General features: G+C 44.2%; 3 protein-coding genes and 1 pseudogene across 6 annotated transcripts; 2 read left to right on the plus strand and 2 right to left on the minus strand.

Annotated features, from left to right (window-relative positions):
* The first annotated feature begins 19781 nt into the window (after positions 1-19781).
* LOC127780458 (uncharacterized) lies at positions 19782-22651 on the plus strand (annotated as a pseudogene).
* A 19939-nt stretch (positions 22652-42590) lies between these two features.
* LOC127779858 (uncharacterized) lies at positions 42591-46256 on the plus strand. Of its 4 annotated transcripts, none has more exons than XM_052306777.1 (10): positions 42591-42688; positions 42785-42890; positions 42983-43092; positions 43686-43804; positions 43888-43985; positions 44885-44972; positions 45044-45178; positions 45263-45365; positions 45556-45668; positions 45871-46256. In XM_052306777.1, exons 2-10 carry the CDS (start codon positions 42832-42834, stop codon positions 45916-45918), a joined length of 873 nt encoding a protein of 290 aa, XP_052162737.1. In that variant the 5' UTR covers positions 42591-42688; positions 42785-42831; the 3' UTR covers positions 45919-46256. The 4 variants fall into 4 exon arrangements, with proteins under 4 accessions (XP_052162737.1, XP_052162736.1, XP_052162738.1 ...); XM_052306776.1 differs by having other exon boundaries at positions 42788-42890; XM_052306778.1 differs by having other exon boundaries at positions 42593-42688; positions 42776-42890.
* A 467-nt stretch (positions 46257-46723) lies between these two features.
* On the minus strand, positions 46724-50160 carry LOC127779856 (phosphatidylinositol N-acetylglucosaminyltransferase subunit A). The gene is made up of 9 exons (XM_052306775.1): positions 49735-50160; positions 49503-49644; positions 48632-49204; positions 48239-48393; positions 47880-47970; positions 47663-47779; positions 47393-47496; positions 47192-47282; positions 46724-47119 (listed from the first exon to the last, which is right to left on the minus strand). Exons 1-9 carry the CDS (start codon positions 49776-49778, stop codon positions 47021-47023), a joined length of 1416 nt encoding a protein of 471 aa, XP_052162735.1. The 5' UTR covers positions 49779-50160; the 3' UTR covers positions 46724-47020.
* Positions 50161-52352: 2192 nt separating this feature from the next.
* On the minus strand, positions 52353-58063 carry LOC127778772 (guanosine nucleotide diphosphate dissociation inhibitor 2-like). Its single transcript, XM_052305391.1, has 13 exons — positions 57844-58063; positions 57174-57236; positions 56895-56978; positions 56522-56629; positions 56256-56428; positions 55391-55502; positions 54951-55031; positions 54801-54863; positions 54243-54344; positions 53625-53749; positions 53291-53501; positions 53123-53197; positions 52353-52674 (listed from the first exon to the last, which is right to left on the minus strand). The coding sequence occupies exons 1-13, from the start codon at positions 57928-57930 to the stop codon at positions 52618-52620; spliced, it is 1341 nt and encodes a 446-aa protein (XP_052161351.1). The 5' UTR covers positions 57931-58063; the 3' UTR covers positions 52353-52617.
* Positions 58064-71337: the final 13274 nt, after the last annotated feature.

Genomic DNA, 71337 nt, shown 5'->3' on the forward strand with positions numbered 1-71337 from the left:
CTCCGAGAGCTTTCCATAAAGTACTCATGGACCCAAAACGGAGCTCGCATGCATATTTGGCGACCGTTTGAACTCAGCACGGTAGCAGGCGGCCGAACTGGATTGCAGAACTTGGACGGCTTGAACTTGATATCTTCCCGTTAACATATGATGTGAGCAACGGTTGTATCCGTATTAGCCATGGTCACATCATCCTCCCCTTCTTCATTGAAAACCGTTCTCGGTTTTTCCATGTGGTGCGTATCTTGCTCTCCTTCTTCAAAACCAACCTGTGTCTTAAAATCAAAACAAGACAAACTCGAGATAACATCATTAGCATTAATATGTCTCTCTAGTTTGCAATTTTCTTGCGCAATTATAGTTGGTTCGAAATCTGAACAGATGTAAACTCTATGCACCAAATATGTTCCTCTATCATTATATTCACCAAATATATGAAAAAGAACATTAGCTGGACATGGCAAATCAGACTTAGCAAATAAATTCTCCTTCAAATTATCGAGCTCATAAAACCCATCAAATTGAACATAGCCCAATGTATTTAAAGAAGATTGCAATTCACGTTCTTCTACTTCATTAGCAATGTGAACAACATGCTTAAAATCAGCACACAAAGAAATACTAGAAATAGCATGCTCGTTCACTAGTTGTGGCATGGATATAAGTGAAGCATTAACACACAACTCTTCTTTGTCACAAGGAACAGCAATTAAATCAACTTGTGACAAAGGAATCTCCACTAATGGTTGCTCTATGATAGCATGAAAAGTGGACAATTTCAATTCATTAATGGCATACTCACCTTTATTAATCTCAATATCATTTAATTTACCTTTGACGCTCTCTTCAGAAGATGGAGGTGCACAGGACTTCATTTAAAGCGATGAGAAAGGCGGCTCCGTCATGTTTCTCCCCTCCTTGTTGCAATTGTTCACTTCCTGCAAAATATTAGTACCAGGAGGCACGGGCACAACTTGTTGCTTATTCAAATCCTCAATTTGTTTTTCCTCATTGCAAGCAAGTTGTAACAAATGAGCAAAAGAGTTATAACTTTGACCAGCAAGCATGTCCTGAATTTCTTTATTAAGCCCACGTAAAAACCTCAATTCTATAGCTTCTTCGCACTCAGATAAACCACAACATAATAAACAAGCATGCATATCATTATAGTATGAAGTAACAGTTCTGTTATCTTGTTTTAAACATTGCAGTTTGTTGAACAGAATATCAGCATAATACATGGGAACATAAGCATGATACCCGTAGACCGGATATAGAGGGTATTGGGGTACGTTGGTACAAGGATCTACGTAGTACGACATCAAGCAAACAAAAGACATGAATTATACTGGTTCAGGCCCCTTGATAGGTAATAGCCCTAATCCAGTTGATGTGGTATTATATGATGGAAACACAGGTTACAAAGGAAACAGTGGAACTTGTCGGATCCGGCGAGATCGTTGTCGAGTTGGTTCGACTTGATCTCGATGGCTTGGCTCCTTGCAGGTTCCGACTTCGTAGACTGTGTGGGTTGTATTGGCTCTGAGATTCGATGATCTAAGCCCTCCCCGGGGGGTCCCTTTTATATCGCACATCTGGAGGTCTCCTAGTAGAACTCGGAGGTATCAGACCCTATACGATACGTCAACGACCCAGTCCTGTCCGAGTAGGATTCTTCCCGTCTGTAGATTCCGTGAAGGGTTTCCTTAGAATATATAGGAAATACCCACATGCGCGTGGGTATGCCATACCGATATGTAACGTATATCGAAGGGTAAAGGGTGTGCCTAACCCGTAACCCTGACAATAGCTCCCGACTTCTGCTTAAAATGAACTCGTGCAACCATTTACAACTTAGGGTGTCGAGACTGTTGTCATTCCCGGTGCGAGGACCACGGAGATAGACCGTTGCCGAGCATGCCATTTGAAGCCCAACGGTCACGAGCGAATTTTAAACTGAAGTCCAGAAAACCGCCGCGCGTAACGGACCCAGAAATTTCCGGCGGGCATCTCTCTCTGTTCCTTGGAATTCGCACCGTCGGTAGTGCGCCTATTTAAAGGAATTTTGGGAGTCCATTTTGAAGTCTGCCAATCTTATTGAACACACACCACCTGTAAGCGCTCTTTGCCTTCTCCGCCGCCACAAGAAACCCTAGTTCATCAACCTAGGCTTGTTTTTCGGCGATCTTCGATCAGCAATGGACCTCGGCAAATCGGCTTTCACCAGCACGACGTTGAAGAACCTTCAGGAGGACGGCGCTCTTCCTGGCCGTGGAAGCATGGAGAGAGAAGCAGGAGGTACTAATCCTCAGCCCCTCTTGGGTCGCATGGTTGGGATCGAAGATTATGTTCTCTGCGGTTTTCTCCCTCCACCTTCCGAGTTTCTTTTCTTGGTTTTGAATTTCTATGGTCTTTCCCTTCTCCATTTGAACCCCAATTCCATCGTCTTCCTTAGCATCTTTGTCCATCTTTGCAAGGCCTACATTGGGGTAGAGCCTTTTCTTGATCTCTTTCGCTTTTACTATGAACTGCGTTGGATGGAATCCAATAGGGTATCTGGTTGCGTTGGGTTCCGACTTCGGGATGGCCTGAAGTCGCGTTATATCCCCTTCCAGTGCCCTTCTTCCCGCAGCAAGTGGCGGAATAGGTGGTTCTATCTTGAGATCAAGGACTTGAACCCTGTCTTCGTTGTTCCCAAGGATCAACCGGACAAGATTCCAGCCTAGACCGCCAAGCCCCCCTTGACCCCCTCTCTTCAGTCGTTTATCGACATCATCGATGATCTCCGAGTACGGGGCTTGTCGGGATATGTAGTCATTGTAGACTTCATCGGTAGGCGGATCCAGCCGCTCCAGGCTCGGGCCCATCTAGCCTATAACTATTCCGGGCCGGAGGACGCGACCTGGGTTTCTCCTCGGGGTATCTTTCTCACATTTATCTTGACATGCTTGTATTCGTGTTCCTCTTGATTTATCAAAGATTGGTTCTCGATTAACAGGTCTGAGCAGCGAAGCCGTGGAGCGCCGCGTCGGCCAAGTGATGATCAGTGGCCCGACTACGGCGAGTGACATCCCCGTGCCCCTTTGTGAAAAGGGGGCGGCGGAACGTGATGAAGCCATCAACGTAAGTGTATTCGATAAGCATCCCGCATTCTCCTTTTGAAATCACTTTATGACTTGATTAAGCGTAGGCCCTTCCTTTGACTGACATCATCGGGCCGCTCGCGGACCATCAGGTGGCGTCATCTCTGAAAGAGAAGGTCGTCAAGGAGGCGTCTGATGCGGCCACCACTAGCAGTGGCAATGTCCTGACAAAGCTGAGGAAATTCTCGTCTGTAAGCGAACATCGTCGCAAGGCATCGACCCCCTTGGTAATTTATCTCGTCGTTAGATCATGCAGCAAGAAGGGTTTTTCCTTACTTTGCATTGATTGTCTTTCAGGCCTCGGACGCGTCTCCCCCACCTCCACGATGACAACGCATTGTGACGATCGGCGAGAAGTAAGTAGATAGATTCTTGGATTCCCGCGCTTCTCATTCGAGCGTTGTCTGACTCGTGGTTGTCCCATAGGGAGGCGCAGGCAAAGGCTGCACGAGCTAAGTCCGGAGGAGCTTCCAGCGCGTCACCTGCCTTGGCCTCGACGGATGTCGTGCCCGCAGCCGGGAGCAGGGAGGCGACGCCTAGCGGCCCCGTCAGCGATCCTGCAGCAGGTCGTGATCTGCCAGCTGCCGTCCTCACCTGGGAGGAGCTCCAAGTCGAGATGGGGTGCCTCCTCGAAGCTGGTGCTCGCGGCATTGGCCGCGAGATTGCGGAGGCGAGGTTGGAAGTGGCGACGGCGAACGCGCGTGCTGAGAGACTGGTGCGCGAGTTGGCTGAAGCCCATGTGGACCTCACGAAGATGAGGGAGTTGGTGGCCGGCAACGAGCGACAACGGAAGAGGCTCGAGGACCGAATGTCGGAACTTGGGAACAACCTCTCCGAGATCCGGGGATCGTTGTGGGTCACCTATACTGGCCTCCACCAGCTCGCCGGGGAGTGCAGCGTCAAGTCCACGATCCCGGTGAATCCCGATGAGTTTTCGCTGACCTCCTCTCTCGCGGAACTAGCGACGGCGATAGGGGAGATCCCCTCCAAGCACGCGGCCAGGATCGCGGAGGAGATGTCGAACGGGATCTACACCGGGGCGTGTCATGTCCTCGCGTGTGTAAGGCTATCACGTCCCGAACTCGATCTGCGGGAGATCTTGGACCAGGGGGCGGCCAGCGACACGCGTAAGGAGGTGATGGAGGAAGTCGGTGATCTGGGGAAGTCTGTTCTCCCCCTTTTTGAAGAGTAGGACTTCTTGTATTTCCAAGATAGTGTGTAAAAATTGAACTCTGACTGCCTTCGTGCGTGCAATTACCATCCTTGTTTACTTTTGCATGTTGACCTCGGAAACTTTTGTCCATTGTAGAGATACTGATGACGAGGATGTCCAGCAGCGCGGGCAGCCCGAGTCACTGGCGATAATTCCGGTACTCGAGCTTGAACCACACGTCTCTCCTGACCATGTGGATCAAACCCTTGATGCGGAGGCAGGGATGGCGACGACTTCCTCAAATGAGTAGTCCCTTCACCCCTTAGTGCCCTCCTGATTAGGTCAGCCATGTTCCCAGAAGAGTTATCTAGCTTGTCTTAGTGGTTGTCACGTTTAGCAGATCTCGAGGGTGCCCTTGCAAGCCAAGATCGTCGTATCCAATACTGGAAGACGAAGTTTAAAGTGGCGGAACTCGAGAGAACCATGCTGGCCGTGAAGAAGGAGCAGGCTGTGGAAACGCTTCGAGGTCGTGAGGTGTGGTTTAACTCGTACTTGAAGAGTTGCTGCACGTCAATGGCTAGACTATGCAGGGAACTTCGAGTAGTCCGCGGAGATCCCGAGGAGTCGGCGGCCGGGTACATCTCGTGGCTGAACGGGTCCTGTGCCCAACTCGATGGCATCGGCAAGCATATCGACGAGGCCTTGAAACAGGAATGTCGTCGATCGAGCCGATACGCCGGAGGACACGTGTTGGTTGCCTACGAGATCATCGCCCGCGTTTGGACCTCGAATTTCTCCGTGAGGGTTTTGCTCGTTCTCGGAGGACTTCGGCGGAGATAGACCATCTGGCTAGGTCGATGTCGCCATTGGCCAAGAAGATCTTCCAGTCTATGGACTGGCGTTGGCCTTCTTGGTAGTACTCGTACCCTGTGACAAATATCTTAGGAAAAGATGTAATGTAGCGAGAGATTTATGTAAAAACTATAAGAAGCATTTTGTCAATAAAGAAATCTATCTTTAACAAATGTATCTTACTCTGGATGTCATGTGTAAGAGTGCGTTCTCAGTTAACGACTTTAGTCAGCCGTTTGAGTCATACACTCTCCCTAGCCCCCAGCCTTGTCGTTGGAGGAATTTTCTCGGAGGATAAGGCTCTTGGACCTTTGACCTGCCTTGGTTGAATAAGCTTTGATCCTAGCCCCCAGCCGTGAAGTTGGAAAGTTGATTTCCGATTTCACGGCTTGGTTAATACGCACGGCGAGAACTCTTACACGACCAGATCTTACATGGTCTTTCGTCTCTACAGGATCTGACAAGGCCTTATCGGCTCTGGGCGTCCCCAGCCGAAGATCCCTTAGGTTCCTCGGAGGCCTTGTCGAAACGGCGTAAAGGGACATAAGGACAGGTTTCAACGCTAGGTGTCATCGGGGTAAGGGATCATCGGGTGAAAACACTTTGATTGTGATATGGGCCTAGAAATAGGCTTTATTGATACTGTAAGGGTACTTACAGGTACAGATGGTATTGACTCATACATAGAATTTACGTAGTTGGTCAATGTTCCAAGAATTTGCTAATTCGCGACCGTCGCCGTCTGCGATTTTGAATGCACCTGGCCGCAAGACTTGTGTGATCGTGTAAGGTCCTTCCCATTTTGGTGAGAGTTTGTTTCGCCCTGCTTGGGTTTGAACTCGTCGGATGACATAGTCGCCGATCGAAAGTACGTGTGCTCGGATGCGCTTCTCGTAATAACGGTGGAGGGCCTGTTGATAGCTGGCTGCTCGGACGGCAACTCGTTCATGATGCTCCCCAAGAAGATTTACATCGATGTATCACTGTTCCTCCTGGTTCTCGTCGGAGTACTTCTGTACTCATGTACTCTGATGTCGTAGGTCGCCGGGGAGCATGGCCTCAGAGCCGTACACGAGGAAGAAGGGTGTTTCCTTATTAGACGTTGTCGGTGTGGTGCGTACGGCCCATAGTACTGATGGGAGTTCTTCAACCCACTTTTTGTCGTGTGACATGAGCTTGTCGTAGACGCGGGTTTTTATCCCTTGTAGTACTATGCCGTTTGCCCTCTCGACTTATCCGTTGCTTAGAGGGTGAGAGACCGAGGCGAAGCATATTTTGACCCCCAGCCCGATGCAGTAATCCTGGAAATCGGCGCTGATGAACTGGGAGCCGTTGTCAGTTATGATGCGATGCGGTAGTCCGTATCTGCAAAATATCCCTTTGATAAACTTGATGGTGTTGTCGGCCTTGATTTCCCCCGTGGGTACTGCTTCGATCCATTTGGTGAATTTGTCGATCGCCACAAATAGGAATCTGTAGCCGCCCTGTCCTCGTGGGAATGGACCAAGTATATCTAGCCCCCAGCACGAGAACGGCCAAGTCAGAGGAATAGTCTAGAGCGCTTGCGCGGGTAGCTTTGTGTGTTTACTGTGGAATTGACAGGCTTCACAACCCTGGACCATGTCGCATGCATCTTTAAGGGCGGTTGGCCAGAAAAAGCCTTGTCGAAAAGCTTTCCCGACCAATGTCCGACCGGCGGCGTGTGACCCACATTTGCCTTACATGTATGTCGAGGAGGAGGTGTCTGCCGTCGTCAGTCGAGACGCACTTGAGAAGTATCCCGTTTGGTGCTTTCTTGTATAGATTGTTGCCGACCATACAGTAAATCTTTGCTTTACGGGTTATTTTCTCAGCTTCTGTATCGTCCTCGGGCAACTCCTCGCTGTTGATGAATTTGATTAGTGGGATGCGCCAGTAGTCTGTGGTTTCGATGTCGGCAACGGCACGTTCTGCCTTGGTGACCTCCGAGATAATGCCAGGGGTGTTCGGGCTAACTTCGCCGCTCACCTCTTTCACTGATGGCTTCGTCAGGATGTCGAGAAAAGTGCCGGGCTCGAGCGGTTCTCGTCTGGACGCACTCGTGCTAGGTCGTCTGGCTCGACGTTGTCCTTGTGGTAGACGTGTCGGACCTCGATCCCATCGAACCTTTTCTCTAGCTTCCTGACTTCTGCGAGATACTTGGATAACTCGGGGTTAGAGCATTTATAATCTTTGTGCACCTGGTTCGCGACTAGCTCAGAGTCCCCTTTGACGATTAGTCGCTTGGCCCCAAGTGCAGCTGCAGCTCGTATCCCGGCGAGTAGTCCTTCGTATTCTGCAGTGTTATTGGTCGCCCTGAAGTTGAGGTGGATTGCGTGCTTGAATTGATCTCCGGAGGGATACGTCAAGATAAATCCTGCCCCTGCTCCTTGGCTGTTGAGTGCGCCATCGAACGCCATTGTCCATGTTTCGTTGTCGCCTTGGTTGTCTGATTTGTTATCTGGCTTAGTCCAATCGGCAACGAAATCGGCGAGTACCTGGGACTTGATGGCTGTTCGTGGCACAAAGTGGACATCAAACTGGCTCAGCTCGACTACCCATTTCGCAATGCGGCCGACAACGTCTTTGTTTCTCACAACTTCGCCCAGGGGGAAAGAGGAGACAACTGTGACTCTGTGGACTTGAAAGTAGTGGCGTAGCTTCCTTGATGTCATGATGACTGCGTAAAGCAGCTTTTGGATCTGTGTGTATCTTGTCTTTGCGCCGTGGAGAGCTTCGCTGACGTAATAGACTAGTCATTGTACTTTCTCTCTCTCGACAACAATGACAGTGCTAACGGAATATGGCGCGACGGCAATATAGAGGAATAATTCTTCATTAGGTTGGGGAGCAACAAATACAGGGGGGTTTGATAGGTAGCGCTTGAGTGCAATGAATACCTCTTCGGCTTCCTGTGTCCATACAAATTTGTCTTGTTTCTTCAGCAAGGCGAAGAAAGGTTGTCCTCGTTCTCCCATCCTAGCGACGAACCTGCTTAGTGCTGCCATGCATCGGTTAGCTTTTGTACCTCCTTGAGTCTTATGGGCGACTTCATGTTCTCGATTGCCTTGATCTTCTCAGGGTTTGCTTCTATTCCTCTGCCAGAGACAAGGAATCCGAGCAACTTGCCCGACGGTACTCCGAACGTGCACTTCTCAGGATTGAGCATGAGGCGATATCGTCGGAGGTTGTCGAACGTTTCCCGCAGATCGTCAATCAATGAGTCGCATGTCTTGGTCTTGACAACGATGTCGTCGACGTAAGCCTCGACATTGTTGCCGACCTAGTCACTAAGTGCGCCCTAGACCATGCGCTGGAAAGTATTCCCAGCGGTTATCAGTCCGAACGGCATCTTAACATAGCAAAATACCCCGAACGGCGTGATGAATGCTATTTTCTCTTCGTCCTCTTTTGCCATACTGATTTGGTGGTAGCCAGAATAAGCGTCGAGGAAGCTCAATAGCTCGCAGCCGGTTGTTGAATCCACTAGTTGATCTATTCGAGGGAGAGGGAAGTGATCCTTGGGGCACGCCTTATTGAGGTCGGTGAAGTCGACACACATTCTCCACTTTCCATTGGCCTTCCGCGCCATGACTGGATTGGCTAACCACTCTGGATGAAGCACTTCTCTGATGAAGCCAGCTTTGAGAAGTTTGTCGAGCTCTTCTCGTATGGCTTGTTTTCGGTCTGGTGCAAATCTCCGCAGTCTTTGCTTTACTGGCTTGGCATCGGGTCACACCATGAGTTTGTGCTCAATCACCTCCCTGGGGACCCCCGGCATGTCGGACGGCTGCCAAGCGAACACGTCGGCATTATCGCGGAGGAAGGTGATGAGCGCGAGTTCCTATTTCTCATTTAGTGTCGCCCCGATCTTGACGGTCTTGTCGGGGTTGGCACTGGAGAGTGGAACGATCTTGATGGCGCCGTCTGGCATCGGCGCCTTGTTTGTCTTGCTCACTTTCTTGGGTGGCTCAGTCGTGGCGGGTGGGATGGGCGTTTGCTCAACCATGTCGAGGCTCCGCTTGTCGCACTGCACCGCCAGCTTTGTGTTTCCCTGAATAGTGATTGTTCCCTTCGGTCCCGGCATCTTGAGCACTTGATACGCGTAGTGAGATGTGGCCATGAACTTCGCAAGTGCAGTTCTCCCGATGATGGCGTTGTAAGCTGTATCAAACTCAGCGACATCGAAGGTGATCTGCTCTGTTCGGAAGTTGTTGGCTTGGCCGAAAGTCACAGGCAACGTAATCTTGCCGAAAGGTCTGGACGATGATTGGAGAGTAATTCCATGGAAGGGTTGATCAGTTGATGTCAACTCACTTTGCGGAATTCCCATTGCGTCCAAAGTGCTGGCGAAAAGAAGATTGATTGAGCTGCCACCGTCGATAAGAACTCGCGCTACCTTGATGTTCCGAATAGTGGGTTCGACCACGATCGGATATCGTCCTGGGATAACGGCAGTCTTGGGGTGGTCTTCTTCCGAGAACTCTATTTTCTGCTCAGACCACTTCATCTTGGGTGCAGCCCCCTGCCATGTCGAACAGACTTCACATTCCACTTTCTTGTATTCTCGCTTGGAGGAGTACGTTGTGGAACCGCCGAAGATGTGTGAAACAGGTCAGAGTCTGGATACGCTGAATCCGATTCGTGAGGAGCCGTCTCCTCGTTCTTCTCGACAACGCGTACTCGCTTGCCTTTTTCAAGTGCTATGTGCTTCTCGAGCGACTTTTTGAAAACAAGGCAATCTTCCAGAGAATATCTGTCCGTCTTGTGTATGGGGCACCATGCTTTCTTTGTGTCGCTACTTTGTGGGTCTGGGCACTTGGGTGGGTTCGCGTATTCTGCTGCGAGGACTTCCGCTTGAGCTTTCCTTTTCCCATTTTTGCGATTTTTCTTCTTGCTTGACTCAGATCCGTCCGTGGCTGGTTTCTTCTCTCCCCCGGTCTTTGGCTTATCGTTCTTGCGTCTTAGTGCATCATCTGCGTGGGCGCATCGCTCAACAATCTCGAACAATCTCCGAGTGGTTGTGATGCGTCTTGTCGCCAACTCCTGGGTAGTGTAGCGATCTCTGACACCGGATTTGAAGGTGCAAATTACAGAAGCGTCGGTGATTTCGGGAATTGTGTTTCTGCACTCGTTGAAGCGCCGAACATATTCCCTCAATGATTCCCCCGAGTTCTGTGTCAACGCTTGTATGTTCCTTGGAAATTGGCGACGAATTGTTGCCACAGGTCTGTCCATGAAGAGATTGAGTAGGGAGGAAGATGCATCAGCCATGAACGTGCAGAACCTTTCAACGCAGTTGGTAAATAATTCGCTAATGCGTTGTCGTCTGCTCCGGCAGCGTAGAGTACTGTGGAGTAGACTTGAAGGAACTCCTCTGGGTCGGTGCTCCCATCATACTTTTCTATTGCTCCGGGTCGGAATCTCTCAGGCCATCGGACATCACGCAGGGAACGACCGAAAGCCCTACACCCAGCGTTGGGGGCGGTGGGTTGTCGGCGGTCGTGTGTCCTTCGTGGATGTCTGTCTGACAATGAGGAAGACGCGGATGATGACGATGACGATGGGTCGCTTGGTTCCGGCGTACGATTACGAGGATGATGGCCTGGATCTCGAGAATCCTGTCGTCGTCTCCCGCTGTTGTCTCGGCGCCGATCTCAATCATCGTCGTCCTTATGGCGGCGGCCATGACCAGTATTGTCTGGCACCCGTCGTTCGCGATCGTTGTGATCGTAGTGGTTGTCGTGGTCCCGGTCCTCGTTTGAGCGGTCTCCTCGATTTCCGTTATCATGGCGCGTTGAAGAGACATGACGCCGAGAGCGATTCACATTGTCTCTTGTACGTCGTGCTTCTCGGCGGCCGTCGATTTGATCTCGGAGATCGCCAGTGCTGCAAGGTGGAGGGGTAGCTCGTTGAGGTGATTCCCTCCGTTCCGGATCTTCACCATTGGCATCGCCAGTTGGTGGCTGCTCCTGGTGTGCTGCGGTAGCGGCTTCTTCAAACGCGTTGCTGAGGTTGGTCACCGATTCCCATAGTCGTTCTGTCCAACGCTCGAGGTCATCGTTTAGAACGGGATCGTAGGGAGTTTCCCTCAGTATAGCTTGAACAGTCCTGATGTGCTGGGCTGAAGTAGTCGATTGATTCCCCGCTTCTGCGTTGGCGTGCGCTGACGTGCCAACGTCATCGATAGCCAATACCTCCCGCGGCGTGCTCGTTGTCGATGACCCATAGTCTTCGAGAAGGTGTAAGACCGATGGTTCGTGAGGATCGATATCGATTACCCCAACGAATCGATCTGAAGTTGGAGTCGCTCCTTGTTCCTTGCCGTTATCTCTGACGGGGACGTATGACTTAGGAGACGGAGCTTTCATGGCGCCGAGAAAGACTTTGCAGCTCGAGAGGTCGTGATTCTTTGTCTTGTGAATAGGACAATAGACATCCCGAGTTGGAGAAACACGCTGAATTCCACGTTCTTTGCAGGCGCGAATTTCAGCACGGACGTTGAGGAAAACCCAGTAGGCTTGCAGAGTGTGTTTCTTGGTTTTGTGGATAGGACACCAGGACCTTGTGGCTTCGGAAGTTATCTTTGTCGGCTCGTGGTTCATGTTGGAAGGACAAGGTTTGGCCATATCAGAATCCTTCTCGAGCTTGGATGTCATCGATGTTCCGTTCTCCGTCTCGACGGGAGGATTTTTCGACATGGAGTCGCCTTGGTTCGTAGCCATTGCGTTCTCGTTTCCGGTCATTGGAAGACCGGTTGAGATCGGCGTCGTAGTGTAAACCGGGAAGACGATTTCGCTGACTTGAGTCCATACCAGCATTGTTGAAATAGGGAGTACTTGGCTGAGGCTAGTGTTGACGTTGTTGTCGATGAAGCTGGATGACATAGTAGTAGAACCTTGAGTACCAAGTGCCCCTACCTGGCGCGCCACTGTCGATGGGTGATACCCGTAGACCGGATATAGAGGGTATTGGGGTACGTTGGTACAAGGATCTACGTAGTACGACATCAAGCAAACAAAAGACAGGAATTATACTGGTTCAGGCCCCTTGATAGGTAATAGCCCTAATCCAGTTGATGTGGGATTATATGATGGAAAACACAGGTTACAAAGGGAACAGTGGAACTTGTCGGATCCGGCGAGATCGTTGTCGAGTTGGTTCGACTAGATCTCGATGGCTTGGCTCCTTGCAGGTTCCGACTTTGTAGACTGTGTGGGTTGTATTGGCTCTAAGATTCGATGATCTAAGCCCTCCCCGGGGGGTCCCTTTTATATTGCAGATCTGGAGGTCTCCCAGTAGAACTCAGAGGTATCAGACCCTATACGATACGTCAACGACCCAGTCCTGTCCGAGTAGGATTCTTCCCGTCTGTAGATTCCGTGAAGAGTTTCCTTAGAATATACAGGAAATACCCGCATGCGCGTGGGTATGCCATACCGATATGTAACGTATATCGAAGGATAAAGGGTATGCCTAACCCGTAACCCTGACACTCTCAAATATCGTTTTAGGTCTTTCCAAGATTGAGGTATTTCATTATGCCTACAGAGATGTTTCCAATCAATAGAAGCTTGATTAATTAAAACACTAGAGGCACACATAACCTTTTGTTTCTCAGACAACACATGCTTTTGAAATTCTCTATCAACTACTAGCTCCCAATTAATGTAAGCATGAGGTTCATAATTTCCTTCGAAATAAGGTAGTGAAGATTTGATCTTACCTAGAACGTCACTTACCTCAAAATGGTCATGTTGATCACTCCTCATGTCTCGACGAAGATGTCAATGTTGAGCACCGTTATCCCTAATTGTCTTGCGTATCCCTGACATTGTTAGTAGAAAACAAGAAACATACACAAAAGTATGCACATCCCTATTAACTACTAGGTAGTGTAGGTTCAAATTTCATACACACTCAAGTTTTTAACCGAGCTCTTACAAGTTCTTACCAAAGCAAGCGGAATGGTGACGTACACTGACTCAACCAAGCACCCCAATGGAGGTTGGATGTATCGATGCCTTGGCAAACACTTGCTGTACGGCTGCAATCAAATATGTGGAGCTCTAGGTAGGCTTAAATATGTAGCAAAGGAATAGCAAATGCTCAAATCAAATAATGCAAAGTTGAATGATCGTTCAAAGTCAAGTACCGTGCTGGTCCTAAGCTAGAACGTACTAGAGACGTGAGCCTAGACACAAACGATACCACAAGATAATACTAAAAACAACTCAAGCACACTCTGATATGTGAAAGCAAACTCAAAGATACAACTGATTTTTCTCTTTTCTTTCTTTTTTTTTCTATCTTTTTCTTTCTTTCTTTTCTTTTTCTTTTTTTTTTTTGGTGCGGCTTTTGTTTTCTTTCTTTTTAGCACCTTTCTGCCTCCTTTTCTTTTTTTTAATGTTTTTTAGCAAAAACCAACTCAAGGACCTTAATGCAAGATTACAAGGACTCAACTGTAAATATACAAATTACAGGGACTCAAATGCAAAAGTGCAAACCCAAAAATTTGGACTATACAAAAATGGAATGCGCTCATCCCGTAGGTTCCGTTTTTGCAAACAGATCTCGAAACCGACACCAAACAAAAATTCACCAAGGTGTTTAACACAACTCGGAACCGAGGAACCACGTGAGAGAGGGAGGGAGTCGGACTCACAGGATGGCGAAGATATAGAGTGGTTCGGTCCTTTGTGATATGGAAGGCCGGACTTGCGTAGGATAAAAACATAAACTTATTTTTAAGCAATCCAATCTACTGTTTCCTTCCTGATCAATCTTGCATACTTCCAAAACCGATTCCTCCCCACAAGCACGGCCGAACTGCAGACTCATGGCCAAACTACAGACTCAAGCAAAACTTAGATGACACTTCAAAACTGACCGACAGAAACTTCTCAAAACTACAAAAATAGAACCGTGGCAGTGAGCCGATTCCGTTTTCGTAGGTCCCGATGACAACAGAGACACGGTGGCGGCGACGACTGTGGTACGTAACGTGACCAGAACTTGAAACTCTAAACGAACTAGACGCGAGACCAGCAACACGACGTGACGATGCAACACAAAATTCAACAAAGCAAAAACTGAAAAGAACAATGCAATGGCACGAATATGGCTAGGTAAATGATACAAATTTTTTTGTATGGCTATTTTCTGGTTATGGGTAGATAAAAACTCACCGAGCAACGAAAGCTCTGATACCACCTGATGAACCGTGAGTTCCTCTCGACACTCAAGGCTGTTATTGGCCCGATCTTTCGGTGAGTTATGATAACTACAATTTGGGAGAAACGTTGACGATCCGACTACAACCGTACGAGACGTTGTCTTGCGCCTTAGCGGTCGATACACCTCTCCGTGGGTTGTTGATCTTGCCGGTGCAGATCAACCCTATTCCTGCAAGCAAATCGAAGAAACAAGCAAGAACAAGATAAAAGCAATCTGATATTGCAAATAGGAATTTAATACAAATGATAAGTTGGGGTTTCGAATACAAGCAGACGGACGGTCTAGCCGACACGCGCGCTGCAAGGAAGTAGCAATGGCTAAACTTTCATCTAAACAAAACCCAAGAAACCCTGAAGGGGTTCCTAGCTATTTATAGAGATGGGAGGACCGTAGGGTCGTGCTCCACCTGGTTGGGGCGCACCCCACATGGGCCCCACTTCGGCCGGGGTCCTAGATGAAGTTACAAGCCCATAGGCCCATTACAGGTGATGCAGCACCTTCTTTTTGTGATTTCGGCCGATTGGGATGGAATTTGGCGATGAGGCTGCATCCATTGAAAGGAGGACTCCGAGAGCTTTCCATAAAGTACTCATGGACCCAAAACGGAGCTCGCATGCATATTTGGCGGTCGTTTGAACTCAGCACGGTAGCAGACGGCCGAACTGGATTGCAGAACTTGGACGGCTTGAACTTGATATCTTCCCGTTGACATATGATGTGAGCAACGGTTGTATCCGTATTAGCCATGGTCACATCACATTGGATTTAGCAGCCGGCGCCGCCTCGGGAGGAGGAGCGGCTGACGCAGTTAGGGTTCGGGTGGCGAAGGGAAGCACGCGTGGGAGAGGACGAGGCGGCGGCCGGAGGAGCGGGAGCGGGAGGAATTCCCGGTTGCAGCGGAGGAAGGGCTTGGAGTGGAACACGAGCAGGAGCGATTTGGGCAGCCCACCTCCATGCTCTATGGCACCGATTGGGGCTCCACCCCTGTCTTCGTCGATAACGAGGACGTCGCCGCCCAAAACGCCATCGTGGATTCGATTCGGTTGAGTCTCCCTTGTCGTGCGCCTCTTCGATGCCGCCACGCAGTACGTCAACGTCGCCGCAATGCGCAACGAACCCGAGGAGGCAAAGAAGAAACGGGACGAACTCCTACTCCCCTTTCCTGTGGCTGCTACGCTTGCGGTGTGCGGTGGGGCCGACACGTGGAGGCCTCCCTGGTCATGCGCCTCTCCGCCGCCACCACTGCCGCCGACGACCCCGACCCAATGCGCCCCTCGGCTGAGCTATGGATCGGCACGCTCCGAAGTCTGGCCTCCACCTCCTCCCGACAGAAAGAAGGAAGAAGACGCGAGAAGTATAAGAAAATGGCAGAAGGAAGGAGTTCGATGGAAAATGTGACGGCAATGGCATGGTTCTAATTTTGTGAAATTTCAATGGCATGGTTAGAAATAGATGAATTGTAATGGTATTATTTTAAATCGACAAAATTGCAATGGCATGGATCCAATTGGCGCTATATTATACTACCTCTGTCTCAAAATACTTATCGTTTTGAGTTTTTATTTGTAACGTTTGATCATTCATCTTATTTAAAAGATTATGAAACTATTATTTATTTGGACTGTGACTTGCTTTATTATCAAAAGTACTTTAAGTATGTATGACTTATCCTTTTTATATTTGCACAAATTTAAATAAGATGAATGGTCAAACATTCCTTGAAAAAGTCAAAACGACATCTAATTTTGGACGTATGGAGTGAGACTGATATTTTAAGAAATTGAACGATGTGTCACGTATTATAGCTTGCTCGTGAAGAAATAAAAGCAAATATATAGAGTTGTATCCTTATTTCTAAGATTGGCTTTAAGATTAGTGAGCAGGGAGACAGAAACAAAAGCGCAGTGGCCAACTACACTGGCACGCGCATGATATGATGTCATAAGGTACATGTAAATTATACATAAATAGTTACACTATAGTTTTATTTAAAAGTTTTGTGCCTACAAAATTATCGAAAGGTCTGCTAATAGCATATGTATTGTTGCATTGGGAGGGGTAGAGAAGCATGGTGTAGCTCCTACACACTGCAGCATTTTCTCCAACCAGTCTAAGAGCCTTTTTAGTTGGTGAAATGAAGATTTTTGGGTGTCATATTTGACCGGATATCGGAAGAGGTTTTTGAACACGAATAAAAAAACTATTTTTATAACTCGTATGGAAACCACGAGACAAATCTTTTGAGCCTAATTAATCCATCATTAGCACATATGAGTTATTGTAGCAATTATCAAAAGTTCTGCTAATAGCTTCTATATTGTTGCATTGGGAGGGGTAGAGAGAAGCATGGTGTCGCTCCTACACACTCCAGCATTTTCTCCATGATGGTACTTGTATGGCTGGTTTACAAAATGCAGCAGTTCTCACTGCTACTTGCTTTGTCCGATATGGCCCCCACACCTAACACACCTGGATAAAATATACAATGTGGACGCTCTAAGACTGCACCTCACAGCTGCCATGCACGGACCTCATAGGGTTCCCCATGGACGGCGAAATCAGTGCTCTGTGCTATCACGCGTACCAAATCAACAGCACTTGCTGCCTCCAACACATCAATGATTCCTAGTGCTTCCCAAGCCAGAATAATAGAGCCCAACTTGTGCAAAGCATATGGTACGTGCACCACAAGGGCAGAGATTCTCTTGTGCCGTAAAAAATCCTTCCCTCCTGTGCCTATTTATATGTGTATGTTTACTAGGGACTGATTTTAAGAAATTGAATGCTCGTGTAGGGCGCCCACCCTGCGACGATTATATAGAATATATGATAACTCGACGAATAACATAAATAAAATTAGAGTATCATAAAGATGGAAGCACTAATCTCGAGAACACAAGCCGCCATAACAAGTTTTACCTCTAGTTGAAGATCGAAACTGATGCAGCTCAGCCCGGAAGCAAGAACTCGTCGAAACAAAACGAAAGTAAAAAGGTAGTGATGCGCCGAGATTATATTGAACGTGTGTTGTTGTATTACATGGGGTTCGGGGTCTATTTATACCCGAGATTACAAAATATGTCCGTGTCGGACACGACTCTTATCTCTAACAAACTTTAAGATACCATAAGTCTTTGTGGCAGACTTTTGTCCAAACTTATCTCTAAGGAAATTACATGAAATATCCTAATTAATAGATACAGTTGCCTTTTCAGGACTCAATCCAGTCATGGCAATCCTCATGAAGCACATTAACTCAACCCGACAACGTGTACCACGTCACATTGTCGGCATCGGTTCAATCGGCCAACCTTGTCTGACTCGAACTCTCCCAATCCTAATCGCAGCCGATTCGGACTTTAGCCGATTCTCCCTCTGTTTCCGTAACGATCTCCATCTTGAATTCCGCTTCGATTCTATCTTCATCTCCGATACTTAAATTACGAAATTTGGTTGTTAACACGAGGTGCATGGTTTTGCTAGTAGCACCTCAGCCACTATAAGGACCGGTCTTCGGGCCTCTGTTACAAAGCACTACCGTACTTCCACATGTCTAGTGGGTAAGGTGTAGTTTGTGGCTCAGTCTGGTCATGAGCTAAAGTACACGGATAGAGATGGACGAAGTCGGGGCTTGATGGACATCTCTAGGGCAAATGAAGACTACACGAGCTGCATCCCGGTAGTCGAGATGTCATGGCACAGGGCCGGTGTCCTGCTGCTAGGGGCTCAACCTTGATTACCTGTCACGGGATTCCGGCCGTAGCCAGGATTGGGTCAGTACTCTTGTTTATGGCTAGGATGGGTTGGGAACTATGTCACGTCTTCCGTCCGTATGCCATGTTTGCACGTGAGGAAGACGTGTCTTGTGGGTAAAGATGTACACCTCTGATCAGAGTATAATCTATTCGAATAGCCGCGCCGTCGGTTATGGGCAAGCCTAGCAATGTACCCAAGTTAGTGGTTTATTTCTTAAAACTTGCTTAACAACTAAAATGTGATATGGTTGGCCTGGGTTGGCTTGGGACGAGCTAGGACTTGAGTCTGGTTGCCAGTTCGGTCTAATTCATCATAGGCCTTGGGTTAAGGCAGATTCGTGTGGGTTCACGGCCTTGATTAATAACACTGTATAGCTCTAGGATCGTCTTTACAAAATAGCCCTGAGCAACTAAAGGTCTTCTAAATGCCCCTTGTACTCCTTTGCATTTATTCTGCATTTGTGGGTGTGTCTTGCTGAGTACGGTGGTTGTACTCAATCTTGCTCAATTTTTACCCAACCCAGAAGAGGAGTTCCTGGAGGATGAAGGCTTTGGTGTCTAGCTCGTGTCTGCCGTCAAGCACCTGTGGTCGTCGCCCTAGTCTTCCGCTGTTTTTTATTTATCTTCGAGTGTGCTGGGCCTTCGTCGCCCATGTAATAAATTAACTATTTACACTTACGCTTGTTAAACTCTGAATTGTATCAACTTTTGGTATACCTTGCCTCCTTGGACAAGGAATAATATACGCACACATGGAATGCCTGTTGGGTTATTTCCGGTCGTGACAGGAGCGGCGACAGGTGGCAGGCCGATGGGTGGGCTAGGGTTTGGGATTGGGCAACCGACTGTGGCAGACCGTCAGCGGCGGGGCTAGGTTTCTTCTTTTTGAGAATTTTATTTTTTTTCACAATATTTTGATTTTCATGCGGTTGGCTTAAGCGCCCGCATGAAAAAAAAATCATATTTTTTTTTGCATGTGGTTGGGCTGAACGCATGCAAAATCCTTATTTTTTGAGCGTATGCGGGCCGCCTATCCCCATGGGCCTTGTGCAAAAATGAAATCTGTAGTGAGCAAAGCTTATTGGATGTTTAGATTTTTATTTTCAGCCGCAAAATTTGATGAAACCGTGTGGTGTTACAACTTACAAGCCTCGGCCACCAGCCCAAAACGTGTCAAATTCATCTGTGCCGAAAAATATTGTGCCTCTCCCCCTCGAGTATCTCTCCTCCCCGTCGGCCCGCGAGGGAACTTCGCCCGCCCGCCACCTGCGCCGATCTCCATCAATCTCGCGAGCAGGAGCATCCTGGTGAGCATCTCGTTCGATCATCTCTCTACACAACACGCACCTATTCCCGAATTTGGTTTACCCCTAGGGCAACCTTCTGTTCTAGGTCTGGAAGGTTGAAGCTTTTTCTCTGAACCTCCATGTCCAACGTTAGATCTGCAATCTGGATGCAAAGAAGAGTTCGTTCCTTTCCCGTATGAGTCTAATTTCGTCTAATAATACACCTATATCAAATTATTATCAATCCGGTACATATTCTCACCGTATTGTGGCACCTTTTCGGCTAATCTATATTTCTATATGTATGTATTGACCCTGTTTAATTCAGGACTCGACATTTACCTTCCTATATACAAGCAACTAGTTCTGTCGTACTCTTTTTTCGGCGAATTTGAGCTTGTCAACCATGGTGATGATGAGCTGCAAGAGGAGGAAGGTTTCACCAGCCAGTGGTACACCGGTAGTGCTGCCAGAAGAGATGGTGATTGAGGTGCTCCAATGGCTACCCGTTGAATCCGTCCTACGTTTTCGAGCCGTTTGCAGGTCCTGGGCCACGGCTCTCTCTTCCGACCAATTCTGCGGCTTCCACACGGCCAAGAACAAGATCAAGCCATTGCCACCCAAGCTGTTCTTCGTCTCGCAGACCGTGGGATTCGGCTCCACATCGGTGCACGCATCCTCGCCGCTGTCGCGGTCAGTCCCCGGCGGCGATGATCATCATGAACTGCTCTTCACTTTGGACAATGTGCGCGGCGATTTCATGGCCATGACGCGTACACCGTGCCATGGCCTCACCCTTCTGCACGATGCCATGGAACTAGAGTACTACATTCTCAATGCGGCAACAAGGTTCGATCAGCCGTCTGCCACCTTGCCAAACCGTGCCATCTGGATCTGCTGGACTGGGTTTCGATGCCCGGACAGGGGAGTACAAGGTGGTTAGGCTGTTTCGTGAGATAACTTCTGGAGAACCGCATACCAAGTGTCAGATATACACTCTAGGGGGCAAGCATGGTGACTCATGGAGGCCAGCTAGTGAAGGTGTACCTTTCAAATTCCGCATTGCTGGAACTTATTCTATTTCAACTTCACAACAACATAAACTTCTTCCAGTGTCTGTGGATGGGTTTCTTCACTGGCTTACTGGCTCTTTGTTCTCTTTCTTGAGGCCACATGCTGCCATCTTATCCTTCTCTGTGACAGAAGAGACATTCAGATTGGTCAGGTCACCGCCCTTTCAGGTATCAGGAGTGCACTTGGTGGATTTCTCTGGTACCCTGTCATGGTCCGGGACCTTCATCGCATTTCGTCTACGCTGGAGATTTGGAAGCTGAATGATCTTTACTCTAGTGATTGGTCATTGGAGCATTGCATCGATTTGTCGACGGAGCATGTTGCCCGAGATTTAATGAAACCAGATTTTATCAGAGTTATTGGTTCTGCTAGCAGTAGTGGTATGTCAGGGAAGAAGAATGTAATCATTGCTACATCCAATCGCAAGGCGATCGCCTATGATCCGACATCCGAAACACTAGAAACAATCCTTGAGATCAAGGGAGCTCCTTTGCGTTACCAAACTGCACGTTCTGCCCTTGGACTAATCAGTTTGTTTGAAGACAGTCTTGCTCCTGTGTGTAAAACCAACGAAGAGATAGCTTTGTCATCTCCCCTTGCCAAGGTGATAAAGGAGGCCCTACTACGGCTTCCGGGTGATTATGCTGTGCAGTTCAAACTTGTCTCCAAGCAGTGGCATAGATTCATTGAAAGTGGGGGCTTCGTTTGTGGATACGACATGTATAACAACAGGGAGAGAAGGCCAAAGATCAGGCTTGTGGGCAAGGGCACAGGTGGATCATCAGGTTTTAGTTTTGCCAACATAGAGAAACTGCTTCAAGAATCTCCTAGTAAAGATACATGGCTTGATGCAAAGGTGGTTTGCTCCAAGCCTTGCCATGGGATGTATCTCATAAGCACTGAGCTGGAGGATTATCTGTACAACCCTTGTACAGGTTACCGCTATGTCCGCGGTACCCGAGGGGCTCTTGTCTACATTCCAAATAGAATACCTAGTGATAGATTTCGTCACGATCATGCTTTTACTACCGGTAATAAGAATGTCGGCCTAGGGTTCGATCCGCTGATGCAGGAGCATGTCATTGTGGAGCTTTTCTATCAGTGGAGGAACTTCAAAACTTGTCGTTACAACATAACATGCTCACTTTTTACCTGTAAATCTCGTCACACGCATGATTTTCTACAGCCGCCTCTGCCTGTGAGTGACATGCCTCCGGCTTACATGGCTGGATTTCTGTACTGGATGAGTGAGCCAAGGTTGAGCCAGAGTAAGACAAGGGCCATTCTCTCGTTCGAGATCGCGACCAAGACATTTGATGTCATCCAGTGCCCTTCGTGTGCTCCAACAAGACACAACAGAAGCCCTTGCGAATCATTTGTGGTAGAGCTTGAAGGAATGCTTTGCGTTGTTCTCGCTAATCCGTTTGAAGAGGAATTGGATATTTGGAAGAGGGAGCATGGTCAATGGGATAGAGCATACAGAGTGTGTCTGAAAGGTTGGCCTGCTTATTCCCTTGGAGCTAATGTTGTGGTTCCGATAGCTGTTGATCCGAAGGATGGAAGGATCTTGCTCAACACAGGGAGGAAATTGGGTCTCTATGATCCCACGAAGCGGGTTATCGAAAACCTGTATGATCTTGATGAGGTGCTGCGTGTCAAACAGACAGATGAGACGCTGCATGTCAAAGATAAAGAGAAAACTTTGCAGATTCAAGTCCATGATGGTTCCCAGTTAAAATGTCAGCATTCTGTCAGGAAGTTTCGCATATGGCTGTCACCTCTAGAGCATGACAGGTTCTCTTATTATGAGCCTGCACCTGCTTCATCTAGAAAGAATTCTGCTTGCTCCAATGACACTGAGATTATGCCCTTTGTTCCTATTTTGTACGAGGATAGTCTTGCTAGTTATCCCCTTGCCATCAAACCAAGGTGCTTATTTTCGATAAGCTATCACACATTTAAATGTAATCAAGTGAGCTCTGTTGCAGCCTTTACATCGGCACAGTTTTGCTTTTACTTTTTAACATTTGTGCCTGAGTGTTAGCATATCATGTAGTACTGCTAGCTAGTGTGCGTAGAAAGTTAGAAACTATATTTCTTTGATTTTCCACAGGTATTACAGAATCTGGTTTGATTTTGACAAAGTCATGTATGTCACTAACATTGTAACAGGTACCTCACGACTCAGTTACGGTCTCAAAAAGGTTCTTTTTGCAGGTACATTTTAATGAGATTTTGTCTCAACAGGGCCTCTCCAATCTGTTCATCACATGAATTGGAATCAACCTTCTTGTAGAATTTCTTTAGTTCTTGGCTACCTTTAGATACCAACTGGTCTGACTTCAGTCTCGTATCTCTCATACATTGCAGGGAAACTTGACAGCACAAAAATTTTCAGATCTTTCCCAAATGCAATGTTTGAAATTTGGTACTAATGGTGACTTCTTCAGAAAATAGACATTTATTCGTGAGCCGTTTATTGGGGAACCAAAAGATGCATTGATCTTTTTTCCTTAGAAAATAGGCATGAGAGACGTTGGAGTTCTTTTAATTTTTTCATTGCTGCAGTTTCTGTCGTGGCTGGCTGTTACTACTATGGTGAATTGAGGCATAGAGCGACACTGCAGACCTAACCAAATTTTGCTACTTACCCTAACTTTTAAAATCTATCTTTCTAAAGATGGTCGTCTCGAGCCATCTCATTAGGCCAAACGGCAGTATTAAACTTTGAGATAAATCTAAGAAAACTATGCATAAAAAAGTAGCAAAAAAATAAAAGACAAATCCTAGAGACTTCCCAATTATCTATCCTCTTTGAGACAAATCTAGAATATTCATACAAAAATTATTTATCCTCTTTGAGATAAATCTAGAATATTCATAAAAAAGAAATATCAAGAAGCAAACAAAAGGACAACATCCACATTCTAGAGGCTTCTCAACATATCTTTCCACTTTGCATCTATCTATGGTTGGTTTCATGCCAGCTGATTGGCTGCCCTCACCATCCATTATTTGAGCGACACGTGGCGAGATACAAGCAAGTTGGGACGATGAATTGAGAAAAACAAACGAGAAGAAGAGCCACTCCATTGTCGTGCCCAGAAATTCACGAACCAAAATTTCTAACCTGAATGTGCATTAAATCCCTGTCCAGGACCAGCCAGGGTACACAAATTTCTAAGCTAGTGACGGCACCATGAGGACACGGCACTGCGACGCGACGGCGGCGCGCAAGCGGCGAGCGGCGGAGCGGCAAAGAGAGAGGAGAGGAACAGGAGGGCCTCACCGACAACGAACGAGGACAGCAAGCGACGGAGGAGGGAGGTCGGCGAACAGCAGACGGCGTCGGGAGAGACCTAGGGAACACGATGAGAGGGGTTAGAGGGAGAAGGGAGGTCCGTGGTGAGCAGGAGCCATGGCCGACGGCGGTGGCTATGGAGAGGCTCACCGGCGCGTGACACACGGCGTCCTCTGATGGCGGACTTTGACGGTGGAGGGGCGGACGAGGCGGCGCTAATGGCAGGGTGCGGCAACGGCCCTAGCGGCTGCTAGAGGTGGCCGGAGCAATGGAGATGGCAGCAGCGGGTGGGCGCATGGTGCGGGCGCGGTGGAGACCTCGGGAGCGGCCGGCAGAAAAAGGAAAAAGGATGAGGAGGATTCGGGGACCGCCCGGATTTGCCGGTGAAGTGGGGGAGGTGGAGGAGGAGAGAGAGGTGGGATTCGAATTTCGAATCCCGACCGTCTCAAGGCACAAGCGCGGGCGGGAGAGAGTCGTGGGGGTGCGGGGGTGGCGGAGGAGGTGGGGACGTGCGCAGGGCGAGCGAGAAGGGCGGGGCGGCGGTTGAGGAGGGAGGCCGACTCCGGTGGCTGGAGGTTAGGGGCAAACCTAACAGGTGGGCCCCACCTGTCGGCGCCCGAGAGAGAGAGGGGGAGGGAGGGAGGACTTTGGGAGGAGGTGGGGAGGGAATGGGCCGGCGGCCCAAAGGAGGAAATAAGAGGGAAAAAGGAAGAAAAAGAGAGAAAAAGGAAAAAGGGAATTTTCTGGGGATTCTTTAATGCTTGTGCTCCTTTTTAATTGGTTAAAATTATTTCTTGGGCTCTGAAAATTCCACTAAAAATCATGTTAGTATATTTTGGCATGTAGAATCCAAGAAAAATTCCACATGCCATTTTCAATTATTGATTGCATTTATTACTTATGGACTAACTCTAGGTTAATTTGAACAATGTCTTCGAGAAATTTATTCAACAAATTTTAAAGCAAGGAAAAAGGGGAAACTTCAGGGCGTGACATCCATGTGCATAGTTGGGCCACACGGCACCCCAACCCAACAGTGTGTGATTGGTCTAGTGAAAACACGTAAAAGAGGGGAAAAAGAAAAATTAAAAAGACCCGATTATTTCATCATTCCGTGTTGTCATTCCAAAGGGTCCTAAAAATACTTTTTAAAATTCTTCATTCCATGGCAAGTATTGTGACCAGAAACATTTGCTCCTTTTTTCTAATATTGAATCAAACTCTATAATCCTAATAACCATTTTTTAAATATATAATTTTTTTGCTTACTGTCACACCCTAAAAATCCCAAATATATAAATTGTTGTCTAAATTAGAATTATTAGAATTTATTTTAAAAGCCTAGAAGAGAAGATCTAGTTTTAATTAATAAATTCCAATATAAAATGGGGCCGGATAAAATTTCATAAAATACTTTGCTTAATTCTATAATTCCTAGGTTTTTCTGGGATTAATTTGAGCTAAGGAAGTATTTTTTTAATAAATGGAATTGCATTTAATGAATAATTTAAATTGAAAAAGGTTTTAAAAGTCTCTTTTGGCTTTGGGCCGAAAGTCGGCCCAAAACCCTCTCTCTCTCCTCCTCGGCCCAAGTCGGCCCAAGTCAAGCCGAGCCGCCCGCGCGCGCGCTCGCTGCCGCTGACAGGTGGGGCCCGCCTGTCAGGATCGTCGTCTTCCTCCCGACGAAACCCTAGCCGCGCCGCGCCGCCGCCATTCCAAATCCGGCCGCCCCTTTCCGTTTCCGGTGAAATTGATTGAGGGGAAAGGATCCCTGGGATCCCCTCTATCTTTTCTCTTATGGAAACATCGTCTAAATCGCTTTGGAAATTCGCGGATTCGATCTCGAATCGGATTCGTCTCTCTCTCCCGAACCCTAATCTTTCCATCGCGTCGCCGGTCGCCGTGGGCCTTCGTCGCCGCCTTCCAACCCCTATAAAAGGACCCCCAAGCCCGCCGCTACCCGTCGCCACCCTTGCCTTCGTCTCTCGTCGTCCGTAGCGCCCTAACCCCGTGAGACCTCGCGCCGCCGTCGTCGCCGCCGCTCCAGCCGTGCGTCTCCGTCGCTGCAGTCGTCGTCGTCGCTCGGGAAGGCCGCCGTCGTGATCGCCGTCGCGTCGCCGTCCTCGTCCGCCCCTCCGTCGTTGCTGTAGACCGCCAGAGCACCGCCGTCGTCATCAAGCCGAAGGTCGCCGCCGCTTCTTCCTCGTCGCCGTCGCCGTCCGTTGATCTTCCGCCGCCGTTTTGGTCACCGGTGAGTTCGCCGTGCCATCCGCTACCCGTAGGTGCTCTCCGTTCGCGCCGCCGCGCCATCGTTCGCCGGCGAGCATGCACGCCCGAGCCGCCGCCGGTGGTGACGTCACCGCTGACGTCATCGTCGTCGCTCCCCGTGGCCCGGTCGTGGACCGATGGATCTTGGCCGTCCGTTTTGGATGGATGGATCTCAGCCGTCCAATCTCGTGAACTGCCGTCGTGCACCCGGTCCTCCGCGAACCCTAGCTGCTGACGCAATAATTCCTTTTTCCTTTTCAAAAATAATTCATTATTGCGTCATAATTCAATTAAAATCCATATAAGTGTTTTAATCCGATTTAATCTTTAAAAATTCATAACTAATTCATCTTAGCTCGGATTTAGTTGGTTCAAGTCTCTAAATTTTTCTAAAATTGAGATCTACATGTTAAAAATATCACATGTACTGTTCATGCTTGTTTATGTGCTGTTTTGGTGTTTTTGCTCTTTTCTGTTTAGATTCCGACGTTTCCGGAGAGTTCGTTTTCGCAGGAGAAGAATTTGAAGAGTTCCAAGGCTAGCAAGGCAAGTCACGCAGATCCCAAACAACCCTTTGAGCATGTTGATCCCGTTTAAAGCTATTGTTTCTATTCAACTATTGCATTTATTTTCGAATGTCATTGGGTGGAATTAACCTATTGTTTGTTATAGCCCTTTTGTTCTTGATTACTTTATTCCTTGATACCTTGGGTTATTATAACTTGACTAGTTGGGCTTTATATATTGGTTCAGCTAGATATTAGATATGATTGCTTAGCCATGCTTAGAAACATTAGCACACTATTGGGATAACTTATGATTCACTATTATTTAATGATGGCTTAATGATAGCTCATGATGGTTAATCATGATTGGTTAATGAATTAATTTGCCAACTAAAACCTGATAATGGTGGGTTGTGAGCACATGGTTTTGATGGTCGTGCTCATGACAATTAAAGACCGGTTCACGATTTTCGGTCGTGAAACATTAACCGTGCCAACCACAAGCCAGCGTGGGCAACGGCTTTACCTTTTGTATAACATGGTTCATTGCAGGGCACCAGACTGAGAAGTGGCGGAGATAAGCCCACGGGGGTCGCTGGGGAGTCCATGCCTTATTTAAGGGGGTGATTATGATCCAGGAACGGTGCGCTGTGGTGGATTGTGTTGTGCGAGGGGTACTGTCACAGCTCCTTTCCGAGGTACCGTGGTGGTATCGTGGCGCATGGTGACATGTCGTGGGGCTGTGTCTTGTGGGTACAGTGGTACACCTCTGATCAGAGTAGAACTATTCGAATAGCCGTGCCCGCGGTTATGGGCGGGTCAAACGATGTCTTTCGTGATTAGTTTCACACTTCTCACCATAATAAAAGATGCTATAACTGGTAATAATTTGATTAGCTCCTGGTTTAGAATGGTATATTCCTGGTTTGGAGATAGAACTGTGCAGCCGGGATTGGTTGTTCAGAATGGTTGGGCCTATGCAACAGGGTATGTTGTATAGCGTTGGATTAATATTGTTTAATTATTACTTAACTGTTTATTTAAATTCTGAAATGTTTATTAAATGATGTTTATGGAAATGAAACCCTACTATGCCATCCTTTGTTATCCTGTGCGCTTGCATATTTGCTGCGTGGCTTGTTGAGTATGTCATATACTCACCTTGCAATCATTCATCAGAGGAGGAGTTCGACAGTGATGCTGATGGTGTGGATGATTAGGCGTAGCCCTGGTCAAGCTGCCTGTGGAGAGGAGTCGCCTGCGCTGTTTCTTATTTTTTTTCCGCTGCTTAGATCTTTATTGATTGAGAGGAACTATCTACCTCTGTAATGACATTTTATTCGTTTATTAATTAGAGTAATAATTGTACTCTATTATCAATTTGTTATTGTGTGCCTCGGCTGATTCCTGGACGAGGGTTCACACACATGTAAGCGTTTGGAATTTTGGATAGAAATTCCAGGCGTGACAAGTTGGTATCAGAGCCACCTTGACCCTAGGATATGCCAAATGGTTACCCATAGAAGCCCTCTAAAAATATTGGCAAAGTAGAACTGTTCTCCTCCCTTTCTCTTTTAATTAAACCAAACTAATAGCACATGCACTTCATAATCTCTTTTAGTGGTTCTCATTCAAAACTTATTCCAGTGTTGTTAGTACTGTACATCTATTACTGTACTAATGGCTCATTTACCAGCAAAAGTTTTACAACATTGTTTTATTTAATCTTGTTGCAATGAAATAAAGTTAGCATGTTGATTTTATAACTTTCTTTCTTTTATTTCTTTTGGAACCTGTTGTTCAAAAGTGCAAAATTTGTGATCTTGTTTCCAACTGTTTCAACTTATCTTGCAAGCTTGGTTTACTTACTTACCTTTTACTTTGATTTTCTAACTTTATTCAAATTAATCCAAAACTTGTGCTGTTAATTGGATAAATGTCTTAACTCCCTCGTTTCACTTGTCTTTAGATGCCGCGCTACAAGCCTGAGTACTTGTTTGGTGTTGAGGGATTTGTCCAGGAGTTGCGTACGATGTCCTTTGCCATAGGATTTGGGACTGCCTCTTTGTATGCCCAGATTCCTAATGATCGTGATGAAGAGAAGTGCCGAGTCAAAGTCACCTTGAACAGTAATAGTGAAGATACCCTATCAGTGATGTTCGAAGCTGGAGGGGGAAACTACATTCATGCATGTCAGGAGGTGGCAAGGATCGCCATAGGAGAGCTCCGCGATCGCTACAGTGATCAGTTGGTCGACACTGAGTATCGCTGCCATCCTCGCCAACCCTAGGGAATTGACCGTGGCAGCTACCTTGAGACTGAGGGGATTGAGAATGATGCTACCACAAGGCATTTGGTTGAGATGCTGTGGGCTATGGATGAGACCCGCGCTGAGGTTGTGCTAGCAGCTCAAGATCGTGAAGACCGGATCGGAATCGTGGAAAGATTTGCAAGCTAGAAGACAAGGTGGATCGTTTGGAGAAGGAACTAGCCGCATTGAAGGGAGAAGCACCACCACAAAAGGCCAGGGTTCATCTTACCGCAAGGAAAAGAGCTCTATTCGTCCCTCGCTACCAATTGGCACCAAAGGTTCGTGTGGTGGAAAAAGAAGCTACCCCAGCCCTAGCGGATCCTCCGGTCGTCAACGTAAGTGATGATGAAGGAGAAGAATCGAAGCGCACCCACTCAAAGGTCGAGTGGGGAGCCACTCAAGATGATGGAGACGAGCCGAACGAGCCTTCAATCAACTCCGATGCCCGGAAGACCTAGAATGCCTTGTCAAGCCGTTGTCCTAGATCGTTGTGTTAGTTTGCTTGTTTTAAGTTTGGTTGTGTGTGTCTCGCATGTGATTTACATCAGTGGTGGGATGTAAGTGCATGCGTTTGTTTGCTTTCGAGTGTTAGGTAGTTGGTGAGTTTAGTGGTGTGAGAGTCTTCAGTTTTGTAATAATGAAACTCAGTTAAGATCAATAAAAGTTAAGTTAGTAGAAAAAATTAATTCTTTGTCCTAAGTAGTTTTCCCTGGTTTCTCTTCTTGTGCTCCTGCCCATGCCAGATGGTGCTCACTCGCAGCAACGGGAGTGGCCCCAACATCAACAATAACAATAACAACAATGGAGAGAATCCCACACTTGCCCAAGTCCTGGCTCAACAGGCACAGCTTATGAACATGATGATGCAGCAACTCCAGAACCAGCAGAACCAGGGAAATAACAATGCACCTCCCCAGAACAAGTTAGCAGAATTTCTTCGTGTGAGGCCGCCCACTTTCTCTAGCACCACTAATCCTGTTGAAGCTGGTGATTGGCTGCACGCCATAGAGAAGAAGTTGGATTTGCTTCAGTGCACTGATCAGGAGAAGGTCTCATTTGCATCACACCAACTGCATGGCCCTGCCTCTGAGTGGTGGGATCACTTCCGCCTTAACAGGACTACTGCTGAACCTATCACTTGGCTTGATTTCACCGCTGCTTTCCGGAAGACGCATATACCATCGGGAGTGGTGTCTCTCAAGAAGAAGGAATTCAGGTCACTCACCCAGGGATCTCGCACAGTCACCGAGTATCTACACGAGTTCAATCGTCTGGCTCGTTATGCTCCGGAAGATGTGCGCACTGATGAAGAGCGCCAGGAGAGGTTCTTGGAAGGACTTAATGATGAGCTTTCTTACCCACTCATGACTGGGGATTATCATGATTTCCAGAAGTTAGTGGATAAGGCTATTCGCCAGGAGGACAGGTACAACCGCATGGAGCAGAAGAAACGCCGGATTGCTCACTTCAAGGCACAGCAGGGAAATAGTCAGAGGCCGCGTCTTGCTTTGGGACCCCAGTCCATGCCACAGGGAGGTTCTTCGTTTGTTGTTCGTCCGCAGCGTCAGTTCTTAAACAACAACACGGGCAACAACAACCGCAATCAAGCTCCACGCCCTGTTGCAGCTTCGACACAGCAACAGCCTACCAAGAAGGAGCAAGGCAGCAAGCCCGGAGTATGCTTCAACTGTGGAGACCCAGGACATTACTCTGACAAGTGTCCGAAGCCCCGACGCGTGAAGGTTGTCCCTACCCAGAGCAACTCTACCGCACCAGCATCAAAGGCTCATGTCAATCATGTTGCTGCTACAGAAGCTCAAGGTGCTCCAGATGTGATTTTGGGTACGTTCCTTGTTAACTCAATTCCTGCAACAATGCTTTTCGATTCTGGCGCTACACATTCATTTTTATCTATGAGTTTTGCGGGAAATCATGGGATGGAAGTAGAAGATCTTAGACGTCCTTTGATGGTTAGTACCCCGAGTAATCAAGCACTCTCTTTGCAAAGTAGCCCCTCTGTCAGAATAGAAATTCAAGGAGTACCATTTCTGGCCAATCTTATCCTGTTAGAATCCAAAGACCTTGATGTCATCCTAGGGATGGACTGGTTAGCCAGATATAAAGGTGTGATAGACTGTGCCAACAGAAAAGTAACTCTCACCAGCAATGATGGTCGAGTTGTAACTGTCATGCATTGTCTTCTGAGTCTTTAAGGTCAAGTCTGAACCAAATGACTTTGGAAGAGATTCCTATAGTCCGGGAGTATCCCGATGTGTTCCCAGACGATTTACCTGGTATGCCGCCTAAAAGGGATATAGAGTTCAGAATAGATTTGGTACCAGGAACCACTCCGATCCATAAGAGACCTTATAGAATGGCAGCCAATGAGTTGGCAGAAGTCAAGAGGCAAGTAGACGATTTGCTTCAGAAAGGATACATCAGACCAAGTTCATCTCCATGGGGAGCTCCAGTTATTTTTGTGGAAAAGAAAGATCATACCCAGAGGATGTGTGTGGACTATCGTGCACTAAATGATGTGACTATCAAGAATAAGTACCTGCTGCCCAGAATTGATGATTTGTTTGATCAGCTTAAAGGTGCCACCGTTTTCTCCAAGATAGATCTTCGATCAGGGTATCACCAGTTGAGGATTAAAGAAGAAGATATACCTAAGACGGCTTTTACCACTAGGTATGGATTGTTCGAATGTACTGTTATGTCTTTTGGACTTACCAATGCCCCCGCTTTCTTCATGAACTTAATGAATAAGGTGTTTATGGAATACCTAGACAAGTTCGTGGTGGTCTTTATTGATGACATTCTTATCTACTCTCGAACCAAAGAAGAGCATGAAGAACATCTTCGTCTTGCATTAGAGAAGCTGCGAGAACATCAGTTGTATGCCAAGTTTAGCAAATGTGAATTCTGGTTGTCTGAAGTGAAGTTCCTTGGTCACGTCATCTCAGCTGGAGGAGTTGCCGTTGATCCTAGTAATGTGGAATCCGTAACCAACTGGAAACAACCGAAGACAGTTTCAGAGATTCGCAGTTTCCTGGGTCTTGCAGGTTATTACCGGAGGTTCATAGAGAATTTCTCCAAGATTGCTAAGCCCATGACACGACTGCTTCAGAAAGATGTGAAGTACAAGTGGTCAGAAGAATGTGAGCAGAGTTTTCAAGAGTTGAAAAGTCGCTTAATATCAGCACCCATTTTGATTTTTCCTGATCCAAAGAAGGGTTTCCAAGTGTATTGCGATGCATCTAAGCTTGGCTTAGGTTGTCTTCTGATGCAAGATGGGAAGGTGGTTGCCTATGCATCTCGTCAGCTACGCCCGCATGAGAAGAACTACCCTACTCATGATCTTGAGTTAGCTGCAGTGGTTCATGCGTTGAAGATTTGGCGTCATTATCTTTTCGGTACTCGTACAGAGGTGTACACCGATCACAAGAGTTTAAAGTATATCTTTACTCAGCCAGACCTGAACATGAGACAACGGAGATGGTTGGAATTAATTAAGGATTATGACATGGGAATTCATTATCACCCGGGAAAGGCTAATGTTGTAGCAGATGCTCTTAGCAGGAAAGGCTATTGCAATGCTACGGAAGGACGACAGTTGCCATTGGAGTTATGCAAGGAATTTGAAAGATTAAATTTGGAAATTGTCAGTAGAGGTTTTGATGCAGCATTAGAAGCAAAGCCCACTCTAATTGATCAAGTAAGAGAAGCTCAAATTAACGACCCTGACATTCAAGAAATTAAGAAGAATATGAGAAGAGGAAAAGCTATCGGTTTCTTGGAAGATGAGCAAGGGACTGTATGGTTGGGCGAGAGAATCAATGTTCCCGACAACAAAGATTTAAAAGATGCAATTCTGAAAGAAGCTCATGATACTTTATACTCCATTCACCCTGGTAGTACCAAGATGTACCAGGATCTCAAGGAAGGATTTTGGTGGGCAAGTATGAAGGGTGAAATCGCAGAATACGTAGCAGTATGTGATGTTTGTCAGCGGGTCAAGGCAGAACATCAGAAACCCGCCAGTTTGTTGCAGCCTTTGAAGATACCAGAATGGAAGTGGGAGGAAATCGGTATGGATTTCATCACTGGTCTACCCAGAACGTCATCAGGCCATGACTCTATTTGGGTGATAGTCGACAGACATACCAAACTGGCTCATTTCATCCCAGTAAAGACAACATATTCCGGAAGTCAGTTGACGGAATTGTATATGGCAAGGATTGTGTGTTTGCATGGCGTCCCTAAGAGAATAGTGTCTGATCGAGGTAGTCAGTTTACTTCAAAGTTTTGGAAGAAACTTCAAGAAGAGATGGGTTCTAAGCTGAACTTTAGTACTGCTTATCATCCGCAGACAGACGGACAAACCGAAAGGGTAAATCAGATTTTGGAAGACATGTTGAGAGTTTGTGCTTTAGACTTTGGTGGAAGTTGGGATAAGAATCTACCTTATGCGGAATTCTCGTACAACAACAGTTATCAAGCTAGTCTCCAAATGGCTCCTTACGAAGCACTGTATGGTCGGAAGTGCCGCACTCCGCTTTTGTGGGATCAAACGGGAGAACGTCAGCTTTTTGGGACTGATATCCTGAGGGAAGCAGAAGAAAAGGTGAAAATCATTCAAGAAAGATTGCGTGTGGCTCAGTCTCGTCATAAGAGTTATGCCGACAATCGCCGCAGAGATTTGAGTTTTGACGAAGGAGATTATGTGTACCTTCGTGTCACGCCTCTTCGAGGGGTTCATCGCTTCCACACCAAAGGAAAATTGGCACCGTGTTTTGTGGGACCTTACAAGATTGTCAGTAGAAGAGGAGAGGTTGCTTATCAGTTGGAGTTACCTCAATCTTTGGCAGGAGTCCATAATGTGTTCCATGTGTCGCAATTGAAAAAGTGTTTAAGGGTACCTACCGAAGAAGCTAATCTTGAACAGATAGAAGTCCAAAAGGATCTGACCTATGTTGAGAAACCAATCCGTATCTTGGAAACAGATGAGAGAAGAACCAGAAATCGAGTCACCCGTTTTTGTAAAGTTCAGTGGAGTAATCACTCGGAAGAAGAATCAACTGGGGAACGAGAAGATGAATTGAAGTCCGCTCATCCGCATCTGTTCGCCAGTTCTTCCGAATCTCGAGGACGAGATTCTGTTTAAGGGGGGTAGGTTTGTCACACCCTAAAAATCCCAAATATATAAATTGTTGTCTAAATTGGAATTATTAGAATTTATTTTAAAAGCCTAGAAGAGAAGATCTAGTTTTAATTAATAAATTCCAATATAAAATGGGGCCAGATAAAATTTCATAAAATACTTTGCTTAATTCTATAATTCCTAGGTTTTTCTGGGATTAATTTGAGCTAAGGAAGTATTTTTTTTAATAAATGGAATTGCATTTAATGAATAATTTAAATTGAAAAAGGTTTTAAAAGTCTCTTTTGGCTTTGGGCCGAAAGTCGGCCCAAAACCCTCTCTCTCTCCTCCTCGGCCCAAGTCGGCCCAAGTCAAGCCGAGCCGCCCGCGCGCGCGCTCGCTGCCGCTGACAGGTGGGGCCCGCCTGTCAGGATCGTCGTCTTCCTCCCGACGAAACCCTAGCCGCGCCGCGCCGCCGCCGCCATTCCAAATCCGGCCGCCCCTTTCCGTTTCCGGTGAAATTGATTGAGGGGAAAGGATCCCTGGGATCCCCTCTATCTTTTCTCTTATGGAAACATCGTCTAAATCGCTTTGGAAATTCACGGATTCGATCTCGAATTGGATTCGTCTCTCTCTCCCGAACCCTAATCTTTCCATCGCGTCGCCGGTCGCCGTGGGCCTTCGCCGCCGCCTTCCAACCCCTATAAATGGACCCCCAAGCCTGCCGCTACCCGTCACCACCCTTGCCTTTGTCTCTCGTCGTCCGTAGCGCCCTAGCCCCGTGAGACCTCGCGCCGCCGTCGTCGCCGCCGCTCCAGCCGTGCGTCGCCGTCGCTGCAGTCGTCGTCGTCGCTCGGGAAGGCCGCCGTCGTGATCGCCGTCGCGTCGCCGTCCTCGTCCGCCCCTCCGTCATTGCTGTAGACCACCGGAGCACCGCCGTCGTTGTCAAGCCGAAGGTCGCCGCCACTTCTTCCTCGTCGTCGTCGCCGTCCGTTGATCTTCCGCCGCCGTTTCGGTCACCGGTGAGTTTGCCGTGCCGTCCGCTACCCGTAGGTGCTCTCCGTTCGCGCCGCCGCGCCGTCGTTCGCCGACGAGCATGCACGCCCGAGCCGCCGCCGGTGGTGACGTCACCGCTGACATCATCGTCGTCGTTCCCCGTGGCCCGGTCGTGGACCGATGGATCTTGGCCGTCCGTTTTGGATGGATGGATCTCGGCCGTCCAATCTCGTGAACCGCCATCTTGCACCCGGTCCTCCGCGAACCCTAGCCACTGACGCAATAATTCCTTTTTCCTTTTCAAAAAAAATTCATTATTGCGTCATAATTCAATTAAAATCCATATAAGTGTTTTAATCCGATTTAATCTTTAAAAATTCATAACTAATTCATCTTAGCTCGGATTTAGTTGGTTCAAGTCTCTAAATTTTTCTAAAATTGAGATCTACATGTTAAAAATATCCACATGTACTGTTCATGCTTGTTTATGTGCTGTTTTGGTGTTTTTGCTCTTTTCTGTTTAGATTCCGACGTTTCCGGAGAGTTCGTTTTCGCAGGAGAAGAATTTGAAGAGTTCCAAGGCCAGCAAGGCAAGTCACGCAGATCCCAAACAACCCTTTGAGCATGTTGATCCCGTTTAAAGCTATTGTTTCTATTCAACTATTGCATTTATTTTCGAATGTCATTGGGTGGAATTAACCTATTGTTTGTTATAGCCCTTTTGTTCTTGATTACTTTATTCCTTGATACCTTGGGTTATTATAACTTTTTTATAACATGGTTCATTGCGGGGCACCAGACTGAGAAGTGGCGGAGATAAGCCCACGGGGGTCGCTGGGGAGTCCATGCCTTGTTTATAAGGGGGTGATTATGATCCAGGAACGGTGCGCTGTGGTGGATTGTGTTGTGCGAGGGGTACTGTCACAGCTCCTTTCCGAGATACCGTGGTGGTATCAAGACGCATGGTGACATGTCGTGGGGCTGTGTCTTGTGGGTACAGTGGTACACCTTTGATCAGAGTAGAACTATTCAAATAGCCGTGCCCGCGGTTATGGGCGGGTCAAACGATGTCTTTCGTGATTAGTTTCACACTTCTCACCATAATAAAAGATGTTATAACTGGTAATAATTTGATTAGCTCCTGGTTTGGAATGGTATATTCCTGGTTTGGAGATAGAACTGTGCAGCCGGGATTGGTTGTTCAGAATGGTTGGGCCTATGCAACAGGGTATGTTGTATAGCGTTGGATTAATATTGTTTAATTATTACTTAACTGTTTTATTAAATTCTGAAATGTTTATTAAATGCGGTTTATGCAAATGAAACCCTACTATGCCATCCTTTGTTATCCTGTGCACTTGCATAATTGCTGCGTGGCTTGCTGAGTATGTCATATACTCACCTTGCAATCATTCATCAGAGGAGGAGTCCTACAGTGATGCTGATGGTGTGGAGGATTAGGTGTAGCCCTGGTCAAGATGCCTGTGGAGTGGAGTCGTCTGCGCCGTTTACCTTATTTTCCGCTGTTTAGATCTTTATTGATTGAGAGGAACTATCTACCTCTGTAATGACATTTTATTCGCTTATTAATTTGAGTAATAATTGTACTCTATTATCAATTTGTTATTGTGTGCCTCGGCTGATTCCTGGACGAGGGTTCACACACATGTAAGCGTTTGGAATTTTGGATAGAAATTCCGGGCGTGACATTTACACTTTGAAATAGGATTTTTTTAGAGTACCTTTGGGTGGATGTTGGCAGTCCATGAGATGAGATCGTACGGAGGAGATCAATTTCTACTACAGGTGGTAACAAGTGTAGTAGGTGTAGTAAAAGGGTAAATATGGAAAAGGAATTCGTGGCACTGTTGTAGCTTCGCAGTTAATGGAGGGTGTAATCCGTGGCACTATTGTAAATTCGTGGCACTATTGTAATGGACATTTTCAATTTCGTGTGATGCCCTTTGGTCTCACCAATGCCCTAGCCACCTTTCAATGTCTTATGAACTCCATTTTTTGCCCATTTCTGCGTAAATTTGTATTGGTTTTCATGGATGATATACTGGTGTATAGCAAGTCTTGGGCTGATCACCTTCATCACCTCCGTTGTGTTTTACAGTTACTGCAACAACATCAACTTTGTGCCAAGTTGTCTAAGTGTTCTTTTGCAGCCCCACAGTTGGAGTTTTGGGACACATTATCTCAGCTGCTGGTGTTGCAACTGACTCTGAAAATATTAGAGTAATGTTGTAGTGGCCTGTGCCAACTAACCTCACTGAGCTCAGGGGTTTTTAGGCCTCACTGGTTATTATTGCAAATTTATTAAGCATTATGGCATCCTGGCAAAACCTCTGACAACCTTACTAAAGAAGAATACCAAGTTTGTGTGGTCAGATAAGACTCAGCAAGCATTTGATAAGCATTTGATGACCTGAAGCATGCTATGACCACTGCTCCAGTTCTTTTGCTGCCTGATTTTACCAAGCCCTTCACTATTTAAACTGATGCATGCTCTTCAGGCGTTTTCTGTCAGGAGGGCCAACCAGTGGCTTTTTACAGTAAAGCATTGGGAGTTAATAATCAGAAATTATCTATTTATGAGATGGAGTTCTTGGCTATCATGATGGCTGTGGATAAATGGAGACCTTATTTGTTGAGGGGCCCCTTTGTTATCAAAACTGACCATCGGTCCTTGTGCCATTTGGATGATCAGATTTTGGGTTCTGAATTGCAAAGGAAGGCTATGACCAAGTTGATTGGTCTGCAATATCAATTTCAGTAAAAAAGGGGTCTGAAAACCGACTGCTGATGCTCTTTCTCGTGTGGGCTATTTTTTCTCTTTACATGCTATTTTAGTAGCTCAGCCTGTGTGGGTGCAGGAAGTGGTTAACTCCTATGTGGTGGATCCCCAGGCTCAGTCCTTGCTTACTGAATTAGCTGTTGTCTCTCCTAATACTCAAGGTTATTCCTTGTCTAATGGTTTGATCAAGAAGAAGGGCAGGATTTGGCTGGGCACTAATTCTGCTTTGCACACTAAGATCATTTTTGCCTTCCATGACTCAGCTATTGGGGGCCATTCTGGCATTCAGGCCACATATCAGAGAGTAAAGAAATTATTTGTTTGGAGGGGTCTGAAGCAGTCAGTGGAAGAATTTGTTCAGCAGTGCACTGTTTGTCAGAAGGCCAAACATGAACATTGCTCTTATCCTGGGTTATTACAACCGTTACCAATTCCTTCAAGGGTTTGGCAGGATATCTCTATGGATTTTATTGAGGGTCTTCTTGTGTCTAAAGGCAGTGATGTCATTTTGGTCGTGGTGGATTGATTTACTAAGTATGCACATTTTTTGCCATTGAAACACCCATTTTCTGCACTGCAAGTGGCTGAAAGTTATCTGAATCGAGTAGCTTATTTATATGGCATGCCCAAATCTATTGTGCCTGATCGTGACAAAATCATCACTAGTCATTTTTGGCGGCATTTGTTCAAGAGATTTGGCATTCCTTTGAATCTGACAATTGCATATCATCCCCAGTCAGATGGACAGACAGAGTGGGTAAACCAGTGCTTGGAAATGTACCTACGTTGTGCTGTGGCTTCAACCCCAACTAAATGGAGTTCCTGGCTTTCCTTGGCTCAGTATTGGTACAATACTAGTTCTCATTCAGCATTGAAATGCTCTCCCCACAAGGCTTTATATGGCAGTGATCCCACTTATGGTCTTTTGCCTTCAGTACCTGAGCCTGACGAAGATTGTGACGCTGGTGCTGCTGCTCTATTGCAAGGATGTGCCTTGTTTTCATCTATGTTGCAACATCATTTGGCTCGCGCTCAGAACCACATGAAATAGCTAGCAGACGCCAAGCGCACTGCTCGTTCTTTTCAAGTTGGGGATTTGGTACTCTTGAAATTATAGCCATATGCTCAGTGCTAAGTGGTATCACGTCCCTTTCCTAAATTGGTATTCAAGTATTTTGGGCCCTTTGAAATCTTGCAAGCAATTGGCTCGGTGGCTTACAAACTGAATTTACCTTATGATAGTCTCATTCATCCGGTGTTTCATGTGTTTCAGTTAAAGCAATTTGTTCCTGACAACAAACCGGTGTTCTCTCAGTTGCCCATGGCTGCTCAACTGGATGTTGCTGATTTGGTTCCTTCTAAAGTTTTGGATCGGTGAATGGTGAAGAATGGCAATGCCGCTGTGGTCCAGTTCTTGGTGCGTTGGGGTTCTCTTCCTGCTGCTTTGGCCACCTGGGAGGATGCTGATGTCGTTCGCACAAGATTTCCGAATGCTGTCGCTTGGGGACAAGCTCCAATTCCAGGGGAAACTGTTATGCCTGTGCCGAATGAGTTACAGGCAAGGGCAGAAGGAGGTGCGCCGAATTTAAGACGTACTGTGAAAAGACATTTTCGAGTGGCTATAGCGTGTTGAGTTTATGTACTGATTTGTGACACTGGCTTGTGGGGCCAGGGGTTGTTGAGTCAGGTGTGTGGTGTATAAATCGCCAGCCTGTAGGCATGTGACATCTATCGAAAAAGAGAAAGAAAAATACTACCCGTCCTCTGTTTCTCTCTCTCTCTCTCTCTCTTGCTCTATTTCTTTTTCCTCCCAACTACTCTGTTTTCTGTCAGATCGATGCTCGCCGGCAATCGAGGTCATAAGAGTGTGCGAGCAAGTGAAGCGAGGTCCCGAGGAGTTGATAAGAGGAAGTTACACGGGATCCACTAAGGCTTCGACAAATGAGTAGCGACAGCGTTTGTGGCAGCAGGGGAGAGAGCAGCCCACTCGACGACAATCTTGGAGGGTGGGATCAGCGGCGCGATGGCGTGGCACGGTGGCAGCGGTGATGGCGGTGAGCGTGCCATCCCCTCGATCTGGTGACGATGGCGGTCGACGGCCGACAGGGACAGGGTGGTGGCGGCGCGACTGTGACTTGTGAGGCGAGCGACAGTGACCTGCGAAGCAACGGCAGTTAGGGTTGGGAATCGCGAGGGAATCACCACGGAGCAGATCGCCGCGGGCGGCCTGGCGATGGCGTGGCCGCGGAAGATGGGAGGTTGACGAATGTTTTTTTTTCTTGAGAATCGCGAGATCGCGGAATCGTGGGGGAGGGGAGTTTCGGAGAAAGAGGGAGGGCGAGCGCTTGGATGAGGAGCAATTCCAGACGTTAGATTGAGATGAGATAATCTGAACTGCTGAGTGATGAATGAAAGAATGAGAGATGAGTGAATGAAACTATTTGCTGAACTATAGGATAGATATAGGGTATATTACAAAGTTGGAATATGAATTTAAAAGTTGTTGTACAGAACTATGCGCAAAAATGGTCATCCGATAGGGCTAAGAGCATCACTAATGTAGAGTTAGATCCACGAGTGTACTGAACTGAAAGAAAAATAGCAACCAGGCCTCTTCTGACCACTCATTGCTTTATTCCATAATGCAAACAATGAAAAGAAGTACTACCTCCATTCCATTTTAGGTTATAAAACAGACATATATATGAATGTGGGCAATGCTAGAAAGTCTTATAATATAAAACGGAGGAAGTATTATCTAATTTGAAGCATCCGGTCTCAAGGGGAAGCAGCGGCTGTTCCTACTTTTTTTTTCTGAATCCCATGCTACACAATGTATTGTACCAGTTTCATAAAAAAAAATCTCTTTGTACCTCTTATAAAACCCATATTACAGATGCTCTAAAGGCCCCACAGTAGGGCTATCCATAAATTAATTTACTGGGAGGCCAGCCGAAGAGTTAAAAATGGGCCAGGGTTGGATTAGGGTTGAGTGAGATGCTTAAGTGGCAGGCAAGACTATCCTGGGTTCATATAGGGAATAAGTCTACTTTGACTCCCTTAAAAAGTAACCCGAATCTAATCCGTAACCCTCAATCGTAAAACCAGATATCTTGACCCGTAAACTGTTAAAACCAGTGCAATTTGACTCCCTCGATGTTTTTCGAGGGGGTTTCGCTGACATGGCACGTTACGTGGTGGTGTTGACTTGGTCTTTGTCCCACGTAGCATTAACGTGACGCTTATGTGACATTAGAATTAAAAAAATATGTAGGACCCATTTGTCATTCATAAAAAAATAATTGTGGGACCCACAGACAAGTGGGGCCCACATGTCAGTCTATCCTTTCACCCATCTCTCTCATCTTCTTCCCACTCGGACGTCCCCGACGAGATCAACGCAGCAAGGGTATAGGCGCCGGCGGTGACTGCCCCGATGGCGTCCACTAGAGTTCCCTCGCCGAGCTCTATCTTGCTGCCATCGCCGTCCACCTCTAGTCGCCGTCCTGCGCTCCCTCGTAGTCCCCCGTGAAGAAGAAAAGGAGACCAGGGAGAAGGTGAGAAAGAGAGAGAGAGAGAGCCGTCCCCGTCACTGCCGACGCCGCTGGCCTAGAGCTCTGTCCCGCCGCCGTCTCTCTCTCTCCACCTCTCCATCTCTTCCCCTTGACCCCGGCATCGGTGGCTCACATCCAGGACGGAGACCAGAGGAAGTGGAGCTCCACGACAGGCAGTGGCGGGTGGTGCGAAGCTCGGGAAGCAACGCGACTCACTTCACCAAGCATGGCCCGCTGGCGTCTACTCTTTGTCGTTGTCGTCATCCTGATGGAGCTCTCGCAAGCGTGAGGCAGTGTCGACCTCCTGGGAGAGATGGAGGCTCGAGAGCGAACTCGGCGTCGACCACCTAAGAGAAATGTGGAGCTCGGCGGCAACACCTCCTTCTCGAGCGACAGCTAGTCGCCTTACTCCTTCTCGAGCTCCTCTCTTCGTCAAGCACCCCTTCTCCGAGCGACGACCGGCAACCATAGCAGCACCACGCAACCCCTCTCCTTCTTCCCGCCTCTGCTCATGGATGGATCCCATCCCCTTGGCTGAGCTCAGAGAAGACAGGGTCGCCGGGGTGGCCTCGAGCTCACGGTGAGCTCCACCGCGGCGCGCATCCCCTCTCCTGCCTCTTCGGCTCTTCCTCATCTCTCCCTCTGCTCTCCTGCCGCTGATGAGGATGCAGTCATGTGCCCTAGAGCCACTGCCCTCCCGCCCGCTACCACCACTCTGGCCCTCGCCAGTTGTTGCCGCGCTGCCCCTGGCCCCACTCGCCGAAGGAAGAGAGAGAGAGAGATAAGAAAGAGAGTGGAAAGGAGGTGGAAGGGAAGAAGGGATAGATTGACATGTGGGCCCCACAAAATTTTCTTATCTATGAATGATGAACGGGTCCCACACGAATGTTTTTTATTCTAATGCTACCTAAGCGCCACGTCAACGGCAACCTAGGTAAAAACACTTCCACGTAGACGCCGAGAGAGCCAATTTATCGGTTTTAACAGTTTAGGGGTCAAGATATCTGGTTTTGTGGTCCAGAATCAAATATTAGATTCCGATCACTTTTAAGGGAGTCAAAGTGGACTTATTCCTTCATATAGTGGTCTAGTGTTGGATTTGGGCCGCTCTAAAAATAAATGGGCCTTGAGTGGGCCAAAGCCCATTACCTGTCTCAGTATTAATTTGCCCTAGCCGATGATGTCTTGACCCCTTCTCCTCGGCCGCGCCCTCGACTCCCCGTCTCGTTCGCCCGCCGCGCCGCGCCGCCTTCCCACTCCATCCCGCGCCGCGCCGCCAGCCGCCGGTGAGGTGACCACCCGTACCCACGCCCATCCTCTTGATCACTCCTCCCTTGTAGATCTGGAAGCTTTTCTCTCTCGCCTAACCAGCCTCTAGTACCAATAGCAGCATCTTAGGAAGGAGAGGAGCGCGCGGCGGCGGCGGCGGCCAAGATGAGCGACGACGTGATATGGCACTGCATCCGGCACAACCACTGCAGCTTCATGGCCAAGTATATATGCGAGCAGCAATCATCTCCTTCCTCTCGTCGCTGTGGTGGTGTTCTTTGATTTCTGACGATAAATGGTTTTGGTTTTGCGGCAGGATCACGACGGGGATATTCTGCCGGAACCCGTACAACGCAACCGGCATATGCAACCGGAGTTCATGCCCTCTCGCCAACAGCCGCTACGCCACCATCCGGGACCATGACGGTGAGTACTACCCCGCACTTTCCTCCATTTTTCGGGGCGAAATATCTTTTTAGCTCAACCGTTTCGATGATGCACTGTGTCGCCCTTTGTGGCAATAGCTTTAGGAAGCATTGGGTTATGTTTACAGTTGCTATTGGAAACATTGGGTTACATTTACAGTTGTTATTGGGAGACGATTGGTCTTTATTCGAGGGAGATTATTTAGTCGTGGCTGTGATCGTTATTATTAATTGCCATCAAGATGATATTGTGAGTCTATTGATGGGATAAACCCTCAGTTAAAACACAACCAATGACTGTTTTAAGATAATGTGGTCTACCATGGAAGCTTATTTCATTAGTTAATTTTAAAGTGAAGAACTCAGGTACTGCAGAAAGTTACATTTTTATGAGTGAATTGCTGTATTATGTAGTGCTCTCTGGATGAAACATGAGGGCTTCAGAATCCTTTCGTCCAAGGAAACAGATTGCAGTCTAAGCATACTTGTTAAGCATATTGTTTTGCTCCTGGTTCTTTCCCAACTTATGTATACCATCTTAATATTTTTTTGTTACATTCTGTTTCATTTCTCTATTTTTTTCTGGCCTTGCAGGTATTTTCTACCTATACATGAAAACAGCTGAAAGAGCCCATCTTCCGAACAAATTATGGGAGAGGGTCAAACTACCCAGAAATTATGAGAAAGCAATGGAAGTCATCAATAAGCATCTTGTATGCTCTTCGAGCTTTGTCATTCCATCTGGATGTAAACTTTTATTTTAAGTCTCATAGCTTGTCTTTCTTTCATTATGTAGGAATTTTGGCCCAAGTTACTTGTGCACAAAATTAAGCAGCGCCTGACAAAAATGACTCAGTATCGAATAAGAATGAGGAAGCTTCAACTGAAAGTGAGGTAGGCTGTTCGGTTTATTTCCATATTGTTTTCATTATGATCTTAAGCTGAACACGATAATATTCTATTAGAGTGCTGAACTCATCAGGTTGAAAAACTTAAATCTGGGACAACTGTTGTGAGATACATGCCATGTGGGAAGATGGTTGCTGAAGTACTTACCTGTTTAGCATGTTTTTGGTTGCAAAGGACATCTGTTCCTTTTTAGTTGTTTTTTGTTTTACTTTTCTCTCTTCAAGATGTGACTTTGACCATTTATTTTTATACTTTTGCATTAAGTATAATTATTAAATTATAATATTATGAAAGTATTCCTAATTACAAATTTAATTATGTGATTTTCAATAGTTCCAAATATATTAGCAGTAAAACTTTTGAAAGGTTGAAGACACGGATTGTAGGGTGTCATTAAAAAAGAAACATAGTAGTATAAAGTAAAAGATTTCTGTAGATTGATCACTATTGATTTATAGGTTTGCTTTTAGACGGCGGTGGGGGGATGGTTTTGGTTGATTGTCTTATAGGCATTCTATGTATTTCATACTGCCACAACCAGCGCTACTGTCAGTGCCAAATTGTGTAATATGATTTAAGAATAAGAACTGGCTCAGTGTTTGGCTATATTCAATTACAGGTTTTGAAGTTCACATTTTGTTGACTTGTTAGTCTTAAGATTGCATTAGATGCACTGTGTTCACATTGTTGCAGAACTTTTTAAAACTAATGGAAAAAATAATAACGGTAGCGATAGCTCGCAAGTTTATACTTTGGTGGTATAATTTAGTGTAATAGTTTCATTATAATCTGATTTATTTGTTGCTGTATACTCTTTTCGTGAACTTTCTGCTGTTCTCTCTGATGCAATGGAAAGATTAATCATATTCCTCTCCCCTTATCAGAGAGAAGGTGATGACAATGCCCAGGAAGGAGACTCAGCGCCATCTCAGAAGAATGGATAAAGCTGAAAAGGCCGCTCAGTTGGAAAAGGTTATTATTTCTGATACTATCCACGCCCTTTGATGGTTTGCCTTATTGAACATGTACCTGTTGTCATGCAGAATATTGAAAGTGAATTGAAGGAACGGTTGAAGAAAGGTGTCTATGGTGATATCTATAACTATCCCTTCAAAGAATTTGACACTATTCTTGAAATGGAAAAAGATGATGTAGCTCCTGCTGAGGAAGAGGAAGAAGTAAGCATTGTTACTGAGTGCAGACTTGCTCATCTCACCTTGCATGAACTAATCCATTTATCGTGGATTCACTTGTTAACACAGGAGGAGGTGGAGTATGTTGAAGGTGATGATGAGATGGATGACATGGAAGACATTGAAGATTTTGGAGGCCTTCCTGATGATGAAGATGATGATGATAATGATGGTAATTACTTCCCTTTTTTTCGATTTAACTTCAACACATTTCAGAGTACTGTGATGATGTGAAGGAAATTTTGATATGCTTTGGCAAGCTAATGTGTTACATCTGTTGGATTTTTACCAGATAAAATGGTTAATAGCCTGTCATTTCCAATTTGACCTTCATTAAGAAAAAGAATCTAAAATGATTGCAGGTGAGACGGATGAAGATGATCTTTCGGATGAACCGGTAGCAAAGAAACCAAAAGGGCGAGGTTCTGATTTGAGATCAAATATAGGGAAAAAATCCAAGAAGCTTATCACTGAGGTAAAGAGCTAGCAACCACCACAATCTCAATACTGTTTCTTGAGGACATTATACATTTGGTCGCCTGTGTTAGACCTGCCTCTACTATTGATTTTAGCATCAGCCCTTGAGATTTTGTTATTCCATTATGTTAAAACTAATTGCTAGTGAAAAGTGGGCATACTACGTGCTATATTTACACTCCTTTTTCTGTATGGAACAGGTGGAACGAGATGATGACATGGGTACCAGACGAAGGACGCGAATGTGAGTTGTGCGAGCACTGGCTTCGATTGCATGCCATAGGGTGCTGTGCTGTCAGTTTTGGTTGTACCTGAGATTGACTTAGACTTAGTTGCTGAGAAATCAAGGTGTGTTATGGCATAGAGCATTATATTTATATGTTGGCAAACTATTAGGTTTAGCCTTCAAGTTGCGAGATAAGTGTAACATTATTTTGCAGCAAGCACTTCACAGGAAAATGTTCAGACCCAAGTGGGCTCTATGAGACTGACCCAGTTGGGCTGACCTGAGGCAGTTGCTTTGGGTTGGTCTGGCTGTTTGTATCAACTTATCCATCGACGGATAATCCATCCAATTTGGCTCTTATGCAACCAGTGTTTTGCGTTACACAGATCTTAACAATTCCAACGTCACAAACAATCTGCTTGTAACCGATACGTCCACCAAAAGCAGTAATTTTCTTAATGTTTTGCAGCAACATTTGATCAAACACTCTGGTTTAAAATGATCATTGGATGGTTTTCGCTGGAATTGAAATCTTCCGTTCTAACTGGGGCATATAGACTGAGGAATTATTCACTTCCAAGCGGTCATTTGTCTGCCTTTGAACACCCTGTTTGGTTCGTTTCCCTTCGAATTGGCAGGCGTAGGGAAGGATCATTGAAGTTAGTACAATCTTGATTATCATGGAATTGGGTGCTTAGACAATCAGCCTTTATCAAAGCTGGAGATTTTTTTCCTAATGACATTATGTATAGTGTCTACAAAATGGGACTTTCTTAACGATAAGTTTTTTGTGGTCGCTCCAAATTGTTTTTCTGGTGCTTTTGGCGTCATACAAAGAACAAATATTAGTACATGTATTCCAAATCCAAAGGATGTTGTCGATTGATCGTTAACAGCATAGTTTTCAAGAGCATGGATCATCCACTTACATAACAAAATAGTGGTGTTACCACTGATCTTTCAAAAGCATGTCAAAGGATTTCCCCAAATGTGGGGTGACTAGGTCATGGGCACTCTACTGTCGAAAATGTTTCCTGGGCTTCAGGTCAAGTAAAATTAAAAAGAAAAGGTAAATTCTACAGACCTGGAAAGGGTGCTGGTCAATGATTCGAAAATGACAAATTCTAAGTTCCTTTTCCTTGAGTTTCACATGTATCATCCACTGACTCTAAACGAGCATGCACTGGCCTGATATCTGGGACCTCTTCAATAAGTTCAGTGGGCTGAGGGGAAAAGAACTAGTTAGATTTCCTCCAGATCTCCAGAAGATGATAAAAGTATGGGCAGAAATTCACCTGCAGATATTCTAGGAGGCACCATAGTAGGTAGTTGATGATCATAACAAGACAAAACAGTTTGCCTGCCCAAGCTCCACATCTGAGGTATCTACACCATTGTACAAACATCAGATGGACTGCATCCCTATATATTTGATGCCCCAGTGCATAAAAATTGTAAATAAAAATAAATTAATGCTTTCAAAGCAATATACTCACCGCGGAAGACGTTCTAGCAAATCTGTTTGAGGTGACTGCATTGCACGATCATATACAATCTCTGTTCTTTTCGCCACATCATCCCAACTATAAAGCTTTTTCATCTAGATGCATATTAGAAACAACTGAATCAATACAAATGAACTTGCATATCACTTTTCCACTAAAAACTAAAGAAAAAAAAAGGAAATGTAATGCAGAGTCCATAGCTGAAACAGTAAACTGCAGATGCACAGCAAGTTCATGCAACATGCAAGAGTTGAGACTTACTCGAAGATGCATAACTTGGGGATCTATGCCAGGAAGCATATCGATAGCTTTCCTGACAGCTCGTACCATATCTTCAGGAGCTGGTTCTGCAAGTACTACCATATCATCTGGTAAAACCTGAAAAAGGAAAAAGTTATTGGACAGTAACTCCAATTTTCCTAATTAACTACAGTACAGGGTTCTCTACAAGAGAAATGTATAAACATATAGCACATACCTCTGGAACACCACCGACTCTAGTACTTACTGTCAACAATCCACAACTTGCTGCTTCCAGAATGGCAATGCAAAAGGCCTCTGTAAGCGAACTAAAATGGAAAGATTAAATTTCAGCGTAACTGTGGATCATCCATATAGTTGACTTTTGCCTTCATTAAAATATCATATTACTTGTTCATTTCTATGTTTGTAATGATATTAGGGTCTAGTTAACATTATGTATAATGAAAGATGATATTTAATTTAAAGGGATAGACAGAAAGCAGTCTTACGTGTACCAACAATCCCTGATGAAAAAAATGAACTGAGGAGATAAAAAAGTTTCAACATAAAGCAATGAAAATATTAAATAGCTACCTGTTCAAAAAAATATGACCAGATATCAGAACAGATCGCACTTGAGCATGAGGTACAGCTCCTAACATCTCAACTCTATCCTGAAGGGAAAACTTCTCCCTCATTTCTTCAATTCGCACACGTTTTGGACCATCACCTCCAACAATAAAGCGAACCTGACAGCTCATACAGTTGCTTACTCGATCAAATATGACCATTTACTAAATCCAAAACAATGTGAACATTAAAAGGATGGGAAAGTTATGATGGAATATAAGGAGAGTTCAAGTATTGTGTATAGCCATGCATTTTGCTTTATGTTGATATGTTATATAACGAAATGATTCTACCAAACCCATAGTTCACCCTTTTATTTCATGCATGACTCCAAAGAGTGCTATGGTTGTGACTCACCTTAGGAAAAAGACGGCATACTTCTGGAATAACTTCCACAAGAAGATCTGCACCCTTTCGATACACTAATCTACTTATCACAACAATAACAATTTCATCACAGCTCAAGCGGTCAGGAGAGGGAGTAAACATTGCAGTATCAACTGCATTAGGAACCATGAAAACCTTCTCTGGAGATATCCCTGATCTCAAGACAGTATTCTCTTTGCTTGTGTGAGAGACACATATGGCCTGATCAATATCTGCAAGAGTAAACTGCAGCACCTTATTCATGTGAATGCTTCCAGCATCAGCAAAACCGTAAAGCGAGTGATCTGTGAAGACAACTTTGTACCCCATCGTCCTAGCATGCATCAGTGCTTCATGGCACAATGTTGAAAAAGCCTGATGCCCATGCACCACAGAGATCTTCTCACGAATAAGAATGGTCCTCACAATCGGAAATGTCAAGAATAATGTAGGCAATGTATTCTGCATCAGGAATGGCTTCCATGGAACATAATAAACCTTCAAGCCACCTGTAACATATCGTACTCCAGAACGATTCCCATATGCATGCGTCATGACAACCACCTGGTAATCAAACAAAAAAGTTGTTTAAACATTCGCAACAAAATCAGTAGCACTAATTTAGTCCGTTGCGCGGCTCTGCCTATCATTTAACAATTGGATAAGATATGTAACAAAAATCCTCTAACCATTATTGGCATCAACTCAATATAGGAGAAAGATATTAAATCCAATATTTAAACTGCATATAACAAGTGACCAGGGGCAGAATAAAAAACATATTCATGAGTTGATCTAGCATCCCTAAAATTATGCATGAAAAGAACAAGGCAGTAAATAGACCATTCAGGAGATTAGGGACCTTATGGCCAAGCTTAAGGAGACACTGCGACAGATAATAGATGTGGCTTTCCACGCCGCCAAAGTTTGGAAAGAAGAAATCTGACACCATCAAAATCCTGTGCTTTCTCCCTCGCTCATCCATTTGTAGCTGTGTTTGAAATCTGAAAAAAAAAAGAAAAGAAAGAAAATCAATCGGTTTGCTACACAACATTCGACTGAAAATTGGTGGCAAAATCTTAATAATCGCTAACCTCTCTATCTGATCCGAGATTCCTTCTCCAGTAACATTCTCCATCTCCAGCGAGTGTGGCAAACTCAGGCGGAGGAGGCGGCGGCGGCGGCTCCGGCGCTTACTAGTTAGGTTTCGTGGTGGGGATCCAGGGTTAGACGGAGGCGGCCGGGGCGGCGGAGGCCCCGCGGTGGGCGGTGGCGCGGGGAACGGAGATCGGGAGGGCGGAGGAGGGGGTAGTCGGTGGAGGCGGCGGGCAGCAGGAGCCGCCGGAGATGGAGCAGGATGGCGGCGCGGTGGCACCGGACACCCGAGACGACGAAGATGACGGGGGAGGGAAGAAATGGAGGCGGATAGGCGGAGAACGGCGGTGCTGGAGCCTCGACGGCGGCGGCGGCGAGAGCTCGCGAGTCGCGAGTCGAGAGAGATGGAGAGAAGGATGGCTGTGGACGTTGGTTTCCAATCTGATGGTTAAAATTTTGTACACCCTCCATTTCCATTTGACTATTTGACCGTTCATCTTATTCAAATTTTTTTAAAAATATTAAAACTATATGTATACATGAAAACATATTTAACAATGAATCAAATGATAGGAAAAAAATTAATAAGTACTTAATTTTTTTAATAAGACGAATGGTCAAAAATATTTTAAAAAGTCAACGGCGTCAAATATTTAGAAATGGAGGGAGTATGATTTTGGAGTAGGAAAATCTTACGGATGATCGTAAAAATTTGAAATGTGCTCCCTCCGTCCCAAAATATAACCATTTTTAAACTTCGAAACGATTTTCGAGATGTATTTTAACCAATAATATATGTAAAAGTAAGATATTTTAAATAAAAAAAGAGTTGCATATTATGATTGTTTGTTCAATGATAAATCTAGTAGCATCAATTTTATATGATTGACTTTTTTATGTTTTCACTATTAATAGTTAAAGTTAAAAATATTTGATTTAGTGCTATTCTAAAAATTATCCTAATGTAACTCGTAAGTTGTAAGATAAAGATAGAACTATAGGTTAAACGCGTCAGAATGTAATAATATATTTGCTATATTTAATCAAATGTTTTTTTACTTTTATTTAAGTTGATTAGACACTTTTTAGTTGAGTTGAATAAAATTTTAAGTTTACACTTACCTCCTCGCTGAAGTGATATTTCTTCTCAAAGGCCTGGTTTAGTTCCCAACCTTTTCTTCAAACTTTCAACTTTTTACTTTTTCATCACATCAAAACTTTCCTATACACATAAACTTTCAACTTTTCCATCACATCGTTACAATTTTAATCAAACTTCCAATCCTGCATGCCTGACCACTATACCCATTACTGCTACTCCAACGCACCTTCATTCCCATTGCTCTCTTGTTAGAAGTCACATAAGACTAGAGCATGTTGCTAGGTAGCATTCACCATGGTGAAGACTAATCACACAACTAAGGCTCAATAACAAGGGTGATGTAACGACCTTTGGTGATGCAACCTTAACGACCTATGTTCATGTTCATGTTGATGATGATGTATTCCATGGAGACCACAACACAATTGCAAACCACCATAATGGAAATTATTTGACCAGCACAGTCACAATAATGTGGTATGTAGTGACGACATCGATGCTCATCACCAACTGCTTCTTGAGATATTTTACGTTTTTCTAAAGTTGCGCGATATTTTTTTATAGCACATTTGGTGAAACACATCTTCACCATATCTGCATCTTACTGTTTCCAGTATGTTTCACCTTTGTTGCATGGTGCTCTTAGGACAGTAGCAGTGCAAGCTATGCATCGTGTGTCTCTAGCTGGTTTGTGCAATGAAATCAAACCAACAGCATCCGTAAGCCATGCACTTCACAGTGCATATGACCTCCTCTACATGGTCTGACGCACGATGTGATGGAGACATGATGCTGGGGCAGGACCTCTACTGCTCTACAGTACGGATGGCCAAATTATTTTTGCCTAGCGCATCCTTGTTTCTTCGCCGCGCGTCCTTGAGCGCGAGCGAGGAACTCGTCCCCCATCGAAGGCCCGAGCGGCTCAGTTGGGACGCGCAGGGTGCTGACGTGTCGACGAATCTTCCCGCTGGCGCAACAAAGCAACGCTAGCACTGTGAAGGGACTTAGTGGAACATTTGACCTACAACAGACCATAGTCATGTCGACCATAAATAAAAAAAATAATGGGGTATGACCGTATGGGGTTCAGCTGAACGCCTGAACCCCAGTTTCTCTATTGCAACTATGCTGGAAATATGAAATTTCAAAAATAAAAATGTAGCCTGATGGTAGATAAATGGAATGGAGAAAAAGCAAGATAGTGAACTGTAAATCAAGCTCCTCAGTAAGTACTGAGGAGGACGAAACAAGGGGTATGGGGATTCAGCTGAAGCCCTAATTGTTTTTTTTTTTTTTTGGAAATCAAATAGCGCACATGCTAAATTCCTAATATTTCACAATTTGGAATGAGTAATTATGATTTTCCTGAGCAGTTGAGCACATGTATATGACACAAATAGTAATGGTCAATTGATGCCATGGTCGCGTATCTCATAGCTCTTACGCGACAATTTGCATCTCAAAACCGGTTTTGCAAAGATATTTTATAGAAATCTTACAAGGTATTCTTCAAAATAATTGGAGGTACCAATTCGGTGTTCATTAGCACTATCCACAACATTTAAAGGTGAAATTAAGTAAACTGAACAACAAAAACAGCTGTTTACTCACAGGCTAAATTGCTATGAACCTAGAATATACAGCATTATCAAATTATTAATAAAACTCAGCCACTATAGTTTGGAATAAAAGAAAAAAAAATCATATATAAACCTAATATGAATGGAAAAACAACGCACAAATCTTTTCCTCTGTGCACCAAAGGACAGTCCAATAACTATTAGAGATCATCTTCAGCAGCACTCGCAGCACTTAAATCCACACTGAGATCAACCGTCTGGATAAAATGGCATGTCGATTAGCATAAGCAACTAGGAAATCACTATCGAGACAAAGGTAATTTAAAACATTAAACACACGTTTTTTTAGGTTGATACAAGATCATGAAAAATGCAATATTAGTTCAATTATCACTTGGCGATCCTGGAATGTAAGTTACTCTGATTGATACAGTCTGAATATGATGCTAAGAGTTATATACTGATATTCTTACAAGGTTGCTACTCAACTAGCTGCCTTTTTATAAAGCACTGTATCTGTGGAATTGAAAAGCCCATTTCCTTCTCACGATAGAATAGATTGATTATAGTTGCCACGTGGAATACAAGATTAGAATAGAACAAGTGCAAACAGTGTTGAACTCATAGTGATGATAAGGTTCAATTCAGAAGGTTGGGGTTGTACTCTAGTGCAGCCATTAAAAGTTGAACAGAAAACAAATGTACCTTTCCGGTGATCTTCGTATAGATGGAAAGAACATCCATCACAGTAGACTCAAAGTGTGTTGTGGCATCATAACTCTGAAAAGCAAATCGATTAAATGTTTATTTCAAATGCAGTTTTTTGGTCATATGTCTAACCTACATACACTTGATATTTCTGCGATGACTTACTGTTGAGATGAAACAATTGTCTGAAGATGGGTCATTAGTAGGTTCAAATCTGTCGTATGTATCAATAAATAGTTCATCCACTGGCCCAAGAAGGTCTATCCCTGGTTTCAATTCCGCCGCTGGATTTTCACTCTCTGCTTGTGCTGACACGAACGCGATGAACTTCCCTTTTGATGCAACATTGTGAGAGTAGGAACAACAGAAAACATACCTGGCATGCACCAGTGAACATTCTTTTGTTACAATAATAGAAATGACAAGTAGACCAAGAGTAATCTATAGGTGTAATGCCCAGTAATGGATAAAAACCAGAGGTGATATACAGAATACTTGCATGTCTGATTTGCGTCCAAGTTGCTTTTGTGGTATTATGATCTGTACAGAGTGAGAATCTGCAGTATTTGGGATTGGATGGCTCATGATAGCGATTGCCCGAAAAACTTTTCCAACTTTTCTAACCTGATATAACAGCAGATAATTCTTATCAGTACCAACATTTTGTAAACTTCTATGTCCTCTAATCCTAAGCATAAGTTGTTTTGGACTTGTGAATAGGAACTGAAATTAACTAAATAACTCACCCTTGATTGTTATTCAGAATGCAAAAGATAAGTCATTTATCCATGAGAACAATATCATTTATATATATAGGACAAAAGTGAAAAAGATACTGTACAGAAGTACTTCAATGTTCTAGGATGACTTATATTTACAGAAGAGCTGAGGAGGCTAACATGAGAGACACTAAATTACATCATACTTCTATTTGATTCTGAATAAGTAATAAATAAATTTAATGCAATAAAGGACAATTTATTTATCAGACATAGTAGGTCTCCTTCAAATAATCTTAAGAAAAGTACAGTATAATTAACTAATTAGGAAGGTAATCACTAAGATATACTCCCTTTGAGGGCAACTATTTGTTTGTATGAAAAAAGAAGTGTTTTACCTTATCAGGTATGTATGATGGATCACAGACAACCTTCTTACATTTTGCAGTCTCCCCTTCTGACGTAACACCACAAACTTTTCCTTCATCATTAAATTCTATCTGAATATGCCCATGTATGTTTGATCAGAAAATCACATATTTACCACTGAAATGGATTTAACATTACAGCATTCTAGAACAATTTTTAAATTGTCATGCCACAATTAATTAGCACTAGCATCTACCATGCGTACAACTGGTGAAATCCAAGCCTGGATTATGTTAACATAATATATTTTGTCGACCTCTGACAGCTTGATCTATTCTTCCTTTTCAAAGCAATAATCATCATATTCCTAATTTTTTCTTCTATGGAACCTTTGAGAGGCGAACTTGTATCATTTCTATCCTCCTTAATGAAATTGGCAGATCTCCTGCCCTTCCCCCTCAAAAATTTTTTTCTTGCTTTTGCACCTTAAAATCCTAAAATTTTCATTTCACATTGTGATCACCATGCCCAAATCACCAAATAAATTATTTGGAAGGCTCAACTCACAATAATAACACAAATTATACCTTGCACTCCGGCTTATTCAACATGTATGTCCCACCATAGACAGCACTAAGCCTTGCAAAACCCTGGATCAAATAAAAACAAGTTAGAAAATCAACCATTTATGATCTCTGTGATTGCTGGAATTGATGACACAATTTAATAGTAATGACCTGTGGCAGCTCTCCTAAGCCATACAAGGGATAAATATATGGTGATCCTCCTTGAAAACGACCCACTGATTCTGCATAAAGCTGCAATAATTCAAAGAAGTGTTAGGTAAAAGGCAATATCTGGGGGTGAAAGTGAAGTGACCATATATAATAACTATAGCATAGGAACAGCAGTAAAATGTCTAGTTTTGAACGTGTTGGAAGAAGTGGTTTAGTTGGTTGACAGAGACACGTCATGTTCATAGTTGTGATTTCCAGCAATATATTGTGACTAAAATGGCTTTAGTTTTGTCCACAGATAACCCAGCTGATGTTCTATTTGATATCTGTACGCCAAAGTGTGATGTGATCTAGTGGTGATGAATTTCATCAGACTGTCGGGACTAGTTTGATCCGAGCTTCTTTTCTAATATTTAGAAATTGAAAGACCCAATACTTGCCTTCATCCGCTTTACAGTGTCAATTGCAGGTTCTGTCAGGTAGTTATCCTCTTTATGAAGAGCCACTGCATGGCCAATAAAGTCTATTGTATTATCATCCAAACCATATTTTCTGGAAAAAATACAGGGGAGCAGAGAAGTCTCAATAAATTGAATCATTAAGAAGCGCTATAACTTCAGGTTCTTCAAATAGTATGTTAGACCAAAATATCAGAAAAGATATATGAAACATAAATCAGATTGTATGAATAAGTTTGATGTGTCAATTCATAGCTAATGAATCACCTAATTCTTATGCTTCTCTATAAATGAACTGAAGAAGTGTACCGTATAAGGATGGCTCTGTGATGATAAAATGGGTGCAGGTGTGCAACTGGCATGATTGTTTTTATATATTTCAATGAAGGGGAGCTATTTATGATCCATGTGGATGGACATTATGAAAATTTAGGAATTAAATTGATGTATCTGTATGTGTTGGCCTGAATGGCTACAGTTCCCAAACGAAGTACCACTGTAGTACTGTACCATGTTGCATATTTATTGAACAGAGCATATAAAAATAGCAATTGAGGCCCCTCATTGATTCTTTTTTTTACAAGACTTTTGTTGATTCTAAGGTATATATGTGTATATAAACAAATAAAACCATACAATTCCTTCGTGCGTGGACCATTTAGGTGGTATATTTTTATAATTGGAAATGTACACTGAAGATAGGACTGAGTACAGGAACCATGTGGGACCCAAATATAAATTTCACAAACAAACCAAATCAACTACTTTCATCTGAAAATAAAATTAAGCACTTATTCTTCGCAAAATAAAAAAAGGTAGAAAAGCAGCAGTAAACATGGGTACTCACGAGATAAGCTCCTTGGTGGTCATTTTGTTAAGGTCATATCCCTTGTGGGTACTTGGATCATTTTCCTTGTAATCTTGGACAAAAAGGAAGAACTTCCCTGCTCTGCGCTTCTCGAACAATCCCATCAACGGAGACTTGAGAGCTTCCATATCAGTAGAGGGAACCTTGTGGATCTGTGATCCAAATATCATGTACAAAATTGTATTATATGGGATTTGCCAATTGTGTTATGGAGTAATATGCACGCATTAGAATGAGAATCCAACCTTTCCCTTATTGAAGACATAGCTTCCATCAACAGCTTTGAATGATAAGTACTTGGTAACACCAGTATGAATAAGTACACGGACCAATGTACCATTTGCCATCATAAACTAGACAGAATAACATTTCACAATATGTCAGTGAATAGAAAGGAAGTATGGTCAAATTAATCATTACACAATTCTAAAAAGAATTTCCTATAAATATTTGCATATGCGCATGCGAAGAATATTTAACCGTGCAACACTTAAAACCTAAGTTCCAATAAGTTTTTGTGTATGCCTCCACTCTCCACAATAAAGTAGAGCAGTGCTATCTAAGCCCAACAAACTACACAAACTCCACAATCAAATATAAATTGGACCCGGGCCTGACCTTTGGAACCATATCTACATTGTAGTCTCTGCTAGCCCCAATTTGCGCCGGGGGAGTACCTTCACCTTTGAACCTTTTCCATAGCTTGCATGCATAAACAATGAGCTTGATCAGATAATTTCATTTGATAGGTAACCAACCTCACACAAAGAAGTCTGAAACTAATATTGATGAGGAAATTTCTAACATCCCTTAGCATGTCAGGAAAACAGAAGTTGGCAGACAGGTAGGTAAGATAACATTGGCAAATTTTGGCTACGGAGGGTGAAGCCTTGTCACCTGATTCAGGTTGAGCGATGTGGAGTCTCCACCGTAGTAGTCATTCCTGTCCATGTGCAGCACCTGGTGACACACAAAAATGGATACATTTTTCATAATTCTCTGATGGGAACTTTTTTTCGCTGACAAAATAATGATAAATTCGAGATCGCTCGCAGAGAAACATAAAAAAAATGCTGGTTTGTTTCACATCATTACTTGTGAATTCGTGACTATTAATCGGGAAAATATGTAGTGCAAACCACATGTATAGTGAAAAACTGAAAGCTATCGTTGGATCCAAAAAAATGGATGCCTGAGATTTGTTCGCCTCACCAAAAGTAAAAGAATTTCATTCTTTAATCCAACGGCAATTTTCACATTTCCACTGCATACGTGGTTTGCAAACCATATTTTCCTTGTAAGTTAATCGGATCACAAAGCGATTGACAATCAGATCTGTCGTTTCTTCGAATAATTTTACCCCGGTAAAAAAAAAATCCAAAAATGGCATCACAAAGGACGAAAGGGCATTTGATTGGTTAGCCAGAAACGGGAGGGGATCGATTGATCAAGCAATTAGAAATGGAAATTAATCCTCCATCCATGACGCGATGCCCTAGCTAGATCGATCCGGGCGGGAGAGAGAGAGAGAGAGAGAGAGAGAGAGAGAGATGGAGAAGGAGACCACCTTGAGGCGATCGACGGAGAGGAGGCCGCTGAGGATGCACTCCTTGAGCCCCGTCCCGAGCACGATCACGTCGTACTCCACGTCCATGGCGGGCGGGCGGTCGATCGAGAGTAGCTAGGTAGGGCGATCGATGGATGGATGAGTTTGGGCGGGTGAAAGGGTTGGGAGAGGAAGGAGGGTGTCGCCTCTCTCTCTCTCTCCAAAGGCCGCGGAAGAAGAAAACGAGAGCGGCAAGCACTCCATGTAGCTTGCGGAGGAAAATTCGCCTTCGCCGCGCGCGGGCGCAACGCGTGTCCATGGAGCTTGACCCGTTCGCCGTTCCACCCTCCATTGATGCCATATATTTTGGTTTCACTGGTTTAACCAAAATACCTAAAACCCACGTGTCACCTCTATCTTCTTCTATCCAATTCTAATTACTTGGTGGATGTCCACCAGTTTATTACATGTCAGCTAAATACTCTCTCCTTTCTAAATTGATTATCATATAATAGAATTTAAAATTTCTCAAATTGATCATCATATAATCGTACGGGTACAGATTTCATCAGAATACAAATAATGTAGCAATGGGAGAATGTGTATATGCTAAGATGTAATTGACATGGTATTTTAATCGATACATGCATTGTGAGAGAATGTGTGCATGGTGTCTTGATTGATGTGATTTAAATTATTTTTGGTTTTGGTGCATAAATATATATCATGATCAATTTGGAAAGGAGGGAGTATTTATGAGAAAAAATCAAAAAAATGATAAAATAGGTCAATATGTAATATATCACTCCACAAACATGCAAGTTAAAATTCAACTTCTACAAGTTATAATAAAAACAACAAATTTAACTGTAAATTTATATATACTAATTTGAGTTTATTTAGTTACTTTTGTTACAATTTGTAGATGTTGAATTTTAACTTGCATATTTGTGTAGTGATATATTATGTATTTATTTATCTTGTCAATTTTTTTCATAATTATTTAGATAACATGCAATAAATGTAGGGGCGGAGCTTAATAAGTCTAAGGAGGTTCACAGACACCCGGCCCAATTTTCAAATTTAGTAATTCCCCCTCTATTTTTACCACATAGGAACCCCTTCGCTCAAGATCATGCACCACCCCTGGCCCATGAGCGAACAAGTGAAGGCCTTATGCCTTAGGCCCATGAGGAAAGCTGGAGGCGCACGGCGCACCTCACGCACCCAGGAGAGTCGCGCCGCGACCCGCGAGGCTCGCTCGATCACCGCACCTCAAAACTCCTCGTCTCCCGTTTTTCTTTTTTATTTTTCCTTTCTTTTTCCCACCGCGATTCCGCGTCTCCACGATACCCCGGCTGTTCGTCATCCGTATTCCGTCGCACTAGCAGGCAGCATCGCCGTCGCCCACCTAGTCTCTCTAGCCAGCTGCACCATCGACAGGCAGCAGCGCAGGTAGTGGCGGGTGAATGTGCATCGCGGCATCGCAGTGGCGCAGGCTGCAGGCATTAGGATAGGAGTACCGATTTAGGCCGGGTGCGTGGCTGCGTGCATCGACAGACAACAGGGAGGCAGGGAGCAGCGCAGGCTCGCAGCAGGCAGTAGCAGCTGGACTGCAAAGCAGGGCACTAGGGCAGCCGAGCAATGCACAGCAGCACAGCCAAATTGAAATTGATGAAGGTATTTATCATTATTCATTCTCTAATTCTCTTGATTAGTTCTAAACTTTCAATTTATCCTCCTCTCTTGTAACTTGTTGATTAGTTAGATTTGTAACCTGTTGATATATACTGCCTTTTCAATTGTCCAGATTTATATAAGCTAGTGTTTAAACCGTTTAAAGTTTGAAGAACTGGATGTTTCAGTTTTAATTGATCATCTCTCTTGAAGGGACCATCACTAGTAAAACTGTAAGCACACTGTGACACTATGCTATTATCAAACTATCATTGCTTTTGAAGCGTACATTGTTCTGTACAGTGCACATATAGTCTAACATAATAAAACTATTTAATTGACATGTTATGGACAAGTATCTCAAGAGGAAAGCGCCCGATAGTCCCAATAACTTTTTGTGTTTATTGGAACATAAACCCTAAACCCTAAACATATTTATTTTTATGTTTTTTACATGTTCATTGGATATAAATTTTTAGTTCAAAATTATGATGTTTCTAACTTATGTTCTGGTATTATTGTAGGCTATGAACTATCGATCATATTGACATTGACAACTTTGATGTCGAGGATGTATATCTTTTTTTATGTTTCTATTCGTGGTTTCTTTCATCTTAAATTTCTGGAAGCACTTTTACTTGCTACTCAATGATTTGGTGCCAATATCTATAAATGGTCAAAAAAACCATTATTTAGAGTAATTGCCACCATCTATACAGTGAAGCAGTGCACCTCCCTCAATTTGGTTCCAGCTCCACCACTGAATAAATGTGTGGATGTCTACCAGGTGATTAAAAAATAGGGACGGTCCATATGTCATTTGATCCATGCAATTACAAATATGTCATTTATATAGCGTCATTATTATTCATCTATTCATGTACATGATATTCAAATTCGTACAAAATTAAAACTATGCTAGCGTCGTCACATTTTACATTGTGACTATTAATATACTGTGCTAACACTACACACAATAATATTTTGGCTAATAAATTATACTAATAAATTTCATGTTAGTCAAATTAATTTTTCTCTAGTCAGTCCAAATAAGCTTTACTTGATTTGGGTCATATATGATAATATGAAATATATTTAAGCAAAAGTAAAACATATCATATTTTTGTTTGAAAAAGTTTATTTAATATCACAATTATGTGTAATCACTTCAATACATATTTAATCATAATATATGTCCACAACCACTGATGGCATGAAAAAAGAGATTTGAGCACCATAGTAAAACTCAATAAAGTTAAATTCAATGAAAGCTAAGTTATGTACACATTCAAAGTTGTTTCTCACACAATATCCCACACATTTCACCTGTTTTGATTGAAGTGAACATGATCAAGCATATGTTCATCTCAATCCAAAATAGAAAGGGCATAATCTTACTACCATCACCAGGGTATTTTTTTTTCAAACCCCGTCGGGGTGTACTTGTATTTTGTATTAAGGTAGGGGGAGAAACTGTACAATAGCCAAGGACTAGAAGGTTACATTAAAAGAAGGAAGGAAAGAAAAAGAGGAGGGAGGAGGGAAGGGTGACCACGGGATGCCTAGCATGCCTAAAATTACATATGTTTTGTTACAGGCTATTGATAGCGTCTTGGGTGTTTGGGATCAGACACTTGATGCCCTTTGCACCAGCTGCCAGCCATAATCAGATCTCATCCGTGATCCGGTCAATTATTTGTTGCAGTGACAGTTCTTCTTTTCTGAAGACGCGACTGTTCCGCTCTCTCCATATTTCCTAGGAGATGAGGATTGATTTGATGCCCCCCCCTCTTTTCTCCTTTGTTGCAGCCTTGACACTCTGGCACCACCATTCATTGAGGGATGACGTGTTGAACCAGTTTTGCGGTTTTCAGTTGTGGGAGGTCATCCGCGTTGCCACCACACATCCCAGATTTTCCTGGTCGTTGGGCATTCGTTGGAAAGGTGTTGCATCGTTTCAAGGTTTCTCAAGCAGAGTTGGCAAAAAATATTCATTGGGCCATTCTCTTTGTTGGAGCCTATCTATCGTCCAGATCCTGTTTTGAAGGAGCAGCCATGTGAAGGACTTGCATTTTGCAGTTGGTGCCCAACATTTCCACACCACATTTGTCGAGATCGAGGGAACTCCGTCGAGGAATTGCATCTGGTATGCTGATTTGGCAGAGTATTCCCCTAATTCTGTCCACTTCCAGCGGATGCTGTCTTTAGTCCCTTGCGTTAGTATGGTGTTTGTGGTCCACAGACATTCAAACACTTTAAAGAATTCAGTGACGAGTGTTGTGGTCAGGTTGTGTCTGATATCATCTATCCATTTATCTCCTCCTAGGGCCTCTGCCACTATCCGCTTTTTCCTTCTTGAGTGCTTGTATAGATTCGAGGCAATTGTTCTTAGGGGGGGTGCTCGAGGTCTAGGTTGATTCCCAAAAGAGTGCCTTTCGGCCGTCCCCCATGAGGACCTCGGTGGAGGCAACAAAGAGATCCTTATCTTGTTCATCCAGGGTATGGGCGTGCCTATCCATGGTTTGTTCGGGCTGGTCCACTCGTACCATAGACATCGCAGCCAGGGTGCACGTCCTGTTTTTTTGCAAATCAGGTATTCCAAGTCCACCATACTTGATTGGCCTGCAGACCCTTTTCTGGTTCACCTTGCCTTTGCCTTCATGGATCTCATCGCCTCTGTCCCAAAGAAATTTTCTCCTAGCTTTGTCAATTTCTTGGATGAGCTGCTTGTGGATCTTGAGTGCTGTGATGATATAGATCAGCATTGAACTTAAGACTGCTATGACTAATTCTCTTCTCCCCCTGCTGAGAGTAATTTTTTTTCCATCCAGCGAGCCTTGCCTTAATCCTGTCTAGGAGGTACTGCACGTGGACCTTTCTGAGTCTGTGGATCGTGAGGGGCATTCCAAGGTAGGTTATGGGGAAGTTAGCTCTTTGCCCAGTGAACATCACCAGAGTATTCAGGCTATGTTTAGATCCAAAGTTTGGATCCAAACTTCAGTTCTTTTTCATCACATCAACCTGTCATACACACACAACTTTTCAGTCACATCATCTCCAATTCAACCAAAATCCAAACTTTGCACTGAACTAAACACAGCCTCAATCAAAAGTTTTACAGGAACTGAGAGAAACCTACTGACCTAGGAAATATTCAACAGTGTTTCAGCCCACTTATACCGAGGCAAGTAACCGAGTATTGTTGTTACTTTGATAAGGTCCAATTCATAACGACAGTGACATAACTGTTTCAAAATATTACTGAGTGTTATGTCAAAAAATAAAACAGAAACTCTTCTTGAATCTCTTTGTTAAATAAAATAAGAAGCTTGGTTCCAAATGCAGTATATCACATAAGACTGAATCCATTCTTTTTCGAAATCGATTTTGAAAAATTTCAAAAAATAGAATCTCACTATCTAAACTAAATGGACCGGTTGAACCAATAAACCAGTAAACCGAGTGCCCTAACGGTTCAATCAGAAAAGGGTGAGAGGCCCATGAGACCATGAACAGCTTGCTGGTGCGCGCCTCATTGGCTCATTCCGCAGATCTCAGTACTGTCCCCGGAGGAAGTCATCGGTGGCGAACTTGTAGAAGATGCTCAGTGCTCTATTTGCTCCAAAACCGTTACAATCAAAAGCAAACCATACAAGCAGAAGCCTAGTGAAATGACATGTAGCCTAGTGGTTGCAGTGACTTGAGTAGCACTCCAAGGTACTGAGTTCAAATCTCCATAGAAATGAATTTCAGATTGAGTTATTTGAGGGCTAAGTTTCCTGTTTGATTTAAGTTCCTAATTTAAAAAAAGCTGCATATATCCGGTTGGATATAGAGGCCAGGTAAAAAATACACTTCTCTAATTTTTTTTAAAAAATACAAAAAATACAAGCAGAAGCAGGAAAGCTTGTGGAGTGCAAACACGCCATCGAAACTCCAGGCATATAGGATGGTTCCAATAAACTGAACCGAATATATATGCATACAACCAAAAACAAACATCTCAGTGAATTGAAAAAACAAAAACAGAATGAAATCTTGATCAATTAAATCTAAAAACTTTGGGCTGGTTTGTTAAGATGAAGACATGAAGTTTGCTGAATTCTTTGCTCGTAGTTAATTATCTCCTTTTCAAAAGAAAATTAGTTCTTAAACATTGAATGCTTCTTAAACTATTCCAGCAGAGCGGTGAAACAAATTATCAACATCTATTAAAATGAATGCAAATTTGGCATCATCTTCCTCCTGCTTTGCCTTCCCCAAGTGAATCATGATTAACGGGATCAATTCAGATCCTCTGTAGTACTGCACAGATATATGGGCCTGAGGATATGTAGGGCTCACATGTCGGTGAACAGTACTGCACTGCAGAGGACTCTCACTCTAACGGGATCTTACTGGGGTGGCTGCAGGCACGCGATGCGGACAAAAGATGCAGGGACAGGACGTCAGTGCTGACAGCGATGCACCTCTGGTTTCCTTACCAGCCGTAGCGGTGCTGTTTAGTTCCCAAAATAAAATTTTTCACGTTATCACATTGAATATTTGGACACATGTATGGAGTATTAAATGTAGGCAAAAAACCAGTTACACAGATTACGTGTAAATTGCGAGACAAATCTTTTAAGCCTAATTGCACCATGATTTGACAATATGGTGCTACCAAAAATATTTGCTAATAACAGATTAATTAGGCTTAATAAATTCGTCTCGCAGTTTTTTGACGGAATCTGTAATTTGTTTTGTTATTAGACTATGTTTGATAGTTTAAATATATATCCGTATATCCGATGCGACAACTAAACCCAAAAAGTTTTCCAACTAAATAAGGCCTCACTACAGTAGTTTTACAGTTGAATAAATGTTGCCACTATCAGACATGCTATAAAGGGAGGTATAAAATCATATTGCTTGTATTGTTTCAATCAACTTGCTTCCCTAACTTCCGAAGCTCTTATAAAAACTTTACGTGCTTTCAAATGTATTCATCGTTCAACACTATTAGCAATTTAAATCCCAAAAATGACATTGCAAAGTAGAGTTATCTAACCAGCAGTCCTGTACTTGGCGTCTAGAGCCAGTGGGCCTTTTAAAATACTGGAAAAGATCGATGATAATGCATATAAACTTAAATTGACTCCAAGTTTTAGTCTCACATTTAACATTTTCAATTTGAAGTTATATTTGAGAGAAGAAGATAAGCTTGAGTCGAGGATGACTCTACTTCAATAGGGGGATGATGATGAGCACATCAATCATTTGGATGCACAAAATATTCCTCAAGTTGCTATGCAAGGTCTAACCACTAGAGCTCATGCCCAATAATTGAAATTACAGGTGAGCTCGTTCCTAGGTATTTCTTTATATGATTTTGAGGACTGATTATTATGTAATGATTTAAATATGATTAGAAACTATGGAGAGGACTAGAGACTAGGAGATGGACAAGGTTGATGAGGGATGTTAGGTCCCGATCTTCCGATAGGTATTGATAAAAATCGATTTGGGCGGAGTCGCGACACAACTCGATCTGGCTTCTGAACGAACACGCTACTGAGCCTCGTAATCGCAGCATCACGTCTCCTCTGGTTATCAACCGTGCCGAAACCCGGTTGACCTCACCGAGAAGGCTAAACCCTGCATGCGAATCGAAGAACATAAGCAAGGATAAGATAAATTGCAACCAAATTGCATATGAATGATTAAGCACACAAATTTGGAGTTCCACAAACCAATCTAGCGGCGAAACTGTTCTTAACAGAATAATCTAAGCAAAACCTAACTCTAAACGATGACGGCTACTGAATTAATATGATTAGGGACGTCCTAGGGTTTCCCTAGGGCGCACACCCCCTTGGGCTAAGCCCACGATACAATTACAAGGCCCAAAACCCGAGTCAGATTCGGACTGGATGAGATATGTGGCTTGTTTTGCAGATTCCCGGCAGCTCGGTAGGAATTTTGACGTAGGACCAAAACCATCTGAAAGTAGACTCCATAAGCTTTCCAACAAGTACTCATGGGCCCCGAAATTCCTTCTAGATCAGTGGCTAGATCCGTTTGAAGTTGATGCTGTCAGGAGGTCCGAATCCGAATCCAAAACGTATAGAACTTTATCTTTTGTCTTCTATGGACCAAAAGTGACGTGATGAGATGGAAGTGGACTTGGAGAAGGTCTTGATATGGTCCCCAATCAACTTCTTTGATCATCCATGAATTCGTTAGGCTCGGTATCTTTTCCTTCGCCCAAGCAAGTACCTCTACAAACAAAAACACAGGAAACTCATTGTGTAGCAACGTTTGTTCAAATATATGACATATAAATCTAATGTAGAACATATGCACCTTTGGTTGATAAATACATAAGGTAGTCATGGTTATATCCGAACTAGTTGTGTCCTCATCAAAGGTCAAGATGGGCGTTCAAGTCAAGATGGAGGTCCATCTCATATCAAATTCAAGTCCATCTTAGAATACTAGAGCAGCCCGCACTAAAATCATCACCCATTTCTCATCCGAACTCTGTTTTCGACGTTCTATACAAGTATGGAAAGCTAACGAGACCACCTTTCTAACGAATCTAGTCTCACATTAAAAGTCCTTTGAAGTCAATGAAAAAAATCGAAAAAAATGGATGTCCAGAATCTGTCCAGGTTTTGCGCCACCGCCAAGTATCATGTTAGAGTCCATTAGGGACGCATCAGGGATCTTTGGTAGGCTACCAGGACAGCCGATACGGTGAAGAATGGACCGAACTTGGCGTCAACAGTGTTCCGGTGACCAAAAGAGCTCGGGAGGTGGCAGCCAAGGAGGAACATGCAACTGCGAACGGGAGTGGCAGCGAGGCCGGGCGGTACTCCGGCGAGGAGCAATGGCCTGGTAGATGGTTGGAGGCACGGGAGCTAGCGAGGGCGCGGATCCAACGAGCTTCGGGCAGGGAGATGGCGAGGCCGGTGAGGAGGTTGACGTCGCGGTGCTGGGGAAGGAACCGACAACGTCTGACGGCGCACGAGCGCGGCGGCAGGGGTTGCCGGAGCTTGGGCGGCGCGGTGGAGACAGGGAGGCGGCTGGGAATCTGGGAGGTGGCAAAATGGAGCGAGGGAAGGGAGGAGGCTCCGTTTTATATGTCGGGGAGGGAAAGCCGGCCACGGTAAGGGGTGGATTGGCAGCGGCTTCAATGGAGGAGGAAGGAAGGAAGGAGCGAGAGAGGAACGGTAGGCCAGAGGAGGAAGACGACCGGCGGCTGGGCCGGGAGGCACCGCGGCCCAAGCACGGACAGAGGGAGGCGGTGCAGGTGGGCTGGGGAGGAGAGGTGGCCCGAGGGAGGAAAAGGAGAGGGAGATGGGCCACGAGGAGGAGGAGGCCCAGAAGAAAGGGAGGCCAAAGCGGGCCGCATGAAAGGTGGGAGGAACTAGGAAGACTTTGGGCTAGAAATAGCGGATTTACTAATTCGCGCGTACGCGCCGCGGGCGCGCACTCTGGCCCACCCGGCCCACGCGTACGCGCGTGCGGTCCATATCACTCTGAGAGCATGGTCGAGTAGTGCGATTAGCGCGATGAAAACGCGATTAGCGCGATGATTTTTTACCGAGTAGTTAGGCCAAGTAGTTAGACCGTAATTATTATTTCGGTTAAAGTTTGAAAACTTTCTACTTAAATTTTAAAACTTTTAACTCATATTTAAAACTTTCAATTTAAATTTTAAAACTTTCAAATTTAAATTTAAAATTTTTAAGTCATTTTAAAAAGTTTTCAACCTAGATTTGAAAACTTTCAACCCAGATTTGAAAACTTTCAGCTCAAAATTTAAAAAATTTCAACTCAAATTTGAAAACTTTCAGCACAAAATTTAAAAACTTCAACTCAAAATTTGAATTTTTTGAAGTCAAATTTTAAAAACTTTCTACCTAGATTTGAAAACTTTCAAGTCAAATGTGAAAACTTTCAACACAAAATTTGAAAACTTTTAAGTCAAAATTGAAAACTTTCAACTCTACATTTGTAAAGAGGTGTGTGAAAGATTGAAAAAAATTCGGAAAGAAACGGAAAAAAGAAAAAGAAAAACATGTTGGAGGAGAAAAAGAAGCGCAGGGACAGGGCCCAGTTGGCGTGCGTGCCAGCTAAACTGCTGGCGCGTACGCGCGCTAGGAAGCCCCTAGAAATGGCACAAGGAGGAGGGATGATTTATTTTAAATTTCTATGCTTAGAAAACTCTGTACATTGTTTTTATTGCTTAATAATTATTTTCCGTGCTATGAAAATTCAAGAAAACACGTGGACGTATTTTGGACTATGGATAATTTAATGAAATTACTGCAAGCTACGTGTACGCATTTTTAATTTGGGATGAATTTATCACGGCATGACAATTGGAGTCCATGTTTGAAAACATTGGAGTTTGAAGTTGTATAGAAATTCCCTGGTTTGAATGATTTCCTAAGTAATTATGATTCCATAGTTCTCGTTGGATTCGTGATTATGGATAATCAAGTTTTGGGTATAAATAGAAGGGTGTACAATTATTTGGCCCCAAAATTTGAAACAAAAAATTAATAAATTCTGAAATGAATTTTAAACAAATTTGATGAAATTCTAAAAGGTATGTTCATCTCAATTTGATTGAAGTTAATTATTAAAAGAATACTACTTTTGTGTTCTAAGAAGCGGAGAAGTGCTGATTTGTGTAATTTCTCCACCAATTTCAATTTCAAATTTGGTTTTCCAATTTTGTGTCAAACAATTTTGTCTGGTTCAAATTTTTATAGATAGAAGTTCTTTTAGCTTAATAATTTTGTTTTCAATAACAAGCTAGCAGTTACGAATGTTCGAGGAGCAATATAATTATTTCAAAAAGAGTAAATTGCAGAAAACCTTCAATATTATGATATAAGATATATAAAATAACCAATAAGTTATGTCACACAATACACGTAAATTATGTAGTATTATAAAACACTAGTATTATAAAACACATGCTAAAATACCTATAGTCTTTTGCACCTTAGATGTACCCGAGTCTTCTGAAATTTATTTTTGTAAACTCTTGTTTGAAGCGCAATGTGCTTAATTATACTCAGTTTTAAGGCTTCAGGCAATCTGCTCGCCACTGCTTTTCTTTTATTTATCACATCTTCCACCTATGGACAGTCTAAAATGATAAATAAAAGAATTGATGTATGGCACAAGTCTCCACCACTTTTTTGATGGTATCCAACTAAAATACGAAATAGAAAATATTCTACACGATAATATAAATGAACTTTGTTAAAATCTATAGGAACTATGTTATCGAAAGTAAAATAAAAAGATACTTGGCTTTGGTTCTAAGAGTGTAATTTCACTGTGCACAGTTTTCTTCTACACTTGTAGCATCAGGGACAGTAATAATGAAACCAACTTGAATATATAAAATAACCTATATTGAGTTAGACCGGCCGGCAATAATGACTAAATTGAAAAATCTATCGTTGCAATAACGTCAAATAATTCAGCATAAGGCCAGCTGCTGTTTTGCACCCGCGGTTTTATTCAACTTGTCGAAAATTTGCTCCGTGCCAGCTGATGCTCGATATTGGCAGACAACTGGACGTGAAAAATGTGACGCTCCGAACGACGTAACCTTTGTATGATTTGGTTTTAGTTGAACTGAGCAAACGACGTACCTTTAAGTTATTGACTCTGTTCAGATTATTGACTCTGTTGTACTAATAGCAATTTTCCACTTATAATTTATTAAGTTATAAAGAACTTTTATGGTCAGAGTATTGACAAATCTGTTAGAAAAAAAACATAGCGATTGTGAATTAAGCGTAAGTCTATCACGTCGGTTAGCTGAAAATGACACTAGATGAATCGTTATTTCTGTAATCAGGTTGGGGGCTGAAAAATTAATGGCCGTCAAAGCTAAACGTGATCAACTTGTCATGGTAGAATTTCACGAACTGTCCGGTGGAATCAACCACCTTCCATATAGTTGGCCTAATAGTATTTCGTGTCATTAAGTTGAATATATGGTTGATCGTAATTAAAATTCAAGTTCTAGGTCACGTGATCAGGTACATAGGGCTATGCCGGTCTGCTCACGCAATGTTCTCCATATCATATGGTTCAACCTCGTCATGTGTCAGGGCGGAATTCGAAAACCTGCTAGTCCTGCTAGTGGCAGCCGTAATATTTGCTAGCGGGTCCACACTTTGGGCTATCCTCCAAAAGATAGGGTTTACAGGTTTTTGGTTGCAGCGGCAGGTTAGCAATATCGGAGAAGGTAGCCAGAGGTTGTTTCACTCAAGCGCATGTGGTAGAAATTTAGTCATTATTTGGTATATTTTAATTTTCAGAAAAACACCATACTGAACATGACATATGTGTAGGACGATCTAGTGATCAGCGCTAAACAGAATATGCCAATAACAAAATAAGCATCATCTAGTAACATAGTTAACACAATTGACATATCTAGAGAACGCTCCAGTACTAGATGAGGCATTGTTGTCTCTGTTGATGTTGCCGTTCTCGCCTGTGCCGGTGCCCAATCCCGATGCCACTGCCCAGAAGAAGTAGCAGTGCAGAGACTGATGCAGAGAAAGAGAACGAAAGCATTCGCTCTAGAATGCGCTCCATAAAAAATTGATTGTCCGTCTACCCGTGCAGGTACCCAAGCAGACGGAGTTCTGGAGGCCTGCTCGTCCCGACGACCTGTGTGCGTAGGTGATCGGGACCAGAGACACAGAAGCAGCGCAGGAACAGAGAAAACAAGATTTTCCCGATGAGAGAATCAGAGTTCGAGAGAGAAGATGAACTGGGCATCTGTGCGTACTCTGTCTATTCTAGAGGTGGGAGTTATGTAGTGCGCGAGAGAGTAATGTTCCGGGAGGAATCAAATTGAGATTGAATTCTCTGTCCGTTGTTGGAGTAACGAGGAGGTGGGAGTTATATAGTGTGCGAGAGAGTAAAGTTCCGGGATGAATCAAATCGAGATTGAATTGTCCGTTGCTGGAGTAATGAGAGTGCCGATCAATCTGTTTGAATTCCCCATCTGTTGCTAGAGTAACGAGTGCCTCCGTCGGTTACGTCTTCAATCAAAACATAGTGTTCCGTTGTTGGAGTAACGAGTGCATCCATCGGTTACATCTTTAATCAAAACATAACGATCGGCAAATAGAGCAGCCAGCCCTTGCCCTGGCCCGGCCCGCGCGCATGCGTGTGGCAACCCCACCACCACCTTAACCGCTCAACAGTTGCTCTCCAATAGCAACCTATTTAAGTTGAGATCCCTCCACGTTGATTTTCAAGGTGAAATTAATCCCATAACATTAATTGTGAGCACATATAATTTATTAGGAAGCCAAATTTAATCTAACACAATCTAGGGCCTGTTTGGGGAGTTTAATATTCTGAGAAGATAGCTGGTGAGAATTTGGAGAAGCTGAGAAACCCAGCTTCTGGTTTCTAATTCATTTTCCTGATTCTACAACTACAGATTGTCAGAATCTGGGTAAAAAGCTGGACTGTTTGGGGAGCTTTTAGCAACTGGAGATTCTATGAGAAGCTGCAGCTGCTAGAAACTCCCCAAACAGGCCCCTAGTATGCAATCTGATAGTTGTTAGTATGTCTTTATTCACCCAAAAACTTTGTTTTGGCTGTGCGATCTAATGATAGTTGTATCAACTTTGAGATAAATATCTTATTTCAACAAAAATCGCCCTTTGGAAACAACACTACACACTAACAGTTGCTTCCTTCGTTTCATATTATAAGACTTTCTAGCATTGTCTACATTTATATATATATATATATATATGTGTGTGTGTGTGTGTGTTCATGAGGTAACAATTGTTT

Source organism: Oryza glaberrima, chromosome 7 (genome assembly GCF_000147395.1).
Source record: "Oryza glaberrima chromosome 7, OglaRS2, whole genome shotgun sequence".
NCBI classification, from domain to species: domain Eukaryota; kingdom Viridiplantae; phylum Streptophyta; class Magnoliopsida; order Poales; family Poaceae; genus Oryza; species Oryza glaberrima.

Coding starts and splice junctions, on each gene's coding strand:
- LOC127778772 (XM_052305391.1), bottom strand. CDS start 57,930: ATGGACGTGGAGTACGACGTGATCGTGCTCGGGACGGGGCTCAAGGAG. Junction 56,429..56,521: donor ATGTCTTCAATAAGGGAAAG/GTTGGATTCTCA, acceptor TTTGGATCACAG/ATCCACAAGGTTCCCTCTAC. Junction 53,750..54,242: donor CATCATACATACCTGATAAG/GTAAAACACTTC, acceptor CTGTTATATCAG/GTTAGAAAAGTTGGAAAAGT.
- LOC127779856 (XM_052306775.1), bottom strand. CDS start 49,778: ATGGAGAATGTTACTGGAGAAGGAATCTCGGATCAGATAGAGAG. Junction 49,205..49,502: donor TCCTTAAGCTTGGCCATAAG/GTCCCTAATCTC, acceptor TTTGATTACCAG/GTGGTTGTCATGACGCATGC. Junction 47,283..47,392: donor TTGCTAGAACGTCTTCCGCG/GTGAGTATATTG, acceptor ACAATGGTGTAG/ATACCTCAGATGTGGAGCTT.
- LOC127779858 (XM_052306777.1), top strand. CDS start 42,832: ATGAGCGACGACGTGATATGGCACTGCATCCGGCACAACCACTGCAGC. Junction 43,093..43,685: donor CACCATCCGGGACCATGACG/GTGAGTACTACC, acceptor CTGGCCTTGCAG/GTATTTTCTACCTATACATG. Junction 45,366..45,555: donor AGATGATGATGATAATGATG/GTAATTACTTCC, acceptor AAATGATTGCAG/GTGAGACGGATGAAGATGAT.